At 33.6% G+C, this 53,683-nt stretch overlaps 6 protein-coding genes and 1 long non-coding RNA gene across 11 annotated transcripts; 1 reads left to right on the plus strand and 6 right to left on the minus strand.

The window, feature by feature from the left end:
- On the plus strand, positions 6,196-17,632 carry LOC109330063 (TBCC domain-containing protein 1-like). Of its 2 annotated transcripts, XM_019564053.1 has the most exons (9): positions 6,200-6,833; positions 7,351-7,497; positions 9,649-10,023; positions 11,246-11,350; positions 12,681-12,821; positions 15,212-15,415; positions 15,614-15,706; positions 15,847-15,958; positions 17,111-17,632. In XM_019564053.1, exons 1-9 carry the CDS (start codon positions 6,327-6,329, stop codon positions 17,152-17,154), a joined length of 1,728 nt encoding a protein of 575 aa, XP_019419598.1. In that variant the 5' UTR covers positions 6,200-6,326; the 3' UTR covers positions 17,155-17,632. The 2 variants fall into 2 exon arrangements, with proteins under 2 accessions (XP_019419597.1, XP_019419598.1); XM_019564052.1 differs by lacking the exon at positions 17,111-17,632 and having other exon boundaries at positions 6,196-6,833; positions 15,847-16,023.
- Positions 16,688-16,936, minus strand: LOC109330064. Its single transcript, XR_002105620.1, has 2 exons — positions 16,764-16,936; positions 16,688-16,733 (listed from the first exon to the last, which is right to left on the minus strand). It is a non-coding gene; the product is annotated as an uncharacterized LOC109330064 (long non-coding RNA).
- Positions 18,758-19,738, minus strand: LOC109329353 (uncharacterized mitochondrial protein AtMg00810-like). Its single transcript, XM_019563023.1, has 2 exons — positions 19,580-19,738; positions 18,758-19,255 (listed from the first exon to the last, which is right to left on the minus strand). Exons 1-2 carry the CDS (start codon positions 19,736-19,738, stop codon positions 18,758-18,760), a joined length of 657 nt encoding a protein of 218 aa, XP_019418568.1.
- Positions 22,645-25,812, minus strand: LOC109328836 (rhodanese-like domain-containing protein 9, chloroplastic). Its single transcript, XM_019562442.1, has 6 exons — positions 25,690-25,812; positions 24,847-25,097; positions 24,612-24,762; positions 23,193-23,278; positions 23,011-23,115; positions 22,645-22,934 (listed from the first exon to the last, which is right to left on the minus strand). The coding sequence occupies exons 1-6, from the start codon at positions 25,731-25,733 to the stop codon at positions 22,864-22,866; spliced, it is 708 nt and encodes a 235-aa protein (XP_019417987.1). The 5' UTR covers positions 25,734-25,812; the 3' UTR covers positions 22,645-22,863.
- LOC109329002 (outer envelope pore protein 16-3, chloroplastic/mitochondrial-like) lies at positions 26,715-30,107 on the minus strand. Of its 3 annotated transcripts, none has more exons than XM_019562662.1 (3): positions 30,006-30,107; positions 28,307-28,657; positions 26,715-27,111 (listed from the first exon to the last, which is right to left on the minus strand). In XM_019562662.1, the coding sequence occupies exons 2-3, from the start codon at positions 28,635-28,637 to the stop codon at positions 26,963-26,965; spliced, it is 480 nt and encodes a 159-aa protein (XP_019418207.1). In that variant the 5' UTR covers positions 28,638-28,657; positions 30,006-30,107; the 3' UTR covers positions 26,715-26,962. The 3 variants fall into 3 exon arrangements, with proteins under 3 accessions (XP_019418207.1, XP_019418208.1, XP_019418206.1); XM_019562663.1 differs by having other exon boundaries at positions 28,307-28,643; positions 30,006-30,061; XM_019562661.1 differs by having other exon boundaries at positions 28,307-28,650; positions 30,006-30,059.
- LOC109329097 (protein STRUBBELIG-RECEPTOR FAMILY 2-like) lies at positions 33,302-41,190 on the minus strand. Of its 2 annotated transcripts, XM_019562767.1 has the most exons (17): positions 41,153-41,190; positions 40,859-40,992; positions 40,153-40,279; positions 39,989-40,060; positions 39,826-39,891; positions 39,140-39,211; positions 37,647-37,718; positions 37,443-37,508; positions 37,306-37,371; positions 36,866-37,203; positions 36,333-36,610; positions 35,948-36,213; positions 35,566-35,713; positions 34,980-35,119; positions 34,549-34,705; positions 34,171-34,370; positions 33,302-33,313 (listed from the first exon to the last, which is right to left on the minus strand). In XM_019562767.1, exons 2-16 carry the CDS (start codon positions 40,953-40,955, stop codon positions 34,185-34,187), a joined length of 2,151 nt encoding a protein of 716 aa, XP_019418312.1. In that variant the 5' UTR covers positions 40,956-40,992; positions 41,153-41,190; the 3' UTR covers positions 33,302-33,313; positions 34,171-34,184. The 2 variants fall into 2 exon arrangements, with proteins under 2 accessions (XP_019418312.1, XP_019418311.1); XM_019562766.1 differs by lacking the exon at positions 33,302-33,313 and having other exon boundaries at positions 34,112-34,370.
- On the minus strand, positions 43,399-45,293 carry LOC109329107. The gene is made up of 2 exons (XM_019562775.1): positions 44,996-45,293; positions 43,399-44,078 (listed from the first exon to the last, which is right to left on the minus strand). Exon 2 carries the CDS (start codon positions 44,028-44,030, stop codon positions 43,614-43,616), a length of 417 nt encoding a protein of 138 aa, XP_019418320.1. The 5' UTR covers positions 44,031-44,078; positions 44,996-45,293; the 3' UTR covers positions 43,399-43,613.

Consider the following 53,683-nt stretch of genomic DNA (forward strand, 5'->3'; position numbering starts at 1 on the left):
AATTAAAATGATGTTCAGGCTCTTCTCGCTTGAGCGAGACAGCTCTCGCTTGAGCGAGAATTGTCTAGAGAAAACGAGTGTTTTAGCTTGGGGCGAGACAACTCTCGCTTGAGCTAAAATAGGCACCAAGAGAACTGATTGTTTTCTCGCTTAAGCGAGACAACTATCGCTTAAGCCACAAATGCCTCAAAAATGGATGTGCCCTCGCTTGAGCGAGAGGGCTCCATACATACATGACTTCTTTTTAAGTCGTCTGAACGATAACTTTCATATATACGAGAGCCTAATGGCATGTTTGCCATCAAGAAGTTGTAAAGGTAAATAACTATATGAAATTCTTGAAAGTAATAAAAGTAAAGAATTGATTTGTTAAAGGCGAGGTCCGAGGGTGTGATATTATGCCCACGTAGCGAGATCGTTTGACCGTAAGAGGCTTGGCTAGAGGAGTCATTCAGGATGATTCAGCGATGGTTCGCAGTGGTGCTGAGAAGTATTATGTTGTGTCCATGCAGCGAGGTCGTCTGACCGTAAGAGGCTTGAATTGAGAGCCATCCAGGATAATTCAGCGATGGTTCGTAGTGGTGTTGAGATTATTCTCTTTTTGTTTATATGTTAATATGTTAATATCCGGACCCACTAGAAGCATTCCCAATGGGAGATGTCTTAGGATGAGCAGATCGCTAGAAAAGATGGATTAAAAGACATAATTTGCTAATTTCGGTTAGGGTGCATATCCATGGTCAAAAATGAAGTAGTGGAGAGGAAATATACGGGAGACGAATGAGCCCCGAGATGTTGAGAGGGACGGCGTTGATGGTGGTGGTTCGTCAGCAAAGTCTTGAGGGAGAGTCTAGGTGAGACGAGACCCATGAATTCCTGGATGAGGTATGTTGTTGGATCGGACAATGCTCACAGCGCAAACTAGACAATCTCTGATAAACCCTCTTTGCAATCAGGATCGATGAGAGGGATGCCTAGAAAGTGTTTGATACGACACCATCCTGAATGGACAGTTCCATTGGAACAGATCGATCATATATCCTTGCGAGGAATAATTTTGGTGCGATCAAATCGGCTTGTTATGGGAACTGTACTCTCGGTTTTGGGAGGATAAAGGAGTAAGGATGGTGGACTCATGCATCGCGTTACATACATGATATTCTTCGATATTGTTTTTAAATTCTCGAGTTTTATACTTCATTCATCGTTATTATATGCTTGTATGATCACATGATATATATGTACTTGTGTGTTGTCTTGGTGTATTATTCCATGTAATTCCACGACGTCGATGACAAGTTTTTCATAGATGTTTTACTCCCTTTCTTTTCTTCTGATGTATTTGTATGCATGTTCAGATGGACCCATCAACACTGATCCACGGTTATCGCTTCACTATGTCCCAAGAGGGGACATGGAGTGTTGAGGGTAATCGACACACTTACACAGGTCCTTGCGACATAGAGCTGGATTGGGTAAGCAATGGCTCAGTTGTGCATCTTCCACCTTACTACGTAGTTTGGGAGGCATCATTCACTTTTCCCGACCGAAGACCTGCAACCGTCGAACTTTCTATACCGGCTGAAGCTCGAGGCGTACCAGAAGTTGTTAGGACCTGGCCCCAAACAGGATTCTCATCATCAGGATCAGGGCCAAGAGAGATAGACGGGGCCATGCCAAGGGGGTACACCCCGACCCCTTGATGGATTGGGGAGCGGATGAAGTGGAAGAGGAGGAAGACAACGGCGACTGTATAGAGCTTATCTGCATAGAAGATTCAGTTGAGGTCATTGAGATCTCTTCTGACTCGGAGGTGGAGGAAGAAGTGAAAATGATTTGTAAGTTATAGGTTACATTAAAGAAGAAGAAAATTTACTCATTTTTCTAAAAAATTAAATATATTAAATATGAAATGATTTTTGTGGCGTTACACAAGGTACAGCTTTATTTCCAAGGGTTATATGTGCTTGATGGACTTTGATGTTAAGTCATGGGTAGGGATCTTAAGTATTTATTTCAAATGCTTAGGGAGATGTTGAATGCTAAATCAACAATATCCCTCTAAGCATTAAGGCATTAGAACCCATGATCATACTCTCAAACCCATATTTAGGATGAAGCATATATTACTAGACCAAATGTTATTACTTTTAGTTAATGTATAACTTTATTTCCTTAAAAGTTAATGTATAACTTTATTTCCTTAAAAGTTACAAGTGTTGGAAGGACTAAAATGTTAATTGCCATATATTAGATGTAAAACTCATTGAGAAGTTAAGTCCATTTTGGAATTTATAGGAAGAAGTTGGATGTTAAGCCAACATTAAGAAATTGAAGTAATTAAATTTTAAAATTTCTACAATTTCTTAGGGCAACATTTTTTTAAAATTTAATATGGGAGTACAATTTCGTTTGGCAGAAAGACTTTTGACGCTTATAGTAGTCCTATCTGATGGCTCAAGCATGATTATGTGTTGTTGGTAGATAATACACATGATTTAGAAGGGGGAAACATTTCTTTGAAATATTATTACAAATTAAATAATTTTATAAGTTATATAATATAAGATAATTAATGCTATAAAAAAAGTGATGTAGAAAATTCCTATAAATAGAAATAATTTACGTAATAGATATTAATTTAATTAAAATATAAAACAATTAAATATGGAAAAGATAAAATATAGAGAGAAAAATTTCTAGAGTCCATGTAATTGAAAATTTAGTCCTGGACATATCGTGATTAAGTATGAGAGTTACGAGGTAAGTTTATGTTACATTGCATACAAAAATAAAAGGTTAATCTTTTTTGAAGAGTTCTTTATGTTTTTTATCTCTTCTTTATTTATATTTGCTTTTCCATTCTTTATATGCTTTTTATGAAATATCTTTAATTGCATATATTAAATAATTCGCAAAACTAAATTCTTTTTTGATAGACAATTAATTAATGGAATTCCAAATGAAGTTGGTATTAAAAAAATTTTATAAGAGAGTCTCTCAAATATTTTGGGGACAAATTTCTTCATATGTTTTATGTTTTTTATTTTTATTAATGTTTTTAGTAATTTTTATTATTTTTAAAACTACTTATTAAAAATAACATGTTTTTGTTCATTGAAACATATAAATAGTTCCTAATTTTACTAAAAAAACATGGTAAGGAAGGGGTTTAATAGCTGGAAAATTAGATTATTAAAGAATATTTTTTGAATGTGCAAATTACATATTAAATTTGGATTCTTATATTTGTATTCACAATTTAAAAAGTGTTTGTGATTTTTGCATGAGAGCTTAAATAAAAAAATACAATAGAGCTATGACACTTTAAAAATAGATGAAATTTTGAGAGTGCAAACTTCTTACCTTTTTTAGAAAATATAATCCCATTTTTATGTACATACTTGGCAGGTAAAATACTATTTAATTAAATGATAATTCTTAATTATTTTAGTTTAAACAATAATTCAAAAATGACAATTTAATTTGAAATTTTTTATAATTTTTTTTAATAAATTAGTCTAAAAATCATCCTAAACATAAAAAAAATACTTGTTTTAGTCACATGGCACATGTCAACGCTAGAAATTGTACGTTATTTTTCTTAAGTTAGGAGGACTTTCATATTAATTTGTGGGACAAAGATAACATCACTCTTAAAAATTTTAAAATAAAAGATAATTCAAATATTAATTACATTGGTTTATAATTCAAAAAAAAATATGAATTCTTATATGAAGAACGAAAGCTCCAAAAATAAAAAATTGCTTGGCTGAAAAATGAGATCTCAAATTTAATATAAAGATTGATGTTGTAGAAGCACATTTTAGACCTTTGACATATATCATAGAATATATTTTTTCTTCTTATTTAGTAGTATTTCTTAAATTTTCTCCTTCATTAATTAGAATTAATAATTACATTAAGATTATTTTATTTTCAGTCATTTAAATATATCAATATTTTTGTACTCTAATTATCATACTTGAAGTGTAATTGACTACTTTTTGATATACCAAAAATATAGTTATTCTGATCACTTGTTGTTTTTCTATTTGGCCCTCTATGTTCCATATATCTCAAAAATACAAATTTGATGGGGGTTAAACAATTTGAATAGAAAGTTGGTAATACTATGAAATAGTTGATCTTAAGAATCCACCCATTATTTCTCATATTTTCATTCATTATTTGATGGACACCACTTATGGAGTGTATGGCAATAATTGATTAAACTTTCAAGCATTACATAAGTAGAGTTTAGGGATATAATTCAATCTCAACCCAATTGACATTACTTCTACAACACATTAAAAAAACAATAGTCTTGTTTTACTTATGGGTACCTTCATAAAATGCACATTGTGTATCATTTGCTATGTCCCAAATCTTTAAACATTGATATTATATTCAAGATATGAGCATAACATTTTGTACGAAAAACTTTTTATTAAGAAATGATTTTTGATCATCCAAAATATTATTTTCAAGATGTTTTGCATATTGTCATTTGAAGAAACACTTTCCAAGATAAGAGGAAAAAATTACATGAGAATGTTTGATGGGAGAAAATTCAAAAATCTTACTATTCATTGCAACAAAAAAGCAGTTAAAGAACCATGTACAAACATCCAATTGTCAATCAATTGATATTTTATTGTAGTTTATCAAACTCATAAGTTAATACCAACGGGTGTTGGTTCAAGTGGTATATGCTTGATTCCCCTTAAGCAAGAATCCGGGTTCGAGTTTTGTGGATAGATAAAATGTCCGTTGGGAGAGTTAGCCCCACTTACCTGTGGATGTGCCCGGCTCGGACAGGATTGCCACACCTTTAATCACCATTAAAAACTTTTAATACTTTTTAAATACTCTGAATTCAATTACCCTCATTGGTTCGATTTATATGTTGTTTATAACCAAATTATATATTTTTCCTTATATTTTATCAAGCTTAATCCCATCCATCCATTTTATTAGCTCTATTATTACCCTAATTTAAGAAAAAAGTTAACAAATAGCACTAGTTAATTTAAATAAAATATATGGACAACTAACGGGAACTCACTAACATAATATTTTAGTACCTAAAATGAAATTGAATTTAATAGGTATAAGGATGACAATGGATCTGGTGGGGTCCAAGTAGTGTATTACTCAGATCTGTCTCATTGCTTTATTTTTAGATCCAAACTCGCCTCAGACTCATGCTGATATCCACTGGGTCTGCTATCCACAAGTCTTTGGGTACCCAGCAGATCCACGAGTACCCACAAATTAAAAACATTAAAAATAATTTCTAGTAATTTATGTAATTATGTATTTATTTACTAGAATCTTATATGTTATTTAGGTAATCAATAAGAGAATAAATTATAAAAAATAATTTAAAGTTTTAAACACATTTTAATTGACTATTTCAACATTATAACGTAAAATTAATTTAGTAAGAATTGTTCAATCAACATAATATTATATTACATATATCAATTAACAACCTAACATCACATTACTACTTAATAACGTAACATTATTATTTACGAATTATATATAGATATAGATCCACATATTTCACATCTTAGTCATCAATTCTAGGAAAATTTAATAGTATAGATTTACTCACTAATTCAAACAATTGAATTTCCCTAAAATTAATGGCTATCATCTGAGGTAAGTTGGTTAAACTTATCCCTAGAGTAAATGGATATCCTCCCATATATATATATATATATATATATATATATAATAGCGGGTCCGAGTACCCATTGGTCTAGGTACATTATCCAGACCCAGACCAAATGAAATACCATTTTTCCAAATTTTTATCATAAAGAGGATTCAAGCCATTTTATCAACATAAGTGTAAGACTCATCCAACAATGGATCTTAAAATATCGGATCTCATTACCCTTAGGTCCAAAAACAAGGACCCAAATCTGACTCATTTGGATATTTTACGAATAGCCATAGATTCGAATACTCATTGTCATCCCTAAATAGCTATATATTATTTTCTATATTATTAATGCCTTATCTAATATTCAATATGTATTATATTTACAAGAACATAATCATTAAAACATAAATAATGTATGATTGGATAAACTATTTTCTCAAAAAAAATTGGGTGGCACATCAAAAAATCAAAATCCATTAAACTTGGTCATTGTTCACAAACAACCAATCAAAACACGCCACCGAACCACACCCTCATACGGTGAACCCCACCGGAACCTACCCGCGCATCTCTCTCTTCTCCTCTCCATTCAAAAATTCTGCAAAACTCTCTCATTCTCCTTCTTCTCTCATCATTCTCTCTCTGCAAAATGACCGAACCAACCGAGCCAGCCACGTCATCATCTAACCCTTCTCCAATGGGCCCCACATCACTATCAGCAACGGACCCAACCACCTTGGTTCACCCACGTCGCGAGCTTTTCGAGCATGGTCTCTTACCAATCCCGAAGCTCATTTTCTCAGACCCAACACAAACCCTAATCCCTCTGAAACAGAAGCTTCTGGAACAATCTTCAAACCACCGAGTCGACTCAGCCTCAATCGCTGAGTCGCTTCAGATCTCAATCGATCACGCTAGGCTCGTCCTCGATACTCTCGCTTCGGTTCTCCCTTCGGATTCCGAACCTCTTGTAACTGCTAAGCCTGGTGAAAACGACGCCGTTGGCGTCGACGTTTTCGATCTGGTTGTGTTTCTATACGTTCAATCGTATAAGAAGCTTCTTCCGAGAACGCATAAGGATTCTGCTGCTGTCAGCGATGTTTGGCCTTCTACTTCTGCCTTTGATGGTTACTTATCCGCTCTCTCGCCGCTTCAGGTTAATTCAATTCTCCTTGTTTTTTTTTTCGATTCTTCAAATTGAAATGCTGGCGATGCAATTTTCTGTGTGTTTTTGACGAATGCATGATATAATTACTTTAGTTTTGGAATGATTGATGGTGGTTGCTAACTTGCTATCAAACCTTTGGATTAGGATTTCGTTATAGTTGTTATCTATTTCGGAATATCGAAAATTGAAATGATTTCAATTGAATGAATGGATTTGATTTGGAAATCAAGGTCCAGTTTGTTTGGAGTTAATTAACAAAAAAATGGATCTTGGTATAAATGCTATCGGGAAAGCTGAATTTGTTTAATTTCCCCCAAATAAATGTACCAATCAAGCATCCAACTCGAATGACCCGGATAGTAACTATTTTTTAATTAAAATCCTTTTTAAGGAAAAGACCTAAACAAATGGGCTCCAAATATGTCCTTTGGAACTCATTACAGAAATTCGGATGTGAATTATTATTTTCTATTGGTACTCAATTTTGGCCTTTAATGTTTTGCAGCTTGTGCGCAGCAACAGTCGGCGGTTCATGCCATCACAGGCTGATGAAGAGGCACATCAGTTGTCGTATCTGCAAAAGCATTTGGCTAACATTCTGTCTCTTTTAGCAGAGCCAGTGGAGGGGGAGGGCGAAGGAGAAGAATCTCTGGTTTGTTATTAATTTACTGAATTCTACTCATAAGTTGTTGATTTCCACTTGACTAGATTATTTTTCACATACTCTTGATTTTTTTTTGATATTGCCACATTATATATTTCATGTGAAGAGATCCTGTGAAGAAAAATTGTTTTTTTCTGCTGTTTATTTCATGAAGAAGGAACACCTATTTAAGGATGTTGGCCACTGTAAGTATTTGGCAAATCGAATCCCTTTTCGAATCAGAAATCCGGCAGGATTACTAACAAGAGATAAAACAATATAGGAAACACAATATAAAAAAAGGAAGAGAATAATTGAGTTTGATTAGTGATCAATTCTGACCAAACCCAATAAAAGGCATGTTAAAACACTGTATAAATGCATAATTGAATCATATTAATGACATAAGATAACATATGTCAAACAACTCATTTAGTCGACTCGGCTACCATCAAGGCTCTCTACATTATTTGTGTGTTCAACAACACCCTCGATGGGCTTATAAGTTAGTATACAAGCTTATTTGACCAAAAATAAGTCAGTAGTCTTGTTTTGTGAAGGAAGTCTTTTTAAAAGTCATGCATATAAGCTCTAATTTGGGGGATCACATCTTCTGTTCCACAAATTGTGTCACTTGGTGTGATTGGTTTGGAAAACACTTAATTTTTAAACTTGTAACTTCAATATAGTTTTTTCAACCAATCAAAGCTAAGTGACAAACTTTTTTGGGATAGCAGATGTGCTTTGTTTCACACATTGTGCCACTTGCTGTGATTGGTCATAAAAACAAATTATTAAACTTTTAACTTCAATATAGTTTTTCAACCAATTATAGCAAGTGACACATGGGGTACATACTTTTTAGGACAACATATGTGCTCCCCGAATTTGGTAAGTCAAGTGAAGTGATTTTTTACACCATTTTACATATTAGCTTGTTGATCAACAATTTTTTTTTCAGACACTTCCAATTCAATCAGCTAGCATATCAGTCAAAAGCTTTTAGCCTAGGACTTTTAAGCTTTGCAGCATGCTTTTTCTGGGTTCATTTAGCCTTTAAAGCCAGTAGTGCCAAGCCAGTAATTCATATGATGTGTAGGTAGCACCCTATGCAAACCAGGCAGAGTTCTTGAATGTGAGGCAAATTAGTTGTTGTATTTTTTTTGTACAAAGCTTTAGCTCCTGCGAAATGACATTACAACAACAACCAAACGTTAGCCTCACTAGGTGGGTCGGCTACATGGATCAGACGACACTATAATGTTTTATCTTATATCATGTCTATTGATAAATCATTGATCTCTAAATCATTCCTAATCTTTTGACCCATGATTTTTCTTGGCCTCCCTTTGCCTTTAGAAATTGAATTATCCTCCATTTTGTCTACTCTCCTTATTGGGACTTCTAACTGTCTCTTCTACACATGTCCAAATAACCTAAGATGTGATTTTACCATCTTTTCTACAATAGGAACTACCCCAACTTTTCCCTAATGCCTTCATTCATAATCATGCCAAATGACATTAGTTTTGTTATTTTTAATTGCTTAATATTAATTAGATTAAGCATATCATTTTGTTGTGGGCTTGTTACCAAATTACCATATATGCAGCTGTTAATAATTTTGGACTAGATCGGTATCCTTTTGTGTCCCTTCCATTATGACTGAAACTTGGTATTCTGATTTTTGACATGACACTAACACAGTAGCACTACAATGTCCTGCAAAGAAGAAAACATGATTCTGTAGCATGTCTCACTCTGATATTTAATTTAATTGGGTTCATAGGGGATTTATATGTAGAATAAGAATGTCATGCAAGTGATACTATATTTGATCAGAATTCATGTATGCAATTCATATTTATTTTTAACACTCACCCAATTTATTAGTGACCTCTATTTAGGAATGAAGCTCCCCACCTAGCGGGATAAAGGCTTGTTTGTTATTTTTTTATTTAGAAATGAAGCTGGGGTATGATATGAACAGTGAGCTTTGGCCATTTGGGTTAGGAATGAATGTGCTAAGTGGCAATTTATTTCTTTGATTAAATGCTTCATTTTAGTAATTTATTTTTTCTATTGTGTCTTTAAAATTTATGTTTTGCTCATTTTTGTGTCCCATTATTATATTGCTCATTTCATGTCGTTTTGTTTTAGGTTTTAACTATGGATAGGTTTGAGCACCTAGGGCTTCTAGTTCAGTTTGGTGATAAGGGATCTGGAGGAAATTCTTTGAGTCAAATGTCTCCTTTTTTTGCAAACTCGGATCCTGACATGCCTGCGGTTCCTGTTCCTGCTGCACATGTTCATGATTGGCTTCTGCAGAACATAGCTTCTGCTTTGGAACACATTTCTGAACGTACCTCTTCAAAGGAAAATGGTCCAGCTAGTGCCTCTGATCAGGATGTTGCTATGACTGATGCATCTGCTGTTAGAGGCTCAACAGGTACAAGAGGCGCAACTTTCATTGAAGGGATCTCTAAATCGTCATATGTGAAGAATGCATCTGACATGAAAGGTTACTCTATTAAGGTTTGTTTCTTAGCATCTTCTTTTCGGATATTTGTATTTTTTTTTCAAGTATAATTTTTGCTCACATTTTATATTTATTATTTATAACTTTTGATATATCATTGATGCATTGATCCTATGTAGGTTATTAACTCTTCATATTATTTTTTTGGATTCATTCCTCTCTTGTTTTGGAAGTTAAAGGTATGGTCCTTTAGGAGAGGGAAAGGCTATATTTTTTTTCTTAAATGAAAGGATCCACTATGTATGGTTGTAGGGTCCCTGATTATATTTCGAAAATATGTGTCTTTCTCTCTCCAGAGGGACCATATCCCGTTCTTCCAAATCAGGAGAGGATCCAAATATACATCGGTATCTGTTTCTGAATAGTAAGCTATTTAGTTCTAAGTATTCCAACTTGATACGTTGTTATAATAAACCGATTTATACTTGTTTTTTGGTATTATTCATACACAGTTTTCTGTATTAAAAAGATTGTATGCTTTATGTGTAAAATCAGTTCTGAGGAACTTATTTAACCAGATATAGCTTTAGATTGATGATGTGAATATCATAGGAGGATAAGATATCTTCCATCAATAGGATTACAGCCAGCCCACATGGGTGCTAGAGCTTCAGGGTGTAGTGGGATTTTAGGATCCAATTGCAATGCATGGGACTTCTTGAGTCCCACCTCAGAAGTTTGGGATTGTGGTGTTGGGTAAATATGGCCAGGGCTGTGTGGGGTTTAGTGGGATGTTAGGATCCAAATGCAAGGTTTGGGACTTGATTCCCACATCAGATGTTTGCGATTCCGGTGTGAGGTTTATATGGTCTTGGGCTCTGCAACCACAACAGTTATTAGGTATTGCGGTATGGTTTTCCTCAGATTCATATGAGAATGTCTATCAACCAATATATGGATAACAATATTGGTTATATTAGCATATTTGAACATATGATTTATAATAATCAATGCCAGTAAATCTGTTTGGGTGGGTTAATTTGGTTTTTCATGATGGTTTGGGCTTTGAGCATCCCTACCATGTAATTAAGCTTTTGGATAGTTGATTCCTTGAAAAGATCATCAGGCTTGCTAATTTTTGAAGTTTTGTTGTAGTACTTAAGGACTGTTATTAATCAGCATCTTCTGCCTCATGTGTTTTGGACATTGAGAGATCCCTAGTCTTGAGAATAATGTCAAGATTGGCATGGTAGTAAAAACTGTGTTCGGTCATTGCAGGTTCTAAATTGCCAAGAGTCTGCCATCTACGTCCTAGCACCTTTGAGATATGCCACTGTCTATGGATGCTCAGATGCTACAATTGTTCTAGGAGCAGTTGGCAAGGTAACAACTTGTGTTCTGTTTTTTAGTGGAGCATAATGTGTCTGTACATATACAAGGAACAATTATACATTTCTTTTCCTACCGGAATGTGAAAAATAATATTATTTTATCTCTAAAAAAGAAATAATACTGCACTGTCATCTTTAAATGGTAAGGTGGGATAAAAGGAAAATGGTAATGTATGACAACTGTCCAGTTGGCTTCAAGTGAACGAGGTTTTCTCAGTTTAGTAAAGTTATAGTAGTTAAGGAGTGTGGAACTTGCTCTTTTTACTAAACAAATCTTACTAGTACTATTTACTAACATATGCTGGAGGTGATTGTAGTTGGCATGCTTTGATACACTTCCTATTGGTTAGCAAGATGGTACTCATAAGAGTACCTCGTTCATAGTCTCCTTTTTCACATATATTTGCATCCTGTTATTTTTGTTGAAGGCAGAATCTTAGCCTTATCATATGCATGAGTTCTATATGGAGTGGCAGAAACTCTGATGTTTTTATTGAGTTGAATACTGTTTTCAATAGTATTTTTTAACTTATAAGCAAACATGTAGCTTATATAGGGTGTGTGTCTCCCATCTCTAAAGTGTTTGCATTTCCAATTTCCTTATCCGCAAAAACTCTTCTATAGTGGTAAACAAGAGTGGAGTTCATGTTTAAGAATGGAAAAGAGAAAGAAAGTGGAGAGATGGGAATCTATCTAAGATTGAATCTGCAAAAGTAAAGATTTCAACTGTTTTTGGTTAGGGTAATTATAGCTGATATCTACTTGTATGAATGCAATAGTTTTCTGTGCTACTTTCTGTTCAGCACAATAGATTTAAAGAGGTGTTTTTTCATTTGGTACTGCTTTCGTGCTTTGCAAGACAGTCCTTCCAGCCTCCAGGTATATGAAAAATGCCAGGGAACGTGATTGTTGATGCGCACATGCGCTTATGCATAATACAGTAATCTGTAATGTTTTGTTGCATACAGTCTGGCTTCAGCTGATGTGTTTTACATGAAATAATTGTCCATCCACCAAACTAACACCTTTTGAGAATGTCCTGTCAGATGCCAGCTTTTTTTTTAAATCTTAGTCTTGGATGAATCATCTTCTGGACTCATGCATTCCAAAAAGGCATAGACTTTCTACTTTAATAATACAATTCACTCATCATTTAAAAAATGCTTATCTCATGCATACATGTGCTGTCTATGTTGGGTAACTGACTTGATAACTAGGAGGCATTTTACTGATCTTCTGCCTACCACAAGTGATACAACACATTGTGTTTTATCTTTATTTCTGGTAAGTAAGTTGATCATCACATATTTTTTCTTTGACAGGCTGTAAGAGTAGAACACTGTGAACGAGTTCATGTGATTGTAGCAGCAAAACGTGTTTGTATTGCCAACTGTCGTGAATGTGTTTTCTTTTTGGGAGTGAACCAGCAACCTCTTGTTATTGGTGATAACCATAAGCTGCAGGTGAGCTTCTTCATACACTTTTTCGTGATATATAAAGTTGCTAGACATTACAAAATCTAGCACTTGTGTTTAGGCCTCATATAGTCATATGATATGCCCTACTAGAAGAATAGAAAATGCAAAATAATTGATGTGATGTATCCTATGATTCTTATCCGATATAACCTAGCACAGCAGAATTGGTTAATAATACATTTCTTGGTTATAGAAAATTATAATTATAATTTTATTTTTTGATGTAAATTTTACTATTTTTACCTGTTGCGGCTTATATAGTCTCCAGAATTAGTGTCAGCTGCAGGATTTCAATATGTTATGATGATAGATTCTTGTATTTACAATGGCAAAATACAAGAACATACTGGGAGGGAACCAAGGTCCTTTTGCTTGAGAAAATACTGCAAATATTAGGAACACACACCTTAGAAAATGCAAGAAAAGGATAGAAAATCAGAGCTGCAAATGACAGATTCTGCCACTTGGCCTAAGCCACCAGAAGCACTCCCACATCTGTTATGTCTCTCCGCTACTCCCCCTTCCCCTCTATGCATGTAACATTTGCTCTCGGCCATGATTGCATAATTACTTTCTTCAATTCCCTGCTGCCATGTTTACAATCTGTTACACTTCTTTAACCCTCTCCTTATCCTTTGTAACATCCTTATTTCTCCTTTTATAAACCTGCATAACCTCCCCTGGCCAAACTCTCTTCATCTAGTTCTCCTTGCTTTCCATTCTCCTGTATACGTGTGAAAGGTCCATAAAAAACCCTTCCATATCAGCTTCACTTTGTCCTCGATTTGAAAAATCTGGCAATGCATCCCAAATGACCTCAAAATCCTCCCAATTGTTCTCATGGGTGGTTAAACTACCCTATTTGATTAGTACTTCAGTGGCACAATTAAGCAGCATGCAGACAGCCGACACTTCAGCAAGGCCAACTTGCAATTTCTAATCTGTTTTGAGAAAACTAGATAGTTGTTGGTGTGGGATGTCTGCATGTAGATTGTAGTGCCCTTTGAATTGAGTTGGGACACATGAAAAATGGAACAAACTCTTGCGGAGTCGGTAACGCTAGACGATAAGCCACTGCCCCCACCTTTTCTACCACTTCTTATGGGCCATAGAAACTACAACTTAATTTGTCATTGATGCACCTGTCCAAAGACATTAGCGTATCTGGCTGAGCCTTCAAATAAACCATTTCCCCAACCTAAAACTCAACCTCCCTGCAATGTTTACCAGCCTGTAGCTTCACCCTTTACTGAAGGTTTATCAGGTTCTGCTTAAGCTCATTCAAAAAACTGTTCCTAATTTGAAGCAATTGTTCGTCTTAGCCACTACTGATCTGTCTGATTATGGATGATGACTCACTCCCTGCCATATAACACTAACACCTTAAAAGGACTCATCATATGTGTTATAGGAAGAGTTGAACTAAAAATCTGCCCATGCTAACCGTTTCACTCATTGATTTGGGTGATCATTCACAAAACATCACAAATAAGTTTCAATGGTGCAGCCATCCAGCTAGTCACCTCGGTTTGAAGTCACAGACTCTACCTCTTGACCTAACCACCCAAATGACTCCCAATCTTTGTTATGTCTCTTCTCTATTCCTCCCCCTCCCCTCTGATCCCATCCACCATTGCATAATTTTTTTCCCAATTCCCTGCTGCCACATGTACAGTCTTTTTTACTCTCACTCAGCCATCTCCTTTGCCTTTTGTAGCATCCTTATTTCCCCTTTCATAACCCCGTAACATCCCCTGCTCAATACTCTCTGTCCCATTCTCCTTCTTCCTTTCCCTTCTCCTAATACACGTGTCAAAGGCCCATCGCATAATATTTTGGTCATTTGGATGTCATTTGGCCTCCTTTGTTACTAAAATTGTCTCTTAAAGATGCAGGGAAAATTTAAAAAAAATCACTGAAAACACCGAGCAGGCTATACATGACTGTGACACATGAGTAAATACTAGTGTTTTGATTATTAATTTTAACAATGGTCTAAATTTTATTTATAAGGTTTGGTTAATATAATTAGAGAAAAAGGTAAAATATTTACTCCATGTCTGTAATTAAGCTTGAAGTGATGTAATTGACAGACTGTAAAAGACTTGCAAGATTATTTAATTTGATACTCTGCAAGGGGAAGCATTGAGTAAAACGTCAAAATCTAATACAAATTTAATAACCATTTATATCAATACTAATGTATGAGTATTTGGTTATGTTAATTCTTATAAGAGGTCCACATTTTGCTGACATTTTTGCTTCTTCCATCAGTTCTAGCTTGTGATAATGTATATATGTGTTTTTCTTTAAAATCCTCAGTCTTCTCATCTGGATTCATTGTTTGAAAACTTTCTCCCTCATGATGTTTTCAGGTGGCTCCCTATAATACTTTCTACTCCCAGTTGGAGGCACATATGAATGAAGTTGGAATTCTGCCTACGGTGAATCGCTGGGATGAACCTCTGGCATTGGGCATGGTTGACCATCATGATTCGTTATCTCATCCAGCAGGTGTCTCTGATGCTCAAGCCGAGTCTGCTACACAGGTGGACCCTGATCAGTTTACAAATTTTCTGGTATGACTTATTCTTTTGCACTGATGAATATTTTTATGTAGTCACGTTTATTTTATTCGATATGTTCACTATTGGGATATCTATTTTGTTAAAAAGGGATATCTATTTCTTTCGTCCTTTTTGTTAAAAAGGGATATCTATTTCTTTCTTCTTTATTTGGTCATATACTTCATTTCTGCCCATATTGTTGGTATGCAGATTCCAAACTGGCTTGGAGGAGAGTCCACTGGGTCTACAGAAAATAATCCATTCACATTACCGGATATTTATATGGCATCTCAGCTTAGAAATGTATGTCCACAGTGTTAACCAATGAATATATTTGTGATTGGATTTCTAATTTGTTCTGTCTTCAAACTTTAAGTAGCTGTGCTTGAGTTATGTTCTAAAATTGTTTAGTTGAATGAAAGTGTTTCTTGTCTTGTCTTCAGCAAAAGAATCTAGGGGAGATAAGGCAGCTCTTACGAGAAGCACCTTTAGAAGAAAGTCGTAAAAAGGAATTGTCATCTGCGCTCCATGTGTACTTCAAGGACTGGTTATATGGTAACTGTCACTCTTTTTCTTTAATGGCTTTTCTGGGTGATAATTCTTGAGTTCCTTTTTGGTAATACATTTTAGTGCTATTTTTTGGTGATTTTTTTTCTAACGCCTTTTATTCAAAAAAAATTCAACTTTTCACCTCTACCAGGAATGTCCAATGCTGTCTTCCCTCTTAAAAAAATACAGACTGTCTTCCTGTTAAACAAATATTTTTGGGTTGCGTCCTTTAAACTTGCCTCTTGCAAATGCAAAGTAAGGTTGCCTCCTATGGACCCACATACCTTCCCCGGACCCTGCATATCACACGAGCTTTATAGCACCAGGTTGCCTTTTCTAGCATCCTTTAAACTTGGATTTATTCTGTACCAAGCGGACTGTTTCACTGGTGAATGTTTTGCGGTTCTATGGAACATTTTAATGTGTTACCCTCTAAAGTATTGGCCATTGGATTCTATATTTGGATTCATTGAACAATCACCAACAGTCAATATTACTGCAGTTGGATAGGCTTGCCATAAAATTCTTCTTTTTTAAGGATGCCTTTTTTTGTGTTGCTGCCTGTGCTTTGAATGATGAATTGTTTAACGACATTTACAAGTCATGATCGGTGAGCAATACTATCATATCTTTATATTTAAATAGCCATATCAGTGAGCAATATTCAGTGGTCAATGTTGCATTATTTATTAAGAAACCTATAGCTCTTTCAAGAATTTAATTTTCTTCTGCTCCAAGGAACACCTGTATACAGTTGTGCAGATTGTGTTAAATCACCATGCTAGTTCCTCTGATCTTAGCAAAAACGCACATGCATGTTTATATTTTAGGATAACTTAGATTCTGAAGTTTATACATTGATAGTTTCTTGTTTATAGCAGATACGGGGTTGTGAAGGGAGGAGATAAATGTCAATGCTTGTGTCTTACCTGAATTAGCCTCTAAATGATACCTGGAGCTACAAAGCTCCCGTTATGTGTAGGGTCTAGTGTAGGTCAAACACACAATGTGTGTCCCTAACCTAAATTACCCTTTCAATCAGAAGGCAATTGATGAGCAGAATGTTGAAAACAAGGGGATTTAATAGTTGTCTTAGAGTTGTTTGTCCTAAATTTTGTTAAACATATAATGCTAATAATTTTTTTACTGTTGCGTCAGCTTCTGGAAATATTCGTCAGCTTTACTGTCTACAAGGCGAGTGATCGTTTGTAGGATGATACGTCGACACAGTCTGTTTGTGAGTTGGTTACTGGAGGGCAATAGAGGGAAGGAAGGGAAAGGCTTCGGAGCTATGAAATACGTTTGTGAGATAGCTCTCAAGTCTTCCCTTTCTCTTCATTCCCCCTTTAAAAACCAACTCGCAAATAGACCTATAATCTATGGTACAGGACCAAGGTTTTGTTGTTCCTTTTTGAACCTCATCTTCAATTCCTCTGGCCCCTTAGGTAGCTGAGATCAGATTACTTGAATTAGAATACCCACCTATTTAAGCGGTGACATCATTGGCGCACAGATGGAATGAAGGATACTGCTAATCTGATTGTAATAATTCTTTATTTGTGCCAATAATTTCTGTAATATTGTTGGCCAAAATTATTGGCCGTTGTTAAAATTTTCTACCTGCCAATATCCAGTGTATTGTTTTTTTTTTCAACTTCATAGTTTTTCCATTTAATCTAACTCTTCACGAATTTTTGTTGGGTACTTAGCTTATTATATGATTTTGTTTTTGCGACATTAGCATGTCTGATTTGGAAGTAACGAGGATGGGTTGGAGATAACTTGACAATACATAACTTTAATCTTATTAACATACTTAATCTCATAATCTGTTCTATTCTTTATGGTATCATCCTTTTTAGTTGAATCGAACTTTCTAATTTAATTGTGTTTATCTGTTTTGTTTAGAATATACTATCAAACACAAAGTAGTACTTATATTTGATATGTCTATCAAATGCTACATATATGTCTATAAATACTTATTGCCTCCATTATCATTATGAAAAGTAACACTCCAGGGCTTGAAGAAGGAAACAATGACAGCAATGAAAGCTGTTTAAACAACAGAGGCAAAAGAAATCAGCTTTGTCAACGAGTTCTTGAAGCTATTAAGAACATTGAAACTTTAGATGATGAAGAGAACTTTGTTGAATAACCTCTATGAATTTTATTAATGCGTAAAAGAGAGCCAAATGGAAAAGGAGGAATCAAAACTAAACAAAACCGAAACTTACTAAAAAAGGTAAACTAACCTATAATAGTCATACTCATAACAGAAATATGAAAAGTTTCTAAAACTGGAAAGTTCATATTCTAAGAAAACTAGAAGGGAATTAATGGGCTTTGATGTTGGGTTGTGAATCTTCAATATCTTCAATAGACCCCCACAAACATGCCATGTGAATGTCAATAATGCCAAAAGTTTGGTGATGATGTTTCAAAATGGTAATGGACAAAATGATTTAGTGAAAATGCTGGCCAATTGGTGTGTAGTAGAGATAGGAAAAAGATGAATGATGTTGTTTAGGACTCTTTCTCGAATCACATGGTAGTTTATGTCGATATGCTTTGTTCCTTCGTGAAAAACTGGGTTGGCAGCAATATGCAATGCTGAATTATTGTCACATAATAAGCTAATAGATTTGTGATGAGGAATTCCCAGGTCCCTCAATAAAAAAGTAACCATTTTGCTTCACAAGCTACCATGGCAAGGGCCCTGTACTTAGCCTCTGATGAAGATCTGGAAACTGTGTTTTGTTTCTTACTCTTCCATGAGATGAGGGCAATTCCCAAGAAGAAACATCAACCTGTTACAAATTTACGAGCAACCAAGCAAGTTGCCCAATCTGCATCTGAATAGCCTTGAATGACAATGTTGTTCTTTGCAGGAAAGAATATGCCTTGACCAGGTGCAGCTTTAAGATTTCTCAAAACTCTTGTGGCTGCCTTGAAGTGAAGATCAGTTGGATTTGTTAAGTATTGACTTAAGGAACTGACAACAAAAGTGATGCATGATCGAGTATGAGTGAGGTATAACAATCTTCCCATTAGTCTTCTATATGAGGTGATGTCTTGAAGAAGTTCCCCTGATTGAGAGTGGATTTTGGAGTTGTAATCCATAAGTGTAGAGACAGGTTTGGATCCAAGGTATCCAGTGTCTTGAAGGAGGTCTAATGTGTACTTTCTCTGATATAGACATATTCCATCTTTTGATCTGGCAACCTCCATGCCTAGGAAGAATTTTAATTCGCCAAGGTCCTTGATGCTGAATTTGTTGTTGAAGATGGATTTAGTGTATACCTGCCAATATCAAGTCATCAACATAAACTAAAATGGTTGTGAAGTCATTTTTAGTGTTCTCAATAAACAAAGAGTAATCAGAAAGGGATTTAGAGTAACCAATTTGGATTAAGGTGTTGGTGAGCTTGTCATGCCACTGTCTGCTTGCTTGCTTCAAGCCATATATTGATTTCTATAATTTGCATACAAGATTGGGGTATGAGATGTTGAGACCTGATTGTTTCTTCATGTACACAACTTCCTTGAGATCACCATGAAGGAAAGATGTTTTGATGTCTAATTGATGCAAATGGTAGATGTTTTGAGCAACAAGGAAAAAAGGACTCTTATTGTGGTCATCTTGACAACTGGACTGAAAGTGTCCATGTAGTCAACACCTTCAGCTTGGTTGAAACCCTTGGTCACCAACCTTGCTTTGTACCTTTCTTTGGAACCATCAGCATGATGCTTAATTTTGAAAATCCACTTGCAGCCTATAGCCATTTTGTTATCGGGTAGATTAGTTAAGACCAAAGTGTTGTTCTTTGCCAAAGCATCCAATTCTATTTGTATGGCCTCTCCAACAGTCTAATTTTATTGCTTCATAGTAATATATTGGTGTTTGATCAATAGTGATAGATAAGGAGAAGTGTTTGTGTTTGGTTGAAGATGGTCATAGCTAAGGTTGTGGCTTATAGGATACTTGATATGAGGTTCAGGTGGGTTAGTGTTGTGATTGAGAGTACAATGATAATCTGATAAATAGGTGGGTGGTTTCTTTACCCTCTGGGATTGTCTAAGGTGAGTAGGGTCAGTTAAGTTTTGTTGATTGATAGTTTGGGAAGTGGAGTTTTGATCATGACTTGATGGAAGATTGGTACTAGTTGGTGTGCAAGATTTTAACATAGAACAAGAGAATATATCTTTTTGTTTGACAAGAAGGATAAGCACATAGTCTTGGTTGTACTCAGTATCACATGTGGTTTGGTTAGAGAAAGGAAATATGTGCTCAAAAAATGCAACATTTCCTAATATAAATACTTCATTAGTTCTTAAGTCTAACAGAATAAAGCCTTTGGTTCCTTGTTTGAATCCTAAAAACATACACTTCCTGGATCTAGGATCTAATTTTCTTCTGTGGGACACCAAGGTTGAAGCATAGCAGAGACTACCAAAAATTTTAAGATTGTTAATATCATATAGAACTCCATACATTTTTTCAAATGGTGATTTGTTGGATAAGAGAACACTAGGTTGTCTATTGATCAAATGGATGACATATGAAACATCATAATTCCAAAAACATGTAGAGATTTTAGACTGAAAGATTAGGGCCCTAGTCACACCAAGGACGTGTTGGTGTTTTCTTTCCACAACACCACTTTGTTGTGGTGTTTCAACACATGAGGTTCTGTGTTCTATACTTTTCTCAAGATAGAAATCTTTCATGACAAAATCCTGATCATTGTCACTTCTCACAATTTTTATTCTAAGGTTGATCTGAGTTAGAATGTAATTAGCAAATCCTTTAACAAGTTGGATAATTTTACTTTTCTATTTCATAAAGAAAATCCAGGTAAACCTGATTGTGTCATCCACAATGATGAGAAAATATTTATGGCCAAATATGGATGGAGTGGATATAGGTCCCCATATATCTATGTGAATTAGATCAAATGGTGCAACTGATTCAGTAATACTAATTGAGTAAATGAGCCTTTTTTGTTCGGCCAAGTGACAAATTTCACAAGGATCTTGGCTATTCTTGCCATAACCGCTTTATTTGTGTGAAAAATTTATCAATGGATGCATTGATTTGCTTTATTGAATGGATTTGTCCTATGAGTTCTGAAATCCTGCACATATCTCCTTGGTGGTATCTCTCATTCAAGTCATTCCATATTTCTTGTGCGCTCTCCATTCATAACACACTCTGCACTATGGATGGCTTAATTGCCTGACTCAGCCAAGACACAACTAAATTATTGTATCTTTTTCATGCAGCATGCATCTGATCATGAGGATGTGGCTTAGGAAGGGTTCCATCCACGAATTCCATTTTGTTCTTGGTTTCAAGGGCCATTGTCATAGCCCTTGATCATGGATGATAATTCTTCTCATTCAATAAAGAATATACAAGAACATCCCCTAAATTCTCATTATGATGAATGTGGTAGGGGCTTGATGGATCTAGGATAGGATTGATTAACTGGTTTGCCATCTTCAACAAAAACAATAAAAGAATGAGTTAAGTAAAAATGTAAAAGTAAAGAAAAGTAAAGGAGAAGGAAGCATAAATGGCGCAACAGAGACACCCTCAAAAGTGTGCTCTGATACCATGTGAAAAGTAAGACTCCATGGCTTGAAGAAGGAAACAATGACAACAATGAAAGTTGTTTGAACAACATAGGCAAAAGAAATCAACTTTGGCAATGAGTTCTTGAAGCTATCAAGAACATTGAAACTTTAGATGATGAAGAGAACTTCGCTGAATAACCTCTATAAATTTTATTAGTTCAGGTGAGTAAAAGAGAGCACCCTTATATAGATTACAAAGAAAAGGAAAGAATAGGAGCCAAAACATAATCAAAACTAAACAAAACTGAAACTTACTAAAAACAGTAAACTAACCTATAATAGTCATACTCATAACAGAAATTTCAAAAGTTTCTAAAACTGGAAATTTCTTATTCTAAGAAAACTAGAAGAAGGGAATTAATGGGCTTTGATCTTGGGCTGAGAATCTTCAATATCTTTAACAATCATCGTCATTTAAATTGAGAAGTTTTCATAGTACCCGGAAGATGTTGGGGACGATTTTGCAACTCATGCGGGTGATGGAAAATTCCAAGGGGATAAAGGAACTATTAGTTTTTAATCTATATAAATTAGCAAAGTAAACGACTTTAAAAATGATGTCTTTTTTATTGGGTGGCAAAATTTTATTGAGTTGGTTATAGAGATAGAAAATGGGGACAAAGTATCAATGTTTTGTTATCAATCTATAGACATGTGATTTTCCTTTAGAAATTATGGAGATTACATTTGTCTTTCCAATATTTTCTGTTAGATTACTCAGGAAATTTTTTTGTCAATCTTTTTCATATGTAGCTAATAATGATCATGATTTTTGGAAATCATGTATTGATAGTGTGACATTTTTGTATCATTGTATTATATCAATTGTAAGTATTATTGAGACATTAGTCTAATGGTGAAAGGTCTCATTGGATTATCGGATTAATCAAAAGGTTAAATGTTAGATTCCTAGAAGTGATATATGTTGGGAAATGCATACGTAAACCCTAAAAAAATTAGTTTCTTACCCATAAAAATCAGATATTAAACCAAAAGAAAAATCAATTGTAAGTAAACTTATGTACAGAGAGAGCAAAATATTCTACTTGATATTTGGAAAAAACAGAGAGCAAGAGCAAAATATTCTACATGCTTCGTGGAGAATAATGCTATCACACTGGGATAAACAAATTGTTTTTTATCACTATAGCCTAGCTGACATCACCAACTCTTCCATCTCTCCCTTTATATGCCATGTTTCTATGTTCCTCAGTAATGCTACATGCATAATGAGTGACAAAAGAAAGGTTACAATTAAATGAATTTTCGGCTTAGCTTGCAGGTACTAATTGAAATAGCTTCTCTGCTTGGTCAGGGAAGAAGGTAATGAATAAATATGCACCTGTAAATTTCATATAACAGAAGAAAACTCAGTACAATATTCAAGATGTTGTGATAAAAAACATAGAAAAACTCACCAATAAGAACTGTTCCCAACACAGCTGAGATTTTCCCTTGGATTGTTACCAAACCAGCTTTGCCAGCATTCTGCAACTCTGTGGAGCCAACAGACTCAAATGTCCCTAAAGAATGGAAATATATCAACCTTTATCCTAAAAGATGAGTTGAATTTTAAAAATTAAGTCGGCGAATTACCAACCTGGCTTCACTTTTTGAAGGCCGGATGTTATGCTTTTTACATCTGAGAAACCAGCTTGCTCTAATTTACTTGCTGCTGCAGTAGACCTTGACATTAAAGAAAGAGAATCACAAATGCTTAGATTAGAATATAAAATTGATGCAATTACAGTGAAAACTTAACATTCTTGTAGATTTATTCAGAACACTATGTTGGTTCAGAAGAGATTTACCAGTCCAATTTACTCTTGTTACTGGCAAACTCACCTAAAGTCATTGGTGTATTTGCAAAGAACCCTCAAATGCAGAATATGAAAATTTAAATCACAATGAGGATGATGTCGATTATTAGATACTTTTATTATGTGCAAAGGTCAATTTTACCTTTTGTCATTCCGTCTTCTTCAATATTATGTATATAATATTTTCTGAAGTAGTATTTTAGATTCCATTTTAATGGTGTTTTCATGAAATTCCACTAAGTGAAAGCTTTTGATATTTTGGATGATGGCTTCACAGTTTATTGGAACTAAAAGCTATTATGAAGAACATGGAACTCACTCACATATTTAGCTATGTAATTTTGATGGGCTTAAGAGTGCTAAGTGCACGAGGCTCCTACTTAGTGGGATCTAGGATGATAGATGTATGCAGTCTTACCATTACACGTGAAGTTGTTTCTAGAATTTAAACTCATGACCTTCATAGGCAAACAACAGATACTCTTAAGTCTCGAAGACAACACGGTATCCAGTATCTCTTCGAAGCTCGTACCCTCATAGGATCACACTGCAACCTCTTCTTTCATTACTAAGTGGCCAATTAGTATGAATAATGAGAGCAAGGCAACATCATCTCCATATTCTATTTCATTTAAGAATTAGACTGTACATGTTTAGTGAAGAGTGAGCAATGTATGTAAACTATTCTTATTATTAAGACTTCAACAACACAACTCTCTTTGAAATGTAAGTTTAAGGTTTATTGGACACCATACGCTCTACTACAACGTTCCTTATTTCTCACTCTTTCTTCCGTCCTACTTTACTCTATGCACAAAATGGCCATAGCTAAAACCTATTTGTTGGAAGGTAGCAAGGCTTAAATTAATCGAGATATTGACTAATTATACTCCACTTTCTAGGTCTATGAGTCCATCCACCGTCCACTAGATTCAAAGTATGTTGACCTTGCACATGGTCACCAAGACCTATGCTGAATTTTCCAGTAAATAATGATTATATAGTGAATCATATACTGAACTGTAACTTTGGAAGGCAAAGACAAACAATAATAAAGGACTAAAGCAGAGTTCGGATAGACATTTTCGGAGAAGGTAAAATTAAGGGCCTGAATGCAAATGCGAACATTTTGTAACCATATTCCCATGGAAAGTTGAGTATAATTAGCAACAAAATTGGGTAGTGAATCATAAACTAACCTCAGTCCTTCTTGGCATACAACCAATATTTTACTTTCTGGTGGAAACTGGCTCTTAACAGATTGTACAAAATCAGGATTTGGCTTGGTGAAGGGTAACCCGTAGAACAGCCCCGAAAAATTATTGTGCAGAGTCCTTTTTAAAATTGTACCTGGAGAAAGTGAATTTGATAAAGTAACACAGCTAAAATGGAAAAGATGCAAATAAAAATTGTTCGGAAGGAGAAATTTCATACCAGGATCATTGTCTTTATTTTCGATAAAAAGAGGCACATGATAAGAAGATTTTATATGAGCTCGCTCAAACTGAGTTCTATCCCGCACATCAAGAACTTTATATCCTTCAACTGCTACAAGATCCTTCGCTTGTTCAGCATTTACATAATCCACTTCTGCTTTAATTCTGCAACGTCTCCTTTGCGGTAGTTTCCATGGCGCAGCCCTTGCATTGTGAGTTTTTAATACTGGCGAAGATGTCCCTAAGTTGCTGAAAACACATATTTAATCCCTCACAATCTGGTAACATTGTTTTTTCAACAGTAAATTCAGTGGACAAGAGAAGCGGAATGTGATTTTTGTTGGGTAATTCATATGGGATATATTCTCAGTGCACAAGACTCTCACCTAGTGAGATCGGCCAAATTACGGATATATTCAGTCTCACAAGTGAAGAAGAATTTGTTTCTAGGAGTTGAATGAACCCTCACAAGACAAACAATCTTATTTGAGCCTCACCCTCTTATGAACTATAATTTAATAAAAAAGCTTAATTTGAAGTCATTCAAAGCTAGAGAATAAAAAGCACTACAAATCACTATTATTTAACTACCACCCACCTTATCAATGCTATAGATAAAGAAGCAAATTTAAGGGGCATGAGTAGTACATTGCAGTCACCAACTGCTTCATAGTAATCAACAAAAAGGAAAAACTCATCATTAACGATTGCTTTCCATATAAACCAAAACATGAATGTCTAGGATGTTCATTGTTCAGAAACATCAAGATATGAATTTGTTACTTTAAAACTAGTAACTAATTAATGATGTTAGAGAAACATCAAACATAAGATAAGGTACCTGGGAGAGAAAAGATAGGAGCTGTAGAAACTAGTCCCTGCCATAACAAGAAAATCTATGTGTCATTCTTATCCATTTATGCTTTTAATGCTTATGTTTTAGCTTGGTGGGCCATGAAATTTCGGATCAGCAATGACTTTATGCCACGTGGAACGTAACTATGATCTAAGGGGATATATATGATTCTCTAATCTTAAGTCATGAAGCTTCTACGGATTCTCATCTTATGTCATGATCTCCAAAACTAATAAATTTTCATCCTATGTTATTTTTTAGTCATGTATCATGACCACATAATACACAAAACTCATATCAATTGGAGTAAATGTGTACAATTTTGTCCATATGCACAAGATACTAATTCCATCCTGCATAAGAAAATTCAGTGCAAACTTTAAAATACAATGAAAAGTGCCAATTTTTTTAAAACTTAATTAAAAACATATCAATGAAAATTGAAATCACAAATCTTAAAACACCTTTAGGTCGTAAATATCAAGAAATAAAAAGTAGGAAAAGTAGGAAAATGATAATCTTCTACTAAATTTTTTTATTAATCTTCTTACCTACGAGAAAATAACATATATCACTTATAAATCAATCACTAATAAAATATCAATTTGTAACATCATTTTCTCGTAGCTACGAAGAATTAGTAAGAGGATAAAATATTACTATAAAAATTAATGTCTTCTTTGTCTTTCAAAATTCCAAATGTCTTTAATGCCACAATTTTATGTAAAACTTTTCACACAATAACTTCAACCTAAGATTAAACAACACGTGTTTAAAATGAGTGGTTATGTGTTACAACTTGAATATTTTTTGCCACAATTTTTTTAAGAAATAATGATATACTGGACAGCTCAAAAAAATGGATAACTCCACCTCACGAAATGAAATGAGCCGCAGTATCTGGCCAATTGCTACTAATGAAGTTCAGACAAATTATGCAGCAAAGAAGCTAATCAGCCACATAAGTGAAATTGAGAAGGCATGACAACCATTACAATTATTCAGCTCTGAAATGTTTTGAGAATCAAAGTATAACCAAGTTTCAGCTTCATGTGTGTTCATTACAAAGAATAGCATTTCACTATTAGGAAATTCAGATTAACACATTTATTAGAACTTAACTAGTTCATCACCAGCAAGTTACAAAATAAACATTATGGAAAGACAACCCAAAACAAACAATAGGCTAACAAAAAATTATCCCTCTCTCTTGTCAACTTGAATTGTCTTTCAGTCATAAAGGTCTATCAATTAATAATTATGAATCAACACTGGATCTTTTCTTTGTAGTGTAAGCGGCGTACTCCTTCCCAGAATCATGTTTTAGCTTTTGACCGTTGATATCAAGAATGGAAGATGTAAATGCCAAAGCCGATCCAGCAGATATTGCAGTTTTGATGCTCCTTCCTACAACAGAAAGGATAACACACAAAGCTTGTTACAGTGCAGTCCTGGTTTGGAAATTCATATCAGGTTGACAAAGGTAACTTATAATTCTTCTTATGGTTATAAGTCACAAGCAGAAAAGAAGGATGAACATTGTCCTCATGAAACATGTTTACCTTATACCAATATGGTTCTCAACAAGCAAAAATTCAGACATGATGGACAGATTCAAAAGATACTAACATGGTTGCAGGATAAGCAAATAGTGATGGAAATAAACTAATGAGCATTTAGAGGAGAAAAGGAACAAATGGGGCAACACGAGTATTAAAAAGTTAGCAATTCAAGTAAAAGTATATCCACAAACGACCAAATAACAGACAATTGACGATATCCCAGTTCCCAGAGTAAATAGGACCATAACAAAATAGAAAAAAAAAATAGTTGAATTACTATCACATGATAACTGTATGAAGTCAGTAGTAAGAAACTATTAGTTGTAGTTACAGTTAGAAGACCACCAATCACCAGATTATTTCCTATGAAAATTCAAGCACATACAAGATGAGTTGATCTAAATTCAATGAGATAGCAAAATCCAAGGCATCAAAATATTTACACAATATAGGGCTGCTCTAAAATGAATGATTTAAGAAACCATGTGGCATGGGTGTTTACAAACACACGGAAAAGCAGAAGCAATCAGGGGGAAAGCAACCTTGAAGGCATCAGATAAGTATAATACTGCTTAAAACTTATTGCAAAAAGATAAGCTAATCGTGTAAATCATCTTTTTCAATGTTCATAATAAGCATTATAATCTGTCAAATAAGGGAATAAAATTAAAAATGGGCCTCTGTAAAATATAACATGGGTACCTCCTAATTCCTACCAGAATTCCAGAAATATATTCCATGTTCTCACTTTTCACTAAACCATCATGATACTAACCATGTACAATTGAATGAAAGCAATTCAGAAAATGCAACTCATAGCTTCTCTCATTTTTACTTAATTTTTTTTAGGGGGATAGGAATTCCATATACAAGGGATTCTTCGGTGACAAGACAACAAAAAGGATTGGTCTCAAAGCACTGATTGAACTTTGCTCACCAATATCAACAAGTAGTAACCCAATTAGCAACATCTAAAATCTAGATATTAAAATATGCAATTCTAAGTCAGACATAAAAAGTTTTATAAGAGCAATGTTTACCTTTGTAACCCAGAATAGTTGCGCCAGCAACAAATCCACCAACAGCTCCATTAACAAAATCCCTCTTCCCTCTAAAGTTCTGCACCAACTGTTCCACGCCAATGTAAACCCCTCCTATGGCAGCAAAGGTCAACCCATGGTTGCCCATCATCCTGAAAGTTCTTATTAGCCCTGGAAGAGCAACATTTCTCTCAGCACGAGGAACATCATTCCAGGTCGCAACCACGGTACCCCAGATCATTCCAGCAACTAAACCAGTTGTTGCACCCTTAATAGTTTTCAACAATGATGAGTCATCATCCTCCAAGTACCTACGTTCTGATGGGTCCATGGTTGTCTCTGCACACTACACTACATAGCCAAAGAATAACAAATTTAAATCTATGATTAACAATCCAATACTAATCTACTATTCAATGTCCAAAGATACAGTTAGATCACAACATCTTACCCTACACTCGTTTACCACTCGAACTGAACATGAAAATCACATTTTAGATTCCACCAACATCATTTTCATAAGAATCCATTGTAAGATGGAAAAGGAAGTTCCCCATACATAATCCTCAATTTCTAAAATTTCATAATGCACTTTTTTGTGTAAAGAAAAAATGGCACAGATTTTATCACTGAGGCCTTTATTTTGAATTGTGGTTGCGGTTAGTGCAAGTGCAAATGCAATCATTGGGGTGTGAATTTTTTGTGATTAAAAAAATATTTTCTAATTTGATGCAAATTGCAGCTTAATACGGCCACATCATTGTGATTATGTATCACACCAAAATTGCAGTGTGATGTGATTGCGATAGTCACTGCAACCACAATATTATGACCGCATCAGGTGATGCGGTATGCAATTTGAAAAAATGATAAGGCCCTATTGTAGATACATTTTTAAACAACCAGTTTTAGACTAAATTGCCGGGGAAAATGAAACAAAATGCTTAATATAACAAATAAAGCCTCATTTCAGTCCCTGAAATCCCACAGTGTTCATGTTGATGGTTTACATTAGGGACTAATATGACCAGTATTTATAATTTCAAGGACTAATGTGATAATTTCCTAAAGTCAATAACTAACATGATCGGTGCCTACAATTGCTGGGACTAAAATGAGAATCAACTTATAATTAAATTATCTCCTGATGAAACTAGTGATGGTTTTGATTAACTAGTATTTTTTGTATTACCAAGGGTATCCCTCGCCTTTTTTGGTAAGGAACTAATATTACCTTTTAGGTTCATGTTTGCTCCTCCCAATAAGTGTCGCTCATAGGAATGGAACCTGGACCTTGGGAACCACCTTGGGGACCCAGTGAGCCCTCACACCACATAAGGTATAAATGATACCGGATCCATAAAAATTGAGCTATAAGACGCGAGAATGACTCGAAAAAATATTAATAAACATCACAACGAGTTTGAGAGTCAAAAACATAAATTAATTACAAGGAAAAGCAGATTGAAAACCCTAAAAGGATATGCACAAACACGAATGGGTTCTGAAAGGGTAGATGTACACAGTTTTATACGAGAAAGTTGTTTCCTGACCTACAAGTATACAAATAATCTTACTGTTGTACCGAGATTCGCCCTCTAATACACATGGGATTATATTGATGAATTTTGAGAGCAGAAAATATACGGAATTGCGATGTTGATGAAGAAGAGATAGGGTTAATTAATAGAACGGTTACCTGCGAGAAATTGAGAAGATAAACGAGAATGAGGTTGGGGAGCTACGGTGAGTGTAAAATACGCGGACTTGCTAGTTCCTCCCTTTAACTCGCAGTTAGTCACGCGCCTCTCGCGTGCCTTACATTCTTTTAATTTTTTAAGGGTAAAAAAAAACACTTTACCTTGAAGTAAGGGGCAAATAGACTATAATGTCAATAGGGGAATAGCCTACAGCAGCATGGGGATCACCCAACAATGTCTCATTCTTTGTCCCAAACCAATCATATATTAACATGTGAATAAAATAAAAAAATTTAAAAACAAAATATAATAGAATGGAACACTCTGATTGACTTGGAACATGGAGTCCATTTGGGACATGTGATCTCCGTCCCCCACAGCATGTTAGGTTAGGACATAATAGAACTTTTTTTTGTAAACGGAATAAAACTTATTAAGAATTATATTTAGTCCTCATGAGATAACTTATTTACTCTGGCCAGTAAAAATGTGCTATTTTATTTATTTTTAAAAATATTTTTAGAAAATAATGAAACATGACACATGTCATAATTTCACTGGCAGGAGGATATAACTTATCTCCTTACTCATACCAGGAGATAACTTATCTCCTCTAGCTAGTCAAAATGTAACATGTGTGCTATTTTGTTTATTCTTAAAAATATTTTTATAGAAAATGATGAAACATAACACATGTCATGATTTCACTGGCAGGATGAGATAACTTATCTCCTTATACTAGTAGATTATTATTCCCTTATATTATAAGTCTATTTAAATATAGGTATGAAAATTTATATAGTACCTTAATAATAGTTCTTTAAATATGCAGGTGACACATAAGTTTTAAATTTTTTTAAATAGATAAACATATTTCTATATTCTTATATGTTGGATTAGCAAAATCTGCCTACATTATTTCCACCCTTACCCATCCTCTGTTGGGTCAATAATGTGAGTATATGACCCTCAAGATTATACAAAGTGCAAGTTAAACCTTATGTTAAAAAAGTGTTAAATGTGATAGTGAGTATTTAACACACAACTATACCCTTTTATGAAAGAAAAAAATATGTATAGATAATGTATGAGTTTTATATATTGTAATTGTATTATCCATCATTCATATTTATAAATTTTTACATTGATGATATATAAATATTTCACTTTTCATCAAAATTATTTATTTATAAGTAAAACTCATTTAAAAATGAAATAATTGTATTTTGGTTGTGTGCTAGGACTCTCATAGAAGCACTCCCCTCCTCTTAACTCTTAATTCTCTCCTTATTGCTCTCTTGCAATTAATAGGATTGAGAGAAGTGTTTTTAGCAATACCACAAATTTGAAGGTCGATCTTTGCTCAAAGTCTGCTTCTCATATTGAATAAGTTACGAAAATAATGTTACAATTATTATATTGTTGTTATCATCCACTCGAATATATTGACTTAAGATGAACAATGCATAGAATCTTCCAATGATTTCATTCTCATCAATGTTTACTTTTGAATAAATTCTTCATGGATTTGGTTATTCATTGCCCTCAAGGAAATGATTAAGAGACTAAAATTGTGAAGCCTTTATTGAAAAACTAAAAACATAAACTCTTAATTGCTAGAATACATCATTTTACAAGGTTAACTTTATATTTTTAGGTTCTTACACATTGCCCTATAGATAACAAAATCCTTACAACAAAGCATAACATTTGCATAGGTAGAAAAGTGACTAATAAAGTTAATATTTTATTAGGATTTAGATTGAAGAAGACATAGCGGCAATTTGTGAGTGACTAAATGAGGGGTATAGTTATCCTGTAAAATGATCACATGTAATTTTCGCTATTAGATTTAAAAAATTTAACAAAAGGTTCAACTTACAGTGTATATAAATTTTCGGGTTGGATTGCACATGATCCAAAGATTAAGAGATTAAAATGTTGTTTTCCCATTATTTTTTACTAGCATGTTGACAGGCATTGTCGTGTTTGTTAACCCACTTTCCTATCATTTATAATGTGTAGTTTGTATGTTATAAATGTCAAATATTATATCTTATGTTAAATATTTGTAATCTATGATTGAATTTATTCGATTGGTGTAATGTTCATTCATATTCTACATTAAAAAACTACTGATAGTTATAATGTAAGAAAGAATAAATAGTTAACCAATTAATATGGAAGATATATTGGGTGGAAATGAACATTGAGTTATATATGATTTTTTTGGTAAAAATTAGAAAATAGTGAGGGCAAAATAGGGAGAACTACAAATTACACTATGATGAGTGATTATTTTGAGTTTTCTCTTTATAAGTACTAGCGTGTCGACAGACACTTCGTGTCTGCCGCACACATTTTTATTTTATGATATTAAGTATTAAATTTGTATTTTTTATTTTAGAGAATTGGAATGTTTTTTATCGGATGTACTTCATGTTATAATTTTTGTATTCATTATAATATCCAACTTAGAGTGAGTGAGATGTATTAATTATAGTTATCTAAGATTATATGATTTTACCTTAGAAATAAAAAAACATTAAGGATAAAATAGGATAGGTGATAGTTATTTCAAGTTTTGACTTTATATATAATATAAATTTAGAGAATTAGAATGTTTTTTATTGGATGTACTTCATGTTATAATTTTTGTATTTATTATAATATTCATCTTCAAGTGAGATGTATTAATTATAGTTAATTAGGATTATTTGGTTTTACTTCAGAAATAGGAAAATAGAATCATAGTGATGGTTATTTTAAGTTTTGGTTTATATATATTTGTGTGTTGACAGACACTGTCGTGCCTGTCAACCCGTTTTCATACATTTATAATATGTAGTTTGTGTGTCATAAATGACAATATAATATTTTGTGTTAAATATTTGTCATCTATAGTTGAATTTATTCGATATGTGTAATGTTCAATTTTTTAATATTCATATTCTATATTAAAAAACTAATAATGTAAGAAATAAGAAATAATTAATCAATTAATATGAATATACATTGGGTGGAGATGAACATTAGGTTATATATAGGTTTTTTGGTAAAATTAAAAAATAGTGAGGGCAAAATAGGGAGAACCTCAAATTACACCATGATGAGTGGTTATTTTGAGTTTTCCCTTTATAAGTAGTATATATAAGTAGTATAGATAGTTAAACTATAAATTAAACCAGTACTTCTTGTTTCCCATTTTAAAATCATTGGTTAATTTGATTTATGAGTTGCACATTTTTAAAATCGTTGGAGGTAAGTTCATCAAAGTTATTGATCTAAGTTAGAAAGTAATCTAAATCTAGTAGGACGTTAATTTATTCTTTGAGGCTCCTATCATTAATTATTTGTCAAAGATTGTCACGAAGTATATATTTCCAGTGATATTTTGTAATAAGTCATTTTTCTTATGGTTTAGGAAAATTTGTAGAAGAATATATCATGATTCTTCCAATTTTTCCAATAATGTTATTTTTTCTTTAAAATTGTCAATTTGGTTAAGGTGATTGTAAAATTATCAATTTAGTCTACGATTTTATGCATTATTAATCAGTTTAGTTCATGTGAAAACCTTCTAAATTTTACCCCCTAAACCAAATTGGATTGATAACTTATCATTGGTATTGAATTAAGTATTATGAAGAGAAAGTTTTATCCATCAAGAGTCTTGGGAAAATGTCGAATCGTTAAAACACTAATGGTTGCCGGACAAATTTGTTAAAGTATGAAAAAGTAAAGATGAAGAATTGTGACATCAAGTTATATGATTTTGAAGAAGGAAGATGTGTTGAACTTAAATATGGATGTAATAATTGTTTGAAGTATGTTCATTATACTAGTGAATGTTGGATTTGATGTTAGAAGTAAATAAGAATATGCAAGGTGGTTATTTACTATCCACTATCATAAACACTTTCTTGTTGTATGGAAAATAAGGAACTATCTAGCACTTAACACTATGTATCAAATACAGTAATAGAATAATCATGTGCATCAGGTAATATAAATTTTTTTCATCCAATAAAGTCTATGTTCAACTGTAGTTTCTCCATCTTTTTTTGGCTCCAATGGTTGCCTAACCTAAACAAGGATTTACATGAGAAAAATGCCCTATCACTAATCTATACATCAAACTTTGCAATGTAAGTGGTGAGATACACTGATTTTGTACATCAATTAGATACATGGCTCTTTACGGGTGAACCAATAAAGCGTGTGTTGGTTGAACGGAAAGACCTCTCAAATGGATCAACTACAGTACAATCTGCTTCACCTCTGTTAGCAATGTTGAACTTCTGTGAAAATGATGCAAGAAAGTCCACCACTTCGGACATTGGAGGACGTAATTGCCTTAAAGGCTGTAAGTAGGAAAGACAGACAGATTTCATTCAAGAACCAAAATGCCAATATATAATCATGGTAAAGGAAAAACATAGATGAAAACTTTAAGATACCTATGGTGATAATCTTTAATAAAAACGTTGTGTGAAGTGTTCGAATGTCGTGTAAATTCAGTAAGATTTAGAGTGCTAATACCTGTATGCAGCGGGCGATGATATTAGCATAAGGAGAAAGAGGCTTGGATGAAAATGCACTTTTAATACTGGGATCCACCATCTGTTCCAAACTTGCGCTGTCATGAAGCCTGGATGAAGCCCATTTTGCTAGATATTGCTCCTCCCTTGGCCTGGAACTGTGTTGAAAGAAATTATAAGGGTCTATCTGCGAGTTGCGTTTTGGAGGGGAAGGAAGGGAGCCTAGGTCGATCATCATTCAACTCACAAACGGAGCCTAGAGCGATCATCATTCAACTCACAAACAGAGCCTAGGACGATCATCATTCAACTCACAAACAAAGCCTAGGGGGCGATCATCATTCAATATTTCAATCTATCTAACTACCCTGCTCCCATTATGGTCAGAAAGAGTAAACAAAAGAATGCCACAAGATAAGATGAGAAACATACCCATCGAAAGGTGTCCTTCCTGTTAACAATTCTAGAAGCAATACCCCAAAGGCAAACACGTCTCTCTTTCTGCTTCCAGTTCCTGGTCGGCCATGCTCGGGTTCAATGTAGCCTTTGTCTCCAATAGTATTCTCAGTAGCCTGTTTTCAATAGTCACCAAAGTAATCAATGAACCGATGGCATACATAGGAAGATCATTTGTCAAGCTTCGGATTCACTTTGAATCAAATGGTTTATAGAAATTTAAGCAACTTTTAGCTATACTCAAAATGTATGGTAACTAATGAATATGAACTAGGAAGTGAGGAACATATTACCTTACCTTCAAACTATATATATACTCACTGGAATGCTCAATATTCTATTAGTCTAAGTTTTGGAGAATAACAAATTTGGTCTTGAATCTTGATGACTTAAAATCTCCGAAAATATAAAAGCAATATTGAGCATTAGAAATTGTAACTATCATCAAAGAATTATCCTTCACCTAGTAGAACCATAGTTTAATGTTAGATATAAATATAGACACTAAAACCTTAGATGTCACCTTTATCTCAACATGAAGCTGATTCTTGGAAGAACTTACAGGAATTGTAAGTAGCTTGCTCCTCGGTGGGTTCAAAATAGCCAAGCCACAGTCACAAACATGAGGCATCAAATTTTCATCCAGTAGAATGTTGGCAGCCTTGAAGTTGCCATGGGCTACAGGAGGGGACAATGTTGAATGCAAATAGCTGGAGGAAACAAGTGCATGACGTTTAAGAGTTGAGACACATAATGGGTAGAGGCAATTAAATTTGGGAAAATAAATCTCACCCCTTTTTTCCATCAATATTTCCATGCCTAGTTTATAATCATTGATCGTCTTTCGAAAGAAAAAGTCTCGTTTATCAATTTTATAAAAGAGTGTGGAAATAAAGAATGCAAAAATATTACTAAGTTTAATTTGAGAGCAACATGCAACTTACTCGAGAGCCTGAGCAACACCTAGAGCAATCCGGAGACGAAGGACCCACGATAGAGGTTTGTATGCTCCACTATGAAGAGCATCTTTTAGAGTTAAATTTCTAATATAATCATGTACAAGAAGATGCTTTCCCCGCTCCAAACAGTACCCATTGAGTGCTACAATGTTGGGGTGCTTCAATCGGGAAGCTGTGCAAATGACATCCAAGAACTTTTCCTCTTCTCTGAATGATAGGCACTCCATATTTATTTTCTTCACTGCCAAAATCTTCATCAGAGAAAAAGAAAAGAAAAGAAGGTATATCATATAATTTGAAAGGTACAGTTTGAAACATGCATGTGATAAAAATAAGACTTCAGCAATTAAAAGATAGCCTAAGGTTGTACTTTGCCATCCGGAAATTCAGCTCTGTACACAGGGCCAAGTGATCCTTCTCCCAGAAGGTTGCCTTCATCGAATCTGTTAGTGGCCAACTGAAGCTCCACTACCGTATAAACTTTCATCCTTCCAGTGGATCTGCCTCTTTTGGAAAAACTCCTTCGTAACGGTTCCTGTGCATTGTTGAAGTGCATGGAAGCCAATTGCATTGGACCAAGAAGGGATACAGTTGAAGAATTAACAGGTGGAACTGGTGGGCTCTCATCTAATGCAGTAGGAGAGACCTCTATAACCAGAGGAGAAACAAAACATGATTAACCACAGAAACTGAATTACATAAATACTAAATGGAATGGCATCATAACCCAGACAGATATAGAAATCAAATTACGCCATATAAAAACTGAAGTTTTATTATAATATTATCATTTCCTTAGATTAAATTTCTTCTCGATTTCCTCAAGGTTTGAATAAGTTTGTAATCATAACATATGAGAATGTTGAGTGCCTCACATTTCATATGCATGCTTATATGAATTACCTATGGTTGCACTGGTTGGACGAGAATTCAAAGAACTGTGGCTGCTTTCCAACCTCTTCATGTTCAGATTCTGTGCACGCAATTTATTCAAATGGATTGCCACTAATAGTGCCACACCTGTTGCTATTAGTGTTCCTCCACCAACCATAAAAGCTATTCTTCCAGGACCTATACATTTCTTCTTGTGCTCACTTACTTTGGGAGGAGGATAGTTCTTGATGGCACTTGCCTGAGTTGTGGGTGGATGACTAATATTATGATGCTCAACTGGTACAATTTCCAAAGGAAAAGTCCAGGAAGGAGAGTTGTCTACTTCATGGAATTTATTCCCTCCAATCCTAATCGAAGGAATAGAGGGTGATTATTCGATATTATGTGTTCATTATTTCATTTGATTCAAGAAAAGATAGGTCATTAAAACTCTAATTGTTTCCACTAACCGTAAATTGGGTATGAACTGAAAATGATGTGGAAGAATGCCACTGAACACATTGTCTTGAATGTACCTGGAAACTTAGACAAATGAGAAAATAATAAAGTTTAATTATATAGTGAGAAAATGTTAGAGATAACCTACAAATCTGTAAGAGGAAGTTCACCCAAGTAGGCAACTGAGCCAGTGAATCTGTTATTCTGCAGGAACCTGCATATAAGCACCTCTCTATATATCCTCAAACAAGCCGACCATAATAAAAGAAAGTTCTTCCTTTGATCATATAATGATGTTGAAACATAAACCAAGTTTTGGGGAAAAATAAGGCATATGGAGGAAGAAACTTACAATCTAGAAAGGTTTGATAAGGAACCAAATGATCGTGGTAGATCTCCCGAGAAATTATTGTACGAAAGGTCCCTGAAGAAAGGAAATCACCATTTATGAGGTTCTATAAAATGAAATTTCAACAAAACAATCAAAGCATCTTCTTTTGTTGTCTCACTTTCTTACAACACAGCTCAACCAGACCAGATTTCAGTCATAACAGTGTTTATTTTCACTCTAACTATGCTTCATTTCAGCTGATCTTTTAACATATTTTTTATTTGTATGAAGAGCTTCCTTTCTCTGTTTTCTCAACTATCATATTCATATTCATTTCTTCAACAAAAGATAAAGATAAGGAGGACAACACTATTTTTATTTTGGTTTTGTATTATTTATTTTTGGATTGAATGATTTACTTAAGTTCCTTAAAATTTATTTAGTTACACCCATAGTTGAAAAAATCGCGATTTATCGCGTAGGATCATTCGGGTTTACGTGTTCATGGAGGTTGGCGAGTCACGAGCCATTCATATTTGCGATTTCTCCATCGCAGGTGAGATCGTCGAGCCAACTCGTAAGATCTTAGGATCGTAACCAGTTGCCGTTTCTGCTGCTGTTCAAGGATGGGTGAAAAAGGCTTGGGACCCAGCCCATTTCACTTTAAACAGGGTTAAAAAAACCCTATCCCTTTCCCTCCCCAACAGAAGCCCCCTCCCTTGTTCAACCACAAGTACAATAGAAGCCACCCTCCCCTGTTCAGCCACGACCAGAACAGAAGCCCCTCCGTTCAACCATGACCAGAACAAAAGCCATTTTCCCTCTTCATCTTCAAGACTTTATAACATGGTGAAACATGTATGGAATTATGGATCTAGTAGTGAATCACCTTCTTCTGGAATTTTCCCTCTTTATATATATGTAATTATATAATTACAATTATAGTAATATGTTTGATACTGATTATATAATGCATTGGTTGGTATATTCTGATTATATATTTATACTAATACTAGTAATACATTTCAGATTTCCATTTGACAATGATTATATATTGATTTATAGTTTTGTTGTTGTGAAACCTAATATATGCATATATTTTGATGTTTGATGCTTTAAGTTTTATCAAATGTTATTTGTTAATTTTGTGATTTATAACAATGGAGAGAGGTGGTTCTTAAACAGCTTTTTAGTTTTTTTGTGTGAATATGTACTTTTTTTAATAATTAATTTTGGTAGGATCTTAAGATCCGTGTTATGATCACATGTTTTACGTTTTCATCTATCCCTTCCGATCTTATATAAGATCTCGATCATGTCAACTAGGGTTACACCTACTAATCTATCCCTCACAAATTGTTTTTAAAGGTGAGAAGGTTCAGGTTGTATTGATGGTTCGATCTTACATGTCCAGAAAATTCAAGGTAAAGATACCTAAATGTATTGGCTGAATCACTTATTCATTTTATTGAAATTCAAATGCGACACCAAAAGACCAGGAGAAGAAGGCATACAATTCTTTGAGATTATCTAGGCCATTAAATACATCGCCAATGGGTCCACTTAAGAAATTGTGGCTTAGGTTCCTGCAAGAGAAGATAAGAATTGATGATTAAGCCATTGGTAAAAAAAATTCAATCACTATATAATGCTCAGAAGATATGAGAAAATATGAAGGAAAATTTTTCAATGGATCTTTTGGTTAAGAATAATTGAATTATCTCTAACAAGTGTTGCCTAAAACCAGCACTTGTAACATGTGAACCGGCATTTAGGTCCTAGAAATGTACTTGCTGACAATCCACCCTCAGATTAAAATTTGGTTTGGGATTCAGTCTTTCAATCATTCAAAGTGGTTTCATGTTATTATTTCAACCATCTCTAGTGAGGAGAAACATGAAATAAGTTTAAATAATTTTAAGACTGCATCAGACAAGTTTAAACAATTTTAGGGTTAGGTTTGTTAGATTAAATTTGAGTCAAGGATTAAATTTCAAGGCTAGGCCCATTTTCAGGGGGGGGGAGTTTTTTCATGATTGAAAATGACTGGAATATTTTGGCTGAAATATTTGCAAGAATGCAAGCCATATTTCTGCAATGAATCATGATAATAAAACAATGTTAAACATACCGGGTAGGCTTATCAGCAAGCATAGAATTTAGTAATATGGTAACAAGATGAGATGAACACTTAGCTTACATATGTGTGGCATTTGGGGGTAAACCGAATGGCATTTCTCCAACAATCTTATTAGAACTGACATCACTACAGAAAGTAGGATATGGAAGTAAGTAAATTGCAAAATCTTGACTTTGAAGTGTGCTGATAAGAACCTAAAAGCTATACAATTATAAATACTTACAGTTCTGTCAAGTTATTTAGACTATAAAGCTTGCTTCCAAGATACCCAGTGAGGTTTAATCCTTGAATTTTGCTGCATATGAAGACAGAGCAGCATTAATTGTTAGTAATGACAATTATTATCTAAATAGGAAATAGAATCAGTCGAGTACGTTGGTACATTACAGGTGAATAACCGATGATCCAGAACAAGTTATTCCTGTCCAAGACTCTTCACAAGGATCACTACCATTCCATCCTTGGAGCACCAATGGGTAGTTTAAGGTCCTATATAGATCCTTGAGAGCTAAAACTGTTTATAAAAAAAACAATAAATTTTTAGTTTAGTAAAAGAACAGCAAAAAGCTACTCCATTGTTTTGGTTCTTGTGTCAAAATAATTTAAATGGATCCTAGCTTTAGAATAATGCAAATAAGTTTCTTATAAATAAATAGAATCAATAGAATTAAATACTCAGCTTTCTTATAAATAAATATAAGTTTCTATGTTTGATAATAGCAAGAGCCGGAGTTTTAAATTGTGGTTGAGGTTACGTTTACTGTAATGGCGGGAAAATGCAGCCACAGTTGCAGTCGCGATTCTGCGGTGGAGAATGTGTAACCGCAATATTGCAACCGTAATTGCTGTTGTAATGCAATTTAAAACACATGCAAGACCTTATCATGATGATGATGATAACAACATAGAATAATAAAAAAAATATGAAATCAGTAATCAAGCATAGACTTCAACCCAAGCATGAAACTAGGGTTTGGAAATTCTGAGCAACCAAACACATGATATGATATTCTGATCAAATTTTCAAACAATTTATTTTCAAGAATAAATTCTAGAAATAGAAGAATGAATTGAACAGTTTTATGTGAATTACCTTCAGGTGGATGAGTAAATGCGAAACCCTGGGAAATCAAAATTGACGAGAAGACAGCGAAGCTGAAATGCACATAGAGGTAGTAGTCGCAAACCATTTTCCCCAGAATCAGAACTTTCCTTTCGTTTTCTTTCCTGGAAACAGAGAGAAAATATTATCAAAAAAAATTTCTGTGTCTTCTCGGTTCCCAAACAAACACAGAATTTGTTCTTTCGCAGAACGAAAGTGGACGGAAAAGAAAAAAGAAGAAAGAGATGGAAAAATAAGATGACATAACCAGATTATGAGAGTAACCAGAGTGAGTTTCTAGTTAGGTGGGGTCCACATAGTAGAGTTCGTTACACGGTAACCATTTAGGAAGGAGAAGAGAGTCTATAGTTCGTTAGTTTTGGCGCGAAACAATTAATTGGGTTTATTAGTGTGAAAGTTTTGATTGGGCTTTCTTGATCTTGTAACTTATTCGGCCCAATCAAAAAAATCTCAAGTTTATCAACTATTCTATAAAAAAAATCTTGATAACCATTAAATTCGCCTATTTTGTCAAGTGCTTTGTTGGTCATAAAATGTGATTTCAAATAAGATATTATTATGAGGCCGTGGAGTGATTGAGAGCCTAGAAAATTATTTGAAATTTGATTTTGAGAGCAACAATTCCTAAGAGAGATGATTATGATACTTATAAGGATCTCTTTATGAATTGAGTATTAGAGGGGAAGGAAGAGAAATAGAATGTTTGATATTCATGAAACACACTAGTAAAATGGTTGTGAAACGTTTATTTTCTCTCATTCTTATCTAAAATTTAAATCACAAATAAATCTTAGTGAATTAGTTAGTCACTCTAAAAAATAAGAATGATCTAGTAGAAAAAAATAATACAATAATATAAAAATGCTAATAGTGCTGCTAAAACATGTTAAAAATGCATGCAGAAAACTTGTATTGGTAATGAATATATGTAAGATTTTAAAATTTCCAATACAATTTTGTTATTTAGATTACTTAAATAGTACTCGGATGACACTCACTTGAATATTAAAGAAAAATCTTTGTTATTCCTCAATTCCTCCTCTATCATGGTATCATGAACCTAGTAGCAAATTCATCCTCTGGTATTGGATCATGCACCCATTAACAATGTCCACCTGAATGATTTACAGAGCAGCTGCTTATGTAGAAAGCTTAAATAATTGGTCCATAAGATTATATGATAAGATAAATTATGTATTTGTCTCATGTCAATCAAATTAACAAAAAAATGCTACCACTAAATGTCTGTTTCTGAATTGTGTTTTGAATGAGAATAAAAGGAAAGTGAGGGCATTGGAGTCATCTCACTAGTGTATTTCATGTTCCAAAGCTTTCTATTTTCCTTCATTCTCTTGAAAACTTGCAAATTGACCCTTAGGTCCATTTGCAAGATAAGTTTCGGAGGAAAAGAGAAAGCTTTAAAATTATCTCACAAGTGCATATCATGCTCCAAAGGCTTCCATTTCTCTTTTTTTTCCTTCAAACCTCAACTTGCGAATGAAACTTTTAGGGTCTATTTGCAAGCAATAAAATACACTTGTGAGTTGTGACTTTCATTTTCTTCCCATCCAAAACTTAACTCGCAATCGGAAGAAAAGTGTTCCTTCATATTTTTGGAAGTTCCATTTTCCATTTCCTCTATTATCCAGCAATTAGACAGTCAGCTTCATTACAACAATAAGTGCACATGTTTGGCTGGAATAGATGAAATTTAAACAGTTCCACATTATTACAGTCAAACAATTGCCATATATTTTTTAATTTTATATAATTCCCACAATTTGAGAGAAGCATATACTCGCAAATTATATGAGAAATTAGAGTTGCACAAATTATATGAGGTGTGTGCATAATTTAGACAATTAAGAAAAATGTTACATACAGACCAAAATAGAATGCACTTAAACATGAAACAAACATAAGATGACAAAGCAGTTAATGATCACAAATCGTGGCAGGGGTGGATCCACCCATATTTTCTGCAATTCATATCTACCACGAAATTTAGCATTTACTTATCAAATATCGATAAGATCTTAACAGCTCATTAATAATGATGCAACTAGTGCTCCTAACTTATAACATTAGACTATGCACACACACACTACCACTATTAGGTAACTAAGGGTTCATTTATGAGTTATGTTTTGGAGGGGAAAAAAGAGAAATAGAAGATTTGAAAGCAATGAAATATAGTTATAATATGACTATGAAGTTATCCATTTTCATTTTTTACCTTTAAATTTTAACTCACAAATAAACCCTAAAGGTACATGTTGTATTAGGAAATCATATTTTTGAATAGTGATCCTTGAAGCAAAGGTTTCAGTTTAGCAGCATCCAATTAGTATGAATTTCAATTGGCATTGAACCATTCATTTTCACAATGTATGTATTGCATGAGTTAGATTATTGTGACTACTCAAGCAATACATGAATTTCATGTAAACAAATGCATCAAAATAAACTTTGCAAGAGAAAGGAGAAATCAAATTAGACAAAACTCACGAGGAAAGATTATCTACAAAATTCCGTAGTTTCTTTTTTTGATAGTAGCTCTACCTAAGTTATAAGAAAATATAATCTACATATGAAAGTTACAAAAGCAAAAAGAATAGCAATAAGCCACCATAAGAAGCTTATTATTGTAAAAACAGGAGCCAATGTCTTGCAATGACAAGGTTCCAACACTTTCAGGGGCTTAAAACTATAATCAAAACCTTGTTCAGTTGCAATCTACACCAGCTTCAGCAGCACGGCGAGGTCTGTTTTTACGCCTCCTCCCATTCTGTCGAAATCCAACAGATTTTACCAAATCATCGGGGCTCGACTTTGCTCGGACGCCATTCTCCTCTTTCACCGGATCTATTTTTTCTTTAACCTGTACAGACCTTTTCCTTTTGCTTTTAATTACTGTGGTGACCTGAGTTTTCAACTCATTGCTTGAAACATTGCCATTCACATTCTCCTCATCTTTCACTATCTTTTCAGTTACTTCTACTCCTTCAATTTCATATGTTAGTGACTTAAGTGGTCTTCCTCTTTTTCTATAAGCTGGTACTTTTTCCTCTTCGCCACTTATAGGTTCCTCCCTCTTAACAATAACAGATTGATTCTTCCCTTTTCCTTTGCCTCTGCCCATAGTCAAAGGACTTGGTTCACGAAACGTACTAAATATCTAATATCAAATCTGCAATGACACAACAATTATATTTAAGAGGGTGAGCTTGGCACAACAGTAAGATTGTTGCTCAGTGAATCATGAAGTCACGGGTTTAGGTCCTGGAAACAGCCTATCTACTTGCGGAGATAAACCTATGTACATCTACCTCTCCAAACCTTACTATGCAAAAGTCTCATGCAATGGGTCGGCATTTTTTTTTACCGCACAACAATTCTTTTACTCATCATCCCAAATACAACTTTCCATTTTCAAGTAGCACTTCTATCTGTAAGTTGTTTACAATGAATTCAATAATTGCAGGTATCATGTATGCAACTACAAAATCTCTTTAGTTTTTTTACAGTTTAAGGATCAAATAAAAAATACATAAGTTGAAATTCTGATGTGAGCCAAAAAAAAAGGATTGAAGCATATTACACATATGCTCAATCTTTCAAATGAACTATGTAAAATAAAATTAAAAAAAATTCTAACACAAAAATTGGCAAAACCAGTGTAGGGTATGGTTTATGTGGTCAGCAATCAGAAACAACATTCATAAGCATTGGACTTGCATTCTACTGTTTCTGAAATTATAAAAAACAAATCAAAAGATCAAGTTGTCTAGCTGTGAAAACATTTTATCTCATTTCTAAACATTCTCCTTAGCAACAAACAAATTTAGCCATACTTATGTTAAGAAATAAACCAAAAAAGCATTACATAAACACAAATATCATGACATTTTTTAAAAGGGTATGGTCGATCATTGGATCTACTCTTCATAAATCCCTATGGACTCTAGTCCAAACAATAAGAAATCTAAAACAACAAAAGAAATAAGAAATTATTCCATTTATCAAAAACAGCAATAACATTGTAAAGTTGGTAGCATATTAGAGATTGAAGAAAAAAGAGACACATAAAAGAGAAATGAGGCTGACCATATAACTTGTATCAACTCTCAGCATCTCAAACACAAACTCATTTCACAAAAATCTTATACAAATCCACAAAGTGGGTACACCCCGATATAAGTACTGGTTTCTGTGATAGCTTGAAGTTATTTTATCTGAGTTAGAGAAAGTGAAGAGACAGATCAGAAAAGTGATGTTAATAAAGAGAAATATAAGATTAAAGATAGAGAGTTGATAAGTGAAAGTAGAGAAGTAGGTTAGAGTGAAGTAGTAGCTAGAGAAAGAACTGAAGTAGAATGGAAGTAAGAAGACAGATAGATAGAGTTGATGAGACATTTTATTGGAGTACAGTAGTCCAACATATTTTTCATTCTTAAACTCATTCCACTAATTATTTTATATTTTTTTATACTTTTCAGTAATTTAAGCAATTCATGTTAAAATCATTTCTATTGGTGTAACTCTATTTTCATTCTTAAATGATGAGACATTTTATTGGAGTACAATAGTCCAACATATTTTTCATTCTTAAACTCATTCCACTAATTATTTTATATTTGTTTATACTTTTCAGTAATTTAAGCAATTCATGTTAAAATCATTTCTATTGGTGTAACTCTATTTTCATTCTTAAATGATGAGACATTTTATTGGAGTACAATAGTCCAACATATTTTTCATTCTTAAACTCATTCCACTGATTATTTTATATTTGTTTATACTTTTAAGTAATTTAAGCAATTCATGTCAAAATCATTTCTATTGGTGTAACTCTATTTTCATTCTTAAATGAACCTTAGAACACATTTATATTTCTTTCTCATAACAATTTTTTCCATTTTTTAATGTTCTCAGAACTTTAAGAACGGTACTTATTTAACTTATCGTTGCAAAATAAGAACAAGAACGATTCATTTCCAATAGTAAACTTGGATGAATAACATGCTTATTTCGCTACTAATCATTTTTTTCTTACCATTATGATGCTCTTAGATAAATAGTAAACATGATTGTCTTTTTTAAAAGCTTAAACACACCCTTAAAATTAAAACCCCTCCCTAAAAAATTTAAATGAAGGTAACATCAATTTTTAAGATAATTTAAGAATACCATGGTCTAATTTTTTTTAAATGATGATAAAATTAGTTTATTAAAAGATAACTTAATTAAGATTAGCCTCTATTATTCAAACGTCATTTAATAATTTAAAGGATAAATTGAAATTCTTATTTTTTTTTTAAAGATTAAGTTTATTCATCATATTTCTCAAAATCTATTTGGATCACTCTTGTAAGATTTTTCAATAGAGGCATATACTAATTTAGGAACTCAAGTTAGTTCACATACATGTGAACTGTATGTGAACTATTATTTTTTTCGTCTCATATGATGCATTTTAATATCAATAGTGATAATTATTATTGGCAAATGTTTTAACTTGTACTTGGGTTTACAAAAATGCTGGCCCAACATGATTTTTTTTAATTTGTCAATTCATAAGTTATGATGGGATAACACGACTTCTAAGTGACTTTTTTTTTTAAATTTCAATTAGGAATCATGGTTAGCCAACACAACTTATAAATGGTCCAAATTTTTTTCCTTTCCATTAGAAGTCATGATGTGGCTACACAACTTCTGAGTGACACAATTTTTAACCTTTTCACTCGTAAGTCGTAATTAAGGGTGAAAATATGTCAGGTCAGACTTTGCTTTAAACATGTCAAGTCTATATACCATATAGGAACTTGGGTCTAGTATGTTAAAAAAATTTCAAAGTCTAGGTCTGACTTGTTTACAAGTCTGGCCTAGCTTGTTAGTATGTTTAAATGTCTATTATACTATATATTAATATTATATATATAATAATATTACTCATATTAAAATAATATAAATTCAACATTCTTATATAATATAACTAAATAGACCGACATGTTAGGCTTAATAGACCTAGCCTGTTATAGACTCCTGATAGGTGGTCTGACATGTTTCCATCCTTAGTCGCAATGGACCAATACGACTTATGAGTGGCCCATTTTTCTTAATTTTATACTCATAAGTCGTGATGGATCAACACGACTTTTGAGTAGTCTATTAGTATTTTCAGTCTTCCTCCAAAAATTATGATAAACCAATACGACTTTTGAGTGGTCCAACTTTTCTTTTACTTTTCACTCTAAAGTCGTGAGTGGCTCAACATAACTCTAAGTGGAAATTTAAAAATATGGGTCACTCAAGAGTCGTGTTGGTTCATCATAAGTTATAAGAGGAAGACTGAAAAATTAATGGGTCATTCAAAAGTTATTTTAGCACATCACGACTTCTGATTTGGAAGATTAAAATATCTCCTATATTAGGCCTAACAATTTTTGTAAGCTCAAATATAAGTTAAACTATTTCTTACCCCAATTTTATTTTGAACATTAGTTTCACGACCACAAATGAGAAAAAAATGAGATTCCTTCATCTTCCAATTAATTTGAATTGGCCACCACATTTTCCGGTAAAAAAATAGAGAAATTTTATATCCCACATCGGGATTCATTAATCTTTACATTAGAGATCTAACTCTAGGATCAGGATCAGAGTTGATTACAAATAAGAGAAATTGTTAGTACGTCATCTATCAATACTAAGTGTGAAGAAGATCTCGGCTCCTGACCTTGACACTGTTTTGATAAAGACATCAACATCACCAAAAAGAAGAAAATGAAGAATACTTATGAAGACAATGAAGATTCAAGTTTCAAGATATTCAAGACTTTTAGTCTAAGTCTAAAATAAGTATTTCTATCATATACTCTTGATTATACAATAGTAGTAAAGCTCAAACTATTTTTAAAAGAAAATTGAAACACTTTAAAATACTTAAAACAATTTTCAAAAATAGTGTGTAACGAGTTACTTCATCTAAGTGACAGGTTACGAGTGTGAGAAAAGAGTTATCCAACTTAAAACTGATCAAAGTAATCCATTACTGTCTTTGAGTAACAAATTACCAGTGTTATTAAAGTTGAGTAACTGATTACACAACTTGCTATAATCGATTACTCTAATTAGAAAATAAATAATCAGTGGACAGAATATTTGAGTAATCGATTACTGAGAGCTGTTGCATCAGATTTTCAAATTCAAAGTGAATGAGTTTCAACCCAAAAGACATGTTGTCATTCCAATCAATTCCTACCCTTTCAAAGAGACATTTTGGTTGATTGGAAAACCTACAAAAAGCCATTAAAACTCACAATCACAACATACAACATATACACAACTCTCATACAAATTTCAAAAGCTCTTACACATATTCTGAAATTATTTTCTGCACTTTTGGCAACAAGTTCTTAAACTTTCAAAGTTGATTTTTCTGAAGTTGCTTAAAGTTCAAGTTTACAAACTTATAAAGAGCATTATTACTAAGTATACAAAAGAGTTGATTGGATTGCAAGTTACATCACTTTCATACTTGTAAAGACAATTCTGTCATTGTTGAACATTCTTTATTATTATTGCATAATACTTTCTTTCATGGGGTGTGATAAGAAAGAGGATTAGAATAACTTGGAAACGTGTTTTCCAAAAGTGAATAAGAATTAAGGGGTGTGTAAGGTACATAGAGATCTCGGAGTGAGATATTATAATTGCAACTCATAATCTTTAGTTCAAAAATCTCTTCTACTACAAGAGTACTGGACGTAGCTTTCAATGGACAAAAAAGTGAACCAATATAAAAATTATTAGTGTATTCTCTTCTCCCTTATCTCTTTGATTTTACTTGTTAATTTTTCGCATATATTTTCCGCTGCACTTTAACTCTTGATTTTGCAGAAAAGGTGGCCATAATTTTTAAGTCAACTAATTCACTTCCCCTCCTCTTAGTTGCAATATCAGTCTTACAATTGACACCAGGGCTATTTTTTGAGTAAGTTATTCTCAAGTCTGATCCTATATTGAAGATGACCTCAAGATCATTCCTAAGAGAAGGTTCCAACATCAACCGCCCTCCAAGCTTTGTTGGAGAGCGCTATGATTTCTGGAAAATCAGAATGAGAATCTTCATAGAATCTCAAGACTTAGATATATGAGACTCAATAGAAGAAGGTTCATTCATACCATACATGGTTGTTAATGGGGTTAAACAACCAAAACCAAAATGTTCATGGATCGTTGAAGATAAAAATAAAGTCCATACGACCTTAAAGCCAAAAACATTCTTGTGTCGGCTCTAGAATAAAAAGAATTCCTTAGAGTGTCAAGTTGCAAAACATCGAAAGAAATTTGTGACACTTTAGAAAGGATATATGGAGCCAAAGAAGTACAAAGGTCTACAACGAATGGTGAAGCATCAACATTAAAGCAAAAATCTACATGCTCTATATGCAGAAAACCACATTATCTTGAATGTGCTTGTCCAACCCTACAAAAGCATCATACTTTCAAAAGAAAGAAGGATAAGATGCGTAGAAGAATAAATGTTAGATCAGAAGATAAAGATGATGGTTCAAATGCAGAACTCAGAATTAAGGAGCAATCACATATTTCCTTGATGGCTTCACACAATTCAAATGATGATTATGAGGTTAGTAACTCTGAACCAAATGATACTTTTTCATATGATGAGTTACAAAATGCTTTCAATGATTTACATCAAGAATATGTTAAGCTTTCCAAACTTTTCCTAAAACAGAAAAATGAAATTTTTATTTTCGAAAGTCATAACAAAGTTCTAAAGAAAGATATTGAAAAACTTAATTCTTCCTCATGTCAAAAATATGTTGCTCTTGAAACTAAAGCTTCAACATTAAGTCTTGAACTTAATAAACTCAACAAGAGCAATCATAATTCAGACAAGATCATAAAAGTCCAAAGACATTCAACAGACCGTAGAGGCCTTGGCTATGTAAATAGTCATGTGGCTAAAAATGAGAATATCTTAGGAAAAACAATTGTGGGAAGCACTATAATATTTCATAAAGAAAGTGTCCATACTAATCCTATTTTTAAAATAAAATCTTGGATGCATAAGCATCTACCCACATGTTCTTATTATGATCAAATTGGACACACCTAACACATGTCATATTAGAAAAGTTGGTATTCCAAGTGGCCAATATGTTTGGGTTGAGAAAGGTGCTAATCCCGCGGGACCCAAATCACATTGGGTACCTAGAAAATATTTTTAATTTGTTTTGTAGGAGTGCTTGAAAGCCATAAGCATAAATGTATTATCATGACAACAACTGTTCAAAGTACATAAAACGAGAAGATTCAAAATTATCATTTATTCAAGCAATAAAGGCCTTGTTACCTATGCATAGAACATCAAAAGAAAAGTCTTTGGTATAGGTAACATTGTTATTATATTTATCTAAGTGCATGGTATGATCGTCTAACTAAATTTCTACTTGAAAAAGGTTTCAACAAAGGAAAGGTCAACACTATATTCTTTATAAAAAGAATAAATCATCGTACTTTACTTGTTCAAATTTATGTAGATGATATTATTTTTGGTTCTACTAATGAGGTTTTGTGTAGTGGATTTGGCAAAATGATACAAGGATAGTTTGAAATGTCCATGATGGGGAAGTTAAATTACTTCCTTGGACTTCAAATTAAACAACTTGATAATGGTATTTTCGTAAGTCAATCCAAGTATTGCAAAGATTTGCTAAAAAGATTTGACATGAATGGCTGCAAGCCAATAGCTACTCCTATGGGATCTAGTACTTATATTGATACGAATGAAGCAGGAAAAAACATTGAAATATCAAATTATCGATGAATGATTGAATCTCTTTTATATTTAACTGTCAGTAGACCTGATATCATGTTTAGTGTATGTCTGTTTGCAAGCTATCAATCTAAACCAAAGGAATCACACTTAGTTGCCGTTAAGAGAATCATGAAATATATTAAGGGTACATCTAACGTTGGGCTGTGGTATCCAAAAGGAAGTATATGTGATTTGGTTGGATATTCGGATTCAGATTTTGATGGGTGCAAATCTGAGAGGAAAAGTACAAGTGGTACTTGCCATATCTTGGAAAATGCTTTAGGCTCTTGGTCTTGCAAGAAACAAGCATGTGTTGTCCTAAGCACTGCTGAAGCTGAATATATAGCAGCAGGTAGTTGTTGTGCCCAAGTGTTGTGGCTCAAACAACAATTACGAGATTATGACTTAGACTTGGGGTTCATTCCTTTAAAATGTGACAATACAAGTGCTATAAACCTCACAAAGAATTATGTTATGCATTCTAGAACCAAACACATTGATATAAGGTCACTTCCTTAGGGACCATGTCCAAAAGAATAATGTGTCTGTAGAATTTGTTGATACTCACAACCAACTAGCTGATATATTCACTAAATCATTGGCAAAAGAATATTTTTATAAAATTAGACGAGAATTAGGCATTCTTGATGAATCATACTTATCTTAAATGTTTATATATGATTATATGTGTGCTTCATTATATCCACATGCCTACTTGAACTTAAATGTGTTTATTTATGTTTAAAATATTACAACTTTTGGGTAAAAATCATTTTCATAGCTTAATTTTGCCTAAAAATAAGTTTTTCTAGGGTTAGTAATCGATTACACTGGATAGTAACCGATTACAGGGTTAAACAGCGTGTTTCAGTAACCGATTACTCAAAATGAGTAACTCATTACTCTATGATGTTGTTTGAAAAATATAAATTTTTTAATTTGAGTAACTGATTACTCTGTGTCGTTATATATGTATTTTTTCTGCATTTTTTAAACTTTTTCAAACTCATCTTCCTTATCAACTCGTGTTCTATCTTGCTCAACCCTCTCTAACCCTCAAATCTTCGTTTTTGATCCGTTTTGGGTGATTTTTGTGTCTATTCATATCATATTTTCAATTGTAAACACTTCTACACCATCATTTTCATGTTTAGTGACCTAAATCAAAAACCCCAAAAATCTAAAAACTCAAAAACCTCAATCCACGGCTTCCTCTTCTAGATCAAAGAAGCAACGCACAAATGTCACTCAAAGGAACCAAAGAACTTCATCTTTGGAGTCCAGCCCTCTTGACTTAACACAACTTCTAGAAAATGATGAGCAATGTAAAATCTTTGAGGAGCACTTCCATGTTTGCATTATCTTCACTCTCAAATACGGTAATCTTGAGAACTTTGAGTTTGAAGATTTTATATTTCCTTATCTCTTGAGACAACAAAACCTTTTCGATTTCTGTTGTGAATCAAATGAAATTTATCCTGAACGGATTAGAGAATTTTACTGTAACATGAACTTTAGGAAAAACCGTTTTACTTCCTATGTAAAAGGAAAAGACATTACTTTGGGTTTGTAAACCATGAGTTTATTGTGTTGTAACATACCCTATCAGAGGAGCATGGCAGATTTCAGCCTTGTATGCGAATGGGAAAATTATGAACGAAAATATTTTTATTATTCTTTATGTAGAATAACCGAAGAGGTAATAGAAACGCTTAAGCAACAGGGTTATGATGAAACTGTTAAAAAATAAAGATATCCTTTCTGTTGGACATGTGAAAATAGAAGACAGTTTGCTTCATTATTTTCTGAGCTATGTCATCTTACCAAAATTATCAAATAAGTCTCAAATAAGTGACATAGAACTCCAACTGATGTATGCTATGAAATTTAAATTGAAAATCAATTGGACTCTGATGATAATGAGACAAATGTGGTCTGTAAGAGGAACACAAAGCCCTTTGCCATATGCAATCTTCATAACAAAAATCCTTTGAGCATTTCAGTGTTTCGACTACTGGAGAAACTAAGGTCCCACTTAACCCTCGTGAAAGCCATATTGATGTATATGTAATCCACAAAATGGGCTTCACATTTGATCTTCGTGACTGGACCTACAAGCATAAGAAAGATAGACCTCCTGCTCCTGAACCAGAACCTACCCCTACTAATCATTCTGAACTTCAACCTTCTGAGTTTCATGCCCAATCTTCCTTATCTGCTGCAATGCCTACCAATCAGATGATAATGAATGAGTTATTCTCTCTTCGAGGCTACATCACTAATCAGATGGACGCCTTTGATACACAGAATCAACAAATTCAGTTTGAACTTCATCGTCTCTCTTCTAAGCTGAGTAGTTTGGACATTGATGAAGACAGTTCTGAGCCTGAGTCTTAGACTTTATCTGTTGTTCGAATTATCTGGTTGTAATGTTAATTCTCATGGTTTCGGACAAATTTCTATTATGTTGTTTGTATTGTTGTTTGCATTGTTAATGCTTGAACATCTTTTTTCTTTTATGATATTGCTCAAATTCTGTTATATCTTGATATCCATATTATTATTATATGTCATATATATCCTATTGCATGTATGATATATATATTATGCTGAACTTTTGGCTTTTCTACTTTTTCATGAAGTCAAAAGGGGGATAAAAGTTTGGATAGTGTATTTTCTGTTTAAAATCTTTCAGGCACATAACTTCAAATGAAATGGGGAGCATAAAAAAAAAGGGGAGCATACTCAAGACAAGTAAAGAATATCATAAAGTATGCTCCTCTCAGAAAACTACATTGTTAAGAATATATTGGCTTGTCATCATCAAAAAGGGGGAGATTGTGAAGAAGATCTTTGCTCCTGACCTTGGCACGGTTTTGATGAAGACACCAACATCACCAAAAAGAAGAAAAGGAAGAATACTTATAAAGACAATGAAGATTCAA

Source organism: Lupinus angustifolius, chromosome LG16 (genome assembly GCF_001865875.1).
Source record: "Lupinus angustifolius cultivar Tanjil chromosome LG16, LupAngTanjil_v1.0, whole genome shotgun sequence".
Classification (NCBI taxonomy): domain Eukaryota; kingdom Viridiplantae; phylum Streptophyta; class Magnoliopsida; order Fabales; family Fabaceae; genus Lupinus; species Lupinus angustifolius.

Bases quoted from the DNA above. Each gene is read 5' to 3' on its own strand.
- LOC109329353 (XM_019563023.1), bottom strand. From the start codon at position 19,738: ATGGCTATAGGCTGCAAGTGGATTTTCAAAATTAAGCATCATGCTGAT. The intron at 19,256-19,579 runs GTCCTTTTTTCC...TGATATTGGCAG, and splicing joins TCAAGATGACCACAATAAGA to GTATACACTAAATCCATCTT.
- LOC109330063 (XM_019564052.1), top strand. From the start codon at position 6,327: ATGACCGAACCAACCGAGCCAGCCACGTCATCATCTAACCCTTCTCCA. The intron at 7,498-9,648 runs GTTTGTTATTAA...GTTTTGTTTTAG, and splicing joins GCGAAGGAGAAGAATCTCTG to GTTTTAACTATGGATAGGTT. The intron at 11,351-12,680 runs GTAACAACTTGT...TTTCTTTGACAG, and splicing joins TTCTAGGAGCAGTTGGCAAG to GCTGTAAGAGTAGAACACTG.
- LOC109328836 (XM_019562442.1), bottom strand. From the start codon at position 25,733: ATGGCAGGGACTAGTTTCTACAGCTCCTATCTTTTCTCTCCCAG. The intron at 24,763-24,846 runs GTATGAAATTTC...CACTTTCTCCAG, and splicing joins AAATAAAGACAATGATCCTG to GTACAATTTTAAAAAGGACT. The intron at 23,116-23,192 runs GTTGGTAATTCG...TCCATTCTTTAG, and splicing joins CCTTCAAAAAGTGAAGCCAG to GGACATTTGAGTCTGTTGGC.
- LOC109329002 (XM_019562662.1), bottom strand. From the start codon at position 28,637: ATGGACCCATCAGAACGTAGGTACTTGGAGGATGATGACTCATCATTG. The intron at 27,112-28,306 runs GTAAACATTGCT...TTTCTGTTGTAG, and splicing joins AACTATTCTGGGTTACAAAG to GAAGGAGCATCAAAACTGCA.
- LOC109329107 (XM_019562775.1), bottom strand. From the start codon at position 44,030: ATGGGCAGAGGCAAAGGAAAAGGGAAGAATCAATCTGTTATTGTTAAG.
- LOC109329097 (XM_019562767.1), bottom strand. From the start codon at position 40,955: ATGGTTTGCGACTACTACCTCTATGTGCATTTCAGCTTCGCTGTCTTC. The intron at 37,509-37,646 runs GTAAGTTTCTTC...GCTTATATGCAG, and splicing joins TTATCAAACCTTTCTAGATT to GTTCCTGCAGAATAACAGAT. The intron at 37,204-37,305 runs GTTAGTGGAAAC...TCCTTCGATTAG, and splicing joins CAGTTCATACCCAATTTACG to GATTGGAGGGAATAAATTCC.